Source organism: Arvicola amphibius, chromosome 3 (assembly GCF_903992535.2).
Source record: "Arvicola amphibius chromosome 3, mArvAmp1.2, whole genome shotgun sequence".
NCBI lineage: Eukaryota > Metazoa > Chordata > Mammalia > Rodentia > Cricetidae > Arvicola > Arvicola amphibius.
Window position 1 is genome coordinate 44295688 of NC_052049.1, and position 72089 is coordinate 44367776.

The following is a 72089-nucleotide window of genomic DNA, read 5'->3' on the forward strand; positions in this document are numbered from 1 at the left end:
TGCTTGAATCCTGCTCAGACTTGCTTCAGCGATGGACTGTGAGCCAGAGGTGTTTAAGTCAAATGAACCTTTTGCTCCCCAATTTGCTTTGGTCGTGGTGTTTGTCACAGCAACGGAAAAGCAAACTAGACTAGTGGCCTAACACTCTGACTGCAGAAGGCACAGTCTTCTCACATGCACAAAGAGTAGTCTTCATGATAAAGCGTGTGCTGAGTCAGAAGACAAGGCTTAGCGACTTTAAATACTGACAATATTCAAGGTGGCATATACAAGTTCAGTAAACCTTGTATTTCGTCTGAAAACTCAGTAATACAACGAGTGTTTTGCTGGCGACAGCTACTTTACCTGTACAGAAGTTCTTGCTTTGTTTTACATTGATCATTAAAAAAAAAAAAAAAAAAAAAAAGGCCAGGTCCCTGGTGGCACACACCTTTAATTTCAAGGATTTGGAACAGATGGATCTCTATGAATTCAAGGCCAGTACATGGTGCATTTGAAAAAAAAAATCAATGTTGCATTTCTTTACAAGGAACTTACTTGAAATTTACAGCTAGTGTAGTGTGAGTGGACAGAGATGAAGAATATACAGAACTCAGTTTAGAAACACGCCTTGCTTCCTGATTGTCAGCCCTTTAACCTACCATTATATCCATCCATCCATCCATCCATCCATCCATCCATCCATCCATCCATATGTCCATCTATTGGCAGAATCTCATGTAGCCCACCCAGTCTCGCCTCAACTTGCTTTGTCGTCAAGGATGACCTTGAATTTCTGATCGCCCTACCTCCACCTCCCCAGCGCTGAGATAACAGGTACACGGCAGTTTCAGGTTTACAGGATCAACACCGGGCTTTCAAGGAAAACGTTTACCGACGTGACTATACCCTCAGCCCTACTGTTACTTTTAGACCATCAGTACAAATGTTAATGTGAAAAGTCTCAGTAATAGTATGTTTCAATATTTGGGCCCCCAGGAATGGACTCCAGACCATGCACTTTGGATATAGCCGCTCTGGTTGAATAGTATTGTGCCGTATTAAGGTGCAAGTTCTATGTGGACCGCAGGTGCCTTTGTCTAACAGTATAAATATCAAGGCCTGCTAGTGAATAATTTGTATGTTATAAACAATGACATCTACTCATTTACTTTAATTCAGTCGGAATCTCCATACTTGGTGTGGAAATTTCCAAGAATTCTCACAATCAGGGTGCATGCCAACTTTAAAAACAGGTTAAGTGGGGCAGTAGCCTGTACTTAAGAAAGCTATAGTTTGGTCAGGTATTTATTTGTACTGTCCAGACGTTATTGCCTCCTCCCCCCCCCCCCCCCCACTGCAGCTTAGGCCTCTTGATTCCTCCTCCGTGTTCGTAGCCGACCAGCAGGAGCCGGGCTTCCTACGATGACGGACGTACAGAGAAGTGCCGGAGTTTCAGGGGACAACCTCCGTCCCTCGGCCCGCGGCAGCGGGGAAACATCTCTGGGGACACAGTGACGCCTAGCAGCCGCCGCCGCGACGAGGTCGGGAGGCTGGAGCGGCCGGGACCCGCGGGAGGCGCCGCGTTGCCAGGGCGACACTTCCGGCCGGCGCGCGCAGCCCCCAGAGCAGGAGAGTCGCGCGGCGGGCGGCTAGACGTGCCCGGCGCTGCGAATTAGCCCGCGGGAGCGCGCTCACGGCCGCGCGTCTGAGCTTCCCAGGCTTCGTCTCTGACGCGTCGTGGACGTTGGGGAGCGGGAAGGCAGCGGCAGCGGGGCCGGGATGAACAGCGGCGGCGGCTTCGGTTTGGGCTTAGGCTTCGGCCTCTTCCCTACGGCGGTGATTCAGGTGACGAACCTCTCGTCGGCGGTGACCAGCGAGCAGATGCGGACGCTCTTTTCCTTCCTAGGCGATATCGAGGAGCTGCGGCTCTACCCTCCAGAGTGAGTGCTGGAGCCCGGCGGGGGGGAGGGGCGCGCCGCCATCGAGACCTCGGGCGCGGAGGCATGGAGAAGCGCGGGCGTCACGTGACCGCGCGCTTCCCTAGGCGGCCATGTTTGATGAGGGCACCGGGCCGCTTGCCCGGCTCCCCGCGTTGGGATTTTGTTGATTAACCTCGACGCGCGATGCCTGCGAAGGACTTAGGACTGGCTTCCCCTTTCGAGCCTCCGGGACTGTGGTTGATGTCCGGGCTTTGAACTGGGTGCCCCCAGCCCTTAGGTTTCCCCCCGAACTTAAGATGGCCGCAGGTGGGCCCTCATGGCAAATGCTCATAACGTTTTTGCCCTGGGAGAAATCGTGGAGAACGCCTGCAGTGGCCCGGACCTCTAGGTTTTAGTGTCAGGGTGCTAGTGCTGTTGAGAGTGCCTTTGACAACATGGAATCAGGGCTGTTTTTGTTCCCCGGGGTGATCACAGACATTTACTATCTTTTCGGTGTTTCACACGGAGCCCATATCTACGATCTTAAAAGATCACGTCAATACCTCCTTTAGGCAGCAGCCTGATTTTTTCTCCTAGAAGGTCACACTGGCTCAAACCTTTCAAAAAGTATAAGTCAGTGCACAATTATCTCTGCTGCGTCTGTGTGTTTAAAAATCAGGTCTTAATTGGCATTTTTATGTCGCGATTGCTTCCCAGTTAGTGTACATTGAAGTGGTACATTTCCTTATACAGTGCTAACTAATCAGATAACTCGTAATGGTTTTCCCGTTCTTAAAAGCCTCGTACTCACAAACTTGAAGAAAAATATTGCAGTATTTTGTTCTTTATGCTAAAATCATTAGAAGGAAAAGGGTACTTGTTACGATTTTTTTTTAGTAAAAGAATTCGTCTTATTTCATAGTGATGCATATAGAGCGTTTTTTTCTCCCTACTATCTAAGTATTGGAACCACTGCATATTGATGTCCTATGCATTTGAATATTTAATTTTAAATTAAATATTTTCGTTTTTTTCTCGGAAATATTTCACACATCCAGAAAAGTTGAAATACTACATTGAATGCCTATCCGTATTCTCTTCACTCGAATTCGTTGATTTGTTAGTACAGTTGGTTATTAAAATTTCATTTGGTCTAGCTGGGCATGGTGGCGCACGCTTTTAATCCCAGCACTCTAGTGGCAGAGGCAGGTGGATCTCTGAGTTCAGGGCCAGTCTGGTCTACAGAGTGAATTCCAGGACTTACTTTGTACAGGGAAACCCTATCTTGAAAAACAAAACAAAAGAGCTAACAACAAAAAAGAGTTCATTTGTTCTAAAAGTGGGATTCCTCTTCTCCTTTCTCTAGTGCATCTTCAGAGACCACATGATTTTTTTTTTTAATCTCAGGTCTAGAATAGGCCCCTCCCTCGCTTTAAAAAATCTTTCATGAAGTTGACCTTTTATGAGGTAGCTTATCTTGTAGAATGATGTATAGTCTGTGTTTATACAGGTTATTGGATCATGCTGAGATTCAAGCAGTATATTTTTGATAAGAATAATGCATAAACGCATGAGCACAAGGTTTGATTGAGCCGTGACATTACAGTCTTTGCTGTCTTTTAGCGTCTGAAGGTGCTTTCAGCTGTCTCCTAAGAACTCAGCATTTAGTAATGAGGAATGCTTGGGAAGGACTATGGCCTGGAAGGGTTGGAAGCCAGTCTGTAAAATACTCTGCTCTTGAGCTCTTGTAAATTAACTTTGGGACCGTAAAGTATCTGAGGAAATATTTCACAGGATATACATTGTTCCCAGTGAGACGTCATGGTGCAGTCCTTGAAGCTTGTGCTTAGGTGGTAGCACTGCCAGGTATTAACTGGCATCTGGGAAGATGCACCTTGAAGAGTCTACCCTCTCATTTTCAGGGCTGGCCTGAGTAAACCCTCTTTCCTTTTCCTGCTTGGGAAAATGTTATTATTTGGGGTTTAAAGGTCAAAGGGAATGAAAAGGTTTGCTATTTGTATTAAAATAGAGTTATTATGTCACAAAGTAATCAATTCCTTTGGCAAAGTTGTTGCCAGACAAATGTTTACCTTTCACAAGTGCCGGAGTGGAGCCTGGTTCTGGTTTTGCAGAGACACTGGCAGGTTTTCCTCTCCATGATGCAGTTATGCAGTTTGGTGCGGTCAGTAGAACATTTGTCAAACACAGGGATAGTTGTTTTGATTGTTATATAGACATTGTTTTGTGATTAATATTTAGAAGTTGAGTGGTTATTCGCTTTAAAATTGGAAATACATTTCTTTAGTGAAATGTGAAAATAGGCCCACATTGGGTGTCTTCCTATTTTGCACTCCACCGCGTTTTGAAAACAGTCTGTCACGACGCTGAAACCAGCTTAGCTGGCTCACTCTAGGGATCTGCTGGGTTCCATTCCTTGGTGCTGCAGAGGCATACCCCACACCTTGCTTTTCTGTGAGTGCCAGGATCCTACAGATCCTACTGAAAGCTTTTGTGGCAAGTGCTGTACCGGCTGAACTGTCTCCCCAGGGGCCAGTTTGATTGGAATTTTTAAACACTAAGCATTCGTGTAAACAAGTCAGTAACATGGCTTGCCTCTAAATCCTGCTATCTTGAGTTCAGTCTCAACTACCGTGGAAGGAGAGAAGTCAGCTCCTGAAAGTTATACTCCTGACATCTCTCTACAGTTCCACCCCATGTACACACACTTGCACAGACAATACAGAAAATTAAAGAAGAGTTTATGTAGACATTCATTGAACATCATTCTTTTTTGTGTTGCCAGATAATTAAGTATCCAGAATTACTGTCCAATTTTTTGCACAATAGTTGAATTTCATAGTCCATGAAAACCTATTTAAACAAATTGCTTTTTTCAGTAAACTTTCACAGTGAGAAAATATTCATACAGAAAAATGGACATCATGGTGTGCAGCTCAATGAATTTTTACAGAGTTAAACAGCAATGTAGCAAGCACACAGTGGGGAAGTACCTGCATCCTCCAAGTTCCCTTGTGCCCTCCTTCAGTTGACTCCCTCTTTACCCTCCACCCCTGCCCCCTAGGGTAATTCTTTTGATTTCTAACACTAGGGAGATTTTCACCTGCAGTTTTTCTTGCTTGCTCTGGTTTTCAAGTTCAGAGAAGGAAAGTTAAAGTGTCTAACTACTTAAAGTAACTTAATTAAAGAAATAACATGCTGTGTCTGTTAGTTTTTCTTGCCATGGCAAAACACTAAAGCAAGAAGTTACTTTGGCTCAGGATTTCAGAGGTTTCAGTCTTTGCTGACTGGCTCTGATTCGGCCTGTGGCCAGGCCACTGGAAGGAGCCAGCGACAAGATAAAATCTCCTTAAAGCTGCAGCCTAGTGTTTTAGCCCCCACCTCCTAATACTAATAGTGCATTCACCTGTTTAAGTAACACCAGCAGCTGAAGACCCAGCCTTCCAACACACCAGAGCCCTTTTGGGGGGGTGGCTGTTTCATAACCTAGCAGCCATTTTATATAGAATGGAGAACAAGAAAGTCTGTAATTTTTTTTCTTTTTTGGTTAAAGTCTGTGATCACCCCACCAAACTCCTTCCATTAGCATGTTTTTCCTTCTGGCTCCCTGTATGTGCTTATTATAATACAGTGTAATCAAAGGATTCATACACTGTGATTATAAGCCTTTTTTACTTAATATGTAATAAGCATTTTGCATATTACTGTGCTTTACAGTATACTTAAAGACACGTGCTGTGTTGAGTGTTTTTAAAAATTCTGTCGTATGTTGGCCATCGTTTTAATTTTTAATTACAAATGAGGGAGTTTAAACTATGTGCATTTGGAAGTGTTTGATCGTCAGCAGTGATTGGAAGCAGTTCATAAGGGCTTAGAATTGTGCCATCTAAAGTACTACTATTGGAGTCCTTAGATAAATATTATGTTGGTTAATAATTTCATGCATAAAACTATTTGTTCGTGTGATTCTGATAGTCTTTAAAACGGGATTGCCAAGATCATTGGAAAACACAGATATTTACATTATGATTCATAACAGTAGCAAAATTATACTTATGAAGTAGCAACAAAAATAATTTTATGGTTAGGGGTCACCACAACATGAGGAGCTGTCGTAAAGGGTCTCAGCATTAGGAAGGTTGAGAACCACTGTACTGTATACCTTACATGTATGTACCATGGTTGTGTTCTTCTGAGTAGACCACTTTTAAATCAGTTCCCAGGTTTCTCAATCTTACTGGTAAACCTTTCATGTAGTTTCTTCAAAAATTGGGCTGGTTTACTGTGTCCATAAATACTAAATTTAAAGTGAAGTAGAGATATTGAGGATACATTTTTCATTTTCAGTAGTGACAATTTAGGTATGCATTTTTTCTTTTTCACAAAAAGGTCTGCCAACTTAGGAATGTAGCTCTAGTGATGGATGGCTTGTCAGATTCTTGATTAGAGAGAGGGATGAACATATTCCTGTTGCAATTCCTAGGGCTTTAGTAGGCTTTTGACTTGCTTTAGCTGGGAAGGACAGAAAGTGTTACCAATTTCCCATAAGTACTGGCGTTGTTTGTTAAAAAGATGTTTGCTGAACTGAAGAGTAAAGGCTGTAATGGTCATAGAGCAGTGAGGCTCCCTGGGTCCTGGGACTGGGAATCAGAAAGGTAGCCACCATCAGAGTGACTGCCCTTTTCTCTCAAGAGGCTGTTTGTCTTTGTGTATCTTCTTTGTTTCTTTATGGACCTACTCTCTACTCCCACATCTGACACAAGCCTCTTTCTAGAAAGAATCTGATTGTTTTGAGTTTTTCTTTTCAAGCCTGCCTACCCAAGTTAGGTGGTGCTGTTCAGCCAGTGAAGTGGACTCTTGTGGCAAGTGGCTAGAAAAACTTATAGAATGTGTTGGGGGGGAGGGTCAAATAAATTGTGCTAATGCCCTGCTGAAGCTGCACGTAACACTGAGCGAGGGCTGCCTGAGGCCTGCGATGTCTTTGGATGGTTTCAGAGGGTTGAGACTTGAGTCTTAAAGAAAGGTGGGGTCAGTGTAAAGGAGAGACAGAGAGGAGATCAGGTTCCCTGAGTGCAGCAGCGTGCCCAGAGTCCCCATGCCCAGAATATATGTCTGCAGTTTTGGGTACATATAAAATGAAGCTGGAACACAAAGGCGCCTCCAAGGAAATGTAATCTTAAGGGATGTGATGCAATTTAGGGTTTAAGGATCACACTGGCACTTTTGTGGAAGACCATTAATAAGGGATTAAAGTTAGACAAAGAGTGATTGACTTGGGAACTGTAAAATGATCCAGGTGTGCATTGCTGAGGTCCTGAATCAAGACATCAGTAGTGAGAATGGGGAAGGACTTAGGATGACTTGTATTTGGGAGATGCGGAAGTTGGAAAGGTCAAAGATCAGGAGTGACTCAGGATTGGCAACTCAAGGCTCAGTTTGACAAGAGAGGTTATTTCCTAACACGCCTTGGTGGTTCTCACTGAGAACTGGCTTCAGTGAAGCACTCTGAGATGAAGTGAACCATCAGCTTTCTGTCTCTTGAACATTGCTGGTGGCTGTGGCAGAGGAAAGGGGCTAAACTGGCTTTTAAGGCTTCTGCAGAACCCAGATGTTAGTTCTGTTGATCCACCAAGGCAAATTATTTGGACACAACTAAGTTCATGAAGTAGAAAAGTCTAATTTTACCGTGCACTTAGAAGGAGCATTAAAAATTTTGGTGAATAGTGTCGGTTACTGTCACACTAGTGACTCCCAGATACCAGAACAGAGAATGTACTGTTACTTTTAACTAAATAGAAAATACAGGATACTGGTCGGGACTGAAAAGCAGAGAAGGTACTGAATGGATTGTGAGCTGACTGAGATAAGGGTACATCAAAGCGTAATTACTATTCAGCAGGGACTCTCGGATCTGGTTGTTCAGATCTCAGGACAGACCTAGGTTAGAGATCTGGTAATGGAAAGGTGGTGGCTTAAATCTGAATGGGCTGTTTACTTATGTGACACTATGTAGTAGGCTTTGGCTTAGGTGATTGATTGCTGAGGAGGGGTTTTTAGTGAGGGCTATTGTGAATTGGTGACCTTAGGTGGGTGAGGGAGAGGAAATTGAGCCGAATAGGAAAGAATTTGTATTTTTAAAAACAACTTAAGTGGTCCCACTACTTATATTTATAACATTGACTTAAGTTTTAAATGCAAATATTATACAGTGTTTGGATATCAGTCTTTTTGCCGTGATAAAGGCAGCTTGAGAAAGGAAGGACTTATTTTGGTTTATTGTTATAGGGTTATGGTCCATTATGGAGGAGAAGATTTGGTAGCAGGAGCAGGAGGTAGCTGGTCACATTAAGTCCACTGTAAGGAAGCAGAGACCTTAAATGCTGTGTGCTCACTTGGCTCTCTCCTTTTTATGTTGTATATAGACCCTTAGCTCAGGGAATGTTGCCCCTTTAACCACTCTAATCCAGATAATATGGAGTAGAACTGTCTCTTAGTGATTGTGGACTAGTGTTAGGTTCCCTGTGCCCTCTTAGGCAGCTCACTTGGGACTCCAGTTCCAGCCTTTTTCTGGACCAGCATTCACATAGGTACACACACTTAAAAAAATAACATGTCTTTTTAAAAAAGGTGAATTTATAGACAGGTAGTGGTGGCACATGCCTTTCATCCCAGCATTCTGGAGGCGGAGGCAGGTGGATCTTTGTGAGTTTGAGGCCAGCCAGTGCTGCAAAGCAAATTCCAGGACAGACACCAAAGCTACACAGAGAAACCTTGTCTTGAAAACAAACAACAAAAAAGGTGACCTTGTAATTACTGGTTAAACAGTTATTGAGTGTTTTAGTGAGAAGAATTATAGATAACCCATGAAGGTAGTGATTTCGTGTAATATAACAAGGTAAGATCCTATTATAGACAAACTCTTGTCAACATGCTGTTTCCTTTTATAGGTCTGTCTAGATTGAATTGGATCAAATGGACTAGAGTGTCTACTGTTTTGCAAAATAAATTACATAAAATTTGTTTGTAAAAGCCTTTTGTTTTTGTCAGAAAAGCACATTTCACTGTAGCCTGAAGCCATCTGGTATATGCAAAAACTCCTTGTTTAATTCTGTATTACCTGATTGTATGATTATTATGAAGTTTTCAGGGATTTCTTTGTCTGTTGTTGGCAGTGAACCTAGGACCTCCCGTGCTACCACTAGCTGTGACTTTAGCTCTGTTGTTAGTGATAAAAACGTTGGGGAATCAGCTAGGATTGGGAGAGACTACAGTTTGAAGTCTGAGCACTGGATCTTGTAAAGAGATTTTACCTGAGAATATGTTAGTTGTTTTCAAATGTCACTCAAGGACTGGTTGATTTTAAATTTTGCTTGTCAGGTTTTGTAGACAACCCTAGATTGACTTCTGCTTTGTCAGACAAGTCAGCAGTAAGTTACTGAAATTTGTCGTTTCGTGAGTTGTTTTCATGAAAATTACCTAAGTCTAGTGAGAGAAAGAAATTGCTAATGGAAATTATAAAACCATGCAAATGTTTATTAATCCATTTGTTTTCTTTTTATCTTGCAGCAACACACCTCTTGCTTTTTCCTCCAAAGTATGTTATATTAAGTTTCGTGACCCATCAAGTGTTGGTGTGGCCCAGCATCTAACTAACACGGTTTTTATTGACAGAGCTCTGATAGTAGTTCCTTGTGCCGAAGGTTGGTATCTCATGGTTTTTTGGGTTTTTTTGTTTTGTTTTGTTTTAATATCTGTCCTATGTGTTTGACTTTCCTAGAGATTGGCCAGTACTCTAAAAACATACCAGATTGAAAATTATACTGAAGTGGTTAGTTCGTTACTCATGGATATTTGAAATTTTACAACTGGACACTTAGAAAATTTATTGCATAGTTGCCTTTTATAGTTGGCTTTGGCTTTTCTGTAACCAATTTGCAGATTGTAAGAAGAGCTTTTGACTTTAAAAACTTAAGTAGGTACGGAAAAGTATTTAAAATGCTTATGTAAGTATATATATATGGGACAGAGTTAAGAGTTTTCCAAGCAAAATGCTACACATTCAGCCAAATTGGGGTTGTGACATTTTTATATTCATTTGAAAAATGCTCAGTTTATTTTTTCAAATATCCTCTTAAGGTAGTTTTTCTCAATTGTTACAAGATTATATGATTTTATATTTAGTCTGATTTTTGCTGTACACTTAGAACTTTTTTCTTTGATTGGCTTTTATTGGGGAGGGTAACTGGAAAGCAATTTTTAAAGCCTCCGTCAAGGAATGATGTCAAAGTTGGGAGTAGGGCCAAAGGACTTCTAGTTATCTGTTAAATTTTATGTCTTGTAGTGCTTTAAGAGCCAATTATTAAAAACTTTTAGATTTTCCCAGAGCCATTCGTGTATAGTTGGTTTCTGATTTCGACAATTTTAATGTACAATTAACTTAGAGTACTGACTGACATATATATAAATTTTAAAATTTGGTTATTTTCTAAATTTAAATGTCCTTAGAAATGAACTTTTTTTTTCTTTTGCTGACTGATAGTAACTATTTTATAGCATAAAAGTATGCTAGAAACAAACAATTTAATGGGCTTTTCATATGTGATTTTAAAACTTGTAATTACTAAGTTACATTAAAATCACTTAGTGCATCAGGAATGTGTTGCGCTTTGGGAGTTTTGTGCTTGTTGCAGAACTCTTGCTTTAGAATGGTAAGGGCTACATAGCTCCTCCTCAACAGGTGATTTTGAAATCCCAGAACAGGAAGTTCTGGTTTCTTTTTTTTTTTAACCCCCAGATAAATTAAAAACATATTTCTCATGTTTCAGGGGTAAGAGTAGAGAGGGAAGATGGGTTAAAATAAATTTGTCAAGTAGGTTTTTATCTGACACTCTTTAAGAGCATAGTGAGCACCTACTTGGGGAGTAAGATGGGAGAGGAACAGATATGAATTCTACAAAGTTTCATGCTATGAAACTGCATAGGAACTATTCAGTAGATTTCTTAACTGGAAATATCAGAAGATTATAGCATAGGCTTTTATCATTACTGATTTTGAAAGAGGAGTTGTAAATCATTGTTGGAACCTTGCTGTAATCCCATACAGTCAGAGAAGCTCTGGTTTGTAAGGAACTGTCAAGGTTATGAGCACATGGAAGTCTGTTGTTTATTTTACTTGGTAGAAATTTATAAAAGCACAATCAGTTATATCTCCTTAAATATTTTTACTGCTATCATTTTGAAAGAAAATTTTACCAATTTTGGACATGCAAACATTTACTGCATTTTTGTAGTTCCATGTTTATATGGGGAAGAAACTGATACACTTTTTTTTACTAGTTTTGTCAAATACAACTGATGAATTTCACAGCTGTTAAACCTGATTATGCTCTGCCAACAAAGAAGTAATGCATTGCTCTATTAAAAAAGAGCGTGAGAGAAGCAAACAAAGGGAAGTGTGAGTGGAGGAAGCTCTGAGTGGAGGTGTGCGGTGCTTTGTGTGCCCTGTGCACTTGGCTCACCATTGTGGTGTAAATGGAAAGGGCCGTGTAAAACATTTTACGGGGGTTTTCAGTTTCTTTAAGTTTGCTGGGTTTAGTTCAGACAGTAATGTAGAAGAGGGTGGAAAAAGTGGTGTTGATACCTATTGAGCATGAGCTATTGCTAATAAAACATGCCATTTTGAATAAAATATACTTTCATTATACTTGTTTAGATATGACCTCTTTTTGTTGTTGCGTACATTTCAGATTTCCTTTTATAAATGTTAACACTTAGAAAAAATAAGATCAACATAGCAGGTGTCAGCCTAATCATCAGTCATAACTTTATGTCCACATTTTCTGGTAGATGGATTTTGACTATTAATTTGGTTTTGTATGTTTTCTCTATGTGATATTTGTGCATTATTAGATGACTAGACTGGCCAAGGCAGACCTGTTACACTTGCCTGAGTCAGGCATTGTTTGCCATGCCACTAAACCTGCCGCCAAGTGAAATCTTCATTGGGGAAATGAGATCGGAGTCTGAGCCGCAGAAGATGGACGCCCTGTCTCTGTTTTTATTGTTTTACTTTAATTTCATTTCTTTTTATTTTGTCCCTTTTTTTGTTTTGTTTTGTTTTTGTTTTGTTAAATCTCTCTCACTTTTAGCTTGTGAGCTGGTTTTCCAGTTCTTTGTAAATGGTATTCCATTAAGAATTCATAACGTATTGCAAATTTATGGGGGAATGATTAACAGAACTCAACCTTGAGATGAACTAAATTGCCATGCAGTAAGTTAGAGTGCAGTGCTGGGAAGATGCTCAGGGCCTTTTAATTGGTGTTTGTGGGTTGAGGTACATTTTGATCTTCAAACATTAAAAAGCTTACTGAAGTCATAGGAACATTTTCTGATGGGCTCAGTGCTTATTATTTTCCCCAAGTCTACATCTCTCATAAAACCAACTGATGGCTTCTAATTTTTATCCTTCCCCTAGAACTATAGGCATATAAAACCAGCAAGGAAAATTAAGTACATTTCTTTTAACAATCTGAAGGTAGGGGAAGGTCTTTGACTTTTATTAGCTTGGTCTTTAAGAAGCCTTTTGTTGCCTCTGTGGGGAATGGATATTAGAGAAAACTATTGGTTATTTATTTGCATGCATGTTTTTTTTTGTTTGTTTGTTTGCTTGAATTTTTTGTTGAGAATTCTTCAGAGGTTACTAACTTTTTACATGGATTCTGAAGTCAGGACTCACAGTAGCGTGAGAGATGTTTTCCTCAGTTTTCTTTGAAGAATAGTTTGGGGAAAATGCTAAATGCTTATGTGTTTTATACTTCTATATACTCTGGTAGAATGTTAGAGGATAAATTTTATTTTGGAGATAAAGCAATGGAACTTTTCTTAAAATATCTTTAATAGAATAAGAAATAATATTCAGCTTATAGTTATTGATTTTTTAACGGTTTGTTGTCATGAACAGCAGGGAGAATCTGATAGCCTGCTGATATTTAAGATAGAACTGAGGCCTCACAGTACTAAGTAATGAGCTTGGCTCATGATTGTCTGTGTAGCCTCTGTACTGTATGAATAGCTGGATTTGGTAATTGACAAATAATATTAAACTTAGAACTCTTTGAGGTGCGTAAATTAGGGTAATGAAGCATAGAGTGCCCACCTCAGGACAGCAGTTACTCATCAGATGTGTTCAGGTTTTAAACCTTAAAAAATACTCTATATTTCTAATGGATAAAATGAATGTGATAATTATTATAAATAGTATAGTATATGTGGCATATATAGATGTATAGTAATAGTGGTAACTGATAGTTCATTGTTATTTGATATCTTCAGTAAGGCCTATCTTGTTATCATTCTGCATGTTATGAAATTTGTTCTCCAGAAGTTAAAGTAATAGCCTCATTTTTTAAATTAGTTAAGTTAAATTTAGATGCTGTAAAATTAGAAAGTATGCATTTGCCAAAACCACTAAACTAATTCTAATTTTCTTTCTATAGATAAGCTATAACCATTATCTAAAGTTTTAAATTCCAACTTGAATTCCATCCATCCTTAGAGATCTTTCCAGAAAAAGTTGTTTGGAGATTTCTCTCTTACATCTGGTTGTATTAAATAGAATTTTACCACTGAAAGCAGGCATAATACTTTTGAAAACTTGACATATGTATTTCAGTCTTTGTGATTTTTTAAAGTACAGTTTTAAGATATTCTTAATTGATAATAGAAATGGTTATATATGCAATCAAGTTTGAGAAATATATTTTTTTAGCTAAGAAGTTAGGGGAAATGTGAAAGTTTTAGTTTGTCAGGTTTTTTTTTTAATTCAGAAACTAAATGTGGTAGGTCATGAACTTCAAAGTAAATTTTTCATTTTTTAAGTTGCAGGCATTTTTCTTCACTTCTAAAGTGATTTTAGTTTATTCTGTTAGAAAGTTATAGACTTTATAAGAAAAGCATTTTTTTTTTTTTGGTTTTTCGAGACAGGGTTTCCCTGTAGTTTCTAGAGCCTGTCCTGGAACTAGCTCTTGTAGACCAGGCTGGCCTCGAACTCAGAGATCCGCCTGCCTCTGCCTCCCGAGTGCTGGGATTAAAGGCGTGCGCCACCACCGCCCGGCTAAGAAAAGCATTTTTAAGTACTAGTTACTATTATTCAGATAAGTATACATAAGTTGCATCTGAAAGTTAGTAATTTAAGTTTTCTGAGACTAGGGAAATGTTGCTCAATCCCATGAATTTTTTTTTTTTATCAGTTGCCTAAGGATCTTTGGGATTGGATTCTTTCTGGCATTACTGATGTTGGTGAGGTGCCTTTTTGATGAATGGGTATGGACCATTGAAGCTGATTGCATGTTCTAGTTTCCTGTTTGTTTTGTTTATCTGAAATGGAGTGGAGTCGTGGAGAATTGTCAGGATCGTCTGCTCACAGTAGGTAGCTTCAGTAACAGGGTAGAGACACTCATGGAGCAAATTTCAATTCGCACATATTTGTTTTTTTCTTTTCTTTTCTTTTTTTTTGACTAATTTGGTTATTTGCCATTTCTGGGGATTAAACTTTAAAAAATGTTCTTCTTTTCTGTATCTGATGTTCTGTGTGCTATTAGTGACGCAGCCAACACGAACGGTTGTCATGTGTAACACAACTTTCGATCACCGCGAAAACAGCGTCCTGGGAAAGCGTCCATGCTTGATATCGTTTGGTTCATGAACATTAAGTTTCCAGTACAGGTGACCCATAGCTCAAAGTGTTAAATAATTGTCTACATTATTCAGTTTTTAAAAATAATATTCCATTAATGAGATTGTTAGTCTTTGAAGTTTTGCTCACTTTTATTTTTCCTAATAGAGCAGGATAAAAGGAAAGACTTATGTTCTTATTTGTTTCTTTGTACGGATCTGCTAGATAGATTCATTTATTATTATTATTTTTTAAGTGCAAGGGTAATTGTAAAATCATAGTGTAAAGTGGTGTGGTGTTTCTGCTCTCCATAATATTTGGAACTTGCCTCTGCAGGTAAAATCCCAGAGGAAGCCAAAGCCCTTTCTTTACTGGCTCCTGCTCCAACCATGACAAGCCTGGTGCCTGGTGCAGGATTGCTTCCCATCCCGACCTCCAGCCCTCTGACGGCAGTGAGTAGTGTAAGTGCTCTCGAGGGTGAGCACTGACTGAAGACTGGTCAGGAGGGAGGGGGACGTTATTTCACTTTGTGTTAGTGACACCATACATAAGAACTTGCCCCACGTCATCTTACTTGAGCTTGTTTTGGGGATTACTCTGAAATAATTGGGACTTGTTTAAATTTGAAGATTTAAAAAGGGTTATTTGTTAGAAAAATCATTTACAGAACTTGGTGCTTTAGATAGCACAAACTAGATCACTCCTCAGTGCAAGAGGACCAGAAGGACTAAGAAATTTAAACAGGAACTTAGTGTTAGTCATGGGAAGTGCCTGATGACTGAGAAGATGAAACAAGGTTTGACAAACACCTGAGATTTTCCTGTGTAGAATTAGACATAATTAATATCTTGTGATTTCTTAGTAAAAGAATGATTTAATCATTACTGGGCTTTTAGTTTTTGCATGAACTACACAGTCATACTCCTTTTAAAGGAGGGCCATTCGACAGTGATTAATGTTTCCTAGGGAGGCACAAACTTTGTGACTGTGATGGTCAGTTTGTCCTGATTAAAATAGTGGTTTCTGAAACTTTGAATCTTGCCCAGCATTCTTCTGCTGGAGATCTGCACTATGATCCATGGAGCAACATGATTTTTTCCCCTCCCCCAAAATAGTTTTCTCCTTATGTAGCCCTGGCTGTCTTGGAGCATTCTCTGTAGTCCAGGCTGACTTTGAACTCAAAGATATCTGTCTGCTTCTGCCTCCCAAGTGTTGGGATTAAAGGCATGTGCCACCACTGCATTTTTTTTTTCCTCGAAATGATTTTTAATTGAACTTCTGTGTTTGAGGAACCCATGCTGGTCAATTTGGCTGCAGCATAGTGAGGAGAGAGAACCAGGAGTAGGGGTGGATAGGATACTGACTTTGTAGGGCGTTTTAGATCATAGAAAGGCATTTGGATTTTATTTTTAACTTGATTAGACTCTAGCATGTTTTCCAAAGAATAAGACTGGCCACTATGACAAGAGTAAATGACGTTGATTTTTCATCTTTAGGAACTGCTTTTATTTAATAGTTGTTAAATCTTGGTCATTTACAATATATTTGCACATATTGTTAGTTAATCAGTTTTATGGAGTAGCACAAGGAGAAATGAAAGTGGTTGTATTTTTTTCTTTGAAAAAAATCTTTTGTTCTGCCAAATGCAGAGAATATTTTCAAGTCCTGAGATCTTCTATCTCTTCTTGTTTAAATATACCTTAAAATAAACATGTTTCCTAATACATGTTCTGAAAACTGATTTTATGAACGTTCTAGAAAGATTATCCCATGGAGCCTAGAGAGATGACTTGGCAATTGAGAACACTCACTGCTCTTGCAGGACCTGGGTTTGGTTCTGAGTACCTTTGTTGTGAGGTGCCTTATAATCTTCTGGAACTCCAGTTCTAGGGGATCCAGTACCTTCTTTTGGCACCTTTGTGGTGCACATAAATATATAAATAAATATAAATGTTTAAAATTTCATAAAAGATGATACAATGTTTTTTGTTTTTGTTTTTTTTCCTGTTGTTACACCTGTGTGCTACCTTGCTTGACTTAAGTTTTTATTAATAAAATTGGATTTAGTAGTACTGATCTCTTAGTGTTGATAACAAGGATTATTTATGAATTGATTCACTTAGTAATCGTGGACACATACTCTATAGAGTAATGACAAACTTCAATCACATGGTGCACATATTTCCAAGCACCTCCTGTTTCAGTACTCATGGTGCAAACGGGTGTGATTGTAGTTTCTTTTAAGTTTTTTTGATTTGAAGTTTTGTTCTTTTTCTTTCAGTATGTGATTTTGCTCTTTAAATAGTTTCCCACACACAATGCTTTTTTTTTTTTAAAAGCTCAGTCCTTAATGATGAAAATGTAGAAAAGCTTCAGAGTTATTTTGCTGACCATGTATGCATTCAGTGTTAACATGTATTGACTGAGGGACCATCAGACAGAAAGGCATTGTAGTGAATGTTTGATGGATGGGGTATGGTGACTACAGGCTCTTAGAAACTTAACCTTCTTTCCTACAGAGTACAATAATACTGTTTTATGGAAATCACAGAATGCAGCTACCTTGAAGGTTAAAAATTACTGTTCATTTTTAGTGTCAGTTTAAAGGTAGTTAAGAACATTGTTATTAAAAACGTGATTTCACGCTTAATAATTGAGGTAAGTGTAGCTTTTAAAGCAAGGGGTCCTTTTATACCTCCCATTCATGATGAGTTGATCTACTGGTAGCAAGATGAAAGAACCATACTTGGAACACTATTGAAAACTATGCCTTATGGTTTATTTTATTTTTTTTTTTTTTATAGCTTGGTGTTTCACTTAGCAGTTTGGGAGCCATACCGGCAGCAGCACTGGACCCCAGTATTACAGCACTTGGAGAGATCCCACAGCCACCACTTATGGGAAATGTGGATCCTTCCAAAATTGATGAAATTAGGAGAACAGTCTATGTTGGAAATTTGAATTCACAGGTAACTAGGAAGAAACTGAGTGGCACTGTTTATTCATTCTTCTTACAAATTCTGTTGCTAACGTATTATTTACTTATTTTTAAATTTTTTTATTAGCATATCTTATATAATAGGTATCATTATGTTTTCATGCATGCATATACTTTGTTGGTATTCATTTTTCCCATTATTCTCTTGTGACTCCCTCACCCCATTGGTCCCCTTTCTCCTCCCACCTAGTCCCCCTTCTACTCTCATGCGTATCTTGTGACCCAGGAAGTATAATAAGGATCTTAAAGGAGCATAGGTAAGGGGCCGTTGACAGGAGCCCTGGAACCTTGCCAGTGGCCCCATCACTAAAGAAAAAGTACTTCCCTCCCCCTACAAGCATTAGCTGCTTTATTTACCTGATTTGAAAAGAAAAAAAGATTATACTGTATTAAAGTGTCACTCTGCTTCCTCAGACAACAACAGCTGATCAACTACTTGAATTTTTTAAACAAGTTGGAGAAGTGAAGTTTGTTCGGATGGCAGGTGATGAGACACAGCCAACTCGGTTTGCTTTTGTGGAATTTGCAGACCAAAATTCTGTACCAAGGGCCCTTGCTTTTAATGGAGTTATGTTTGGAGACAGGCCACTGAAGTAAGAAATCTTCAACAACGAAATTTTAATGGCTTTCAAAAAGTTGTAACATGTTTGATTTAATTAAGGGTTTAAAAAGAATAGTTACTGGCAATTTGTGAATAGGAAGAAACTATTAAGTGTAAATGAAATGCATGACACCATAGCATGTTATATTTGAAGACATCTCTTTCTTCTGTGTTTAATATCTAGTTAGCCATTAACTCTTTGTATATAATACATAATGGCTTCAGGTATTTTTCTGTATAGTTCTGTAAGTCACGTTTGTTTTGTGAAGATTGTAGATTAAGAGCATCTTGTAATCGAACTACAGAACTTCTTGTAATAAGAATTTTGGTGAATTCCAAATCCTATGAAGAAAGTAGTGTTTAGTATTTAGAAGTGTTTTAAATCAGACATTGTGACTTAATCTGCTCATGTCCATCCCTGTTGGTAAAAATTATATATCACTTTGTGTATTTCATACAGATTATTAAAGTAAATGTGGGTTTGAGTTTTATAGGTTATCTCTTAATAGTTTGATGGGATTTTACTCTTAAAAGATAAGTCGCTGTTATATGCTCAGTCTTCTCAGTACAGAATGGGTAAATAGACAAAGCAGGTGTGTCTGTATGTGTCACAAGAGCCACCTTACCTACTAGGGGAGGTTTACCAGATGCCTTTCAACTCTGAAGCTATGCCTGACTCAGATATGGGACAGTATTGAATAAAGTGGTCATGCAGTTAGCTTCCCTTTCATTCTGTTGGGGTATGCAGGTTATTAGCAGAATCTAATTAAGAATAGAAGTGTTCCATGACTGGTGGTGTGGTACACACCTTTAATCACAGCTCTTGGGATTGAGGCCAGCCTGGTCTACAGAGTGAGTTCTAGGATAGCCAGTTCTGTGCAGTAAACGATGACTCCAAAAAACCAACAGGGTTGGGGGAGAAGTGGTCCATTTTAATCCTGGTATCAACATTGTTATTTTTATAAGGTATATGCACGAGCACTTGTAATTGTTTATTGTAATTCAATTGTCTATTCAGTTGTTTAAGAAGTTAGATAGACTTCAGTTTTTCTTACTTTTTTCTTTGCTTAGCAAGAACTGATGGTAGGTGTAGATGAGTAATTAATCATGGTTTTCTGAGATTTCTGTTGGCTATTCTGTATTTAACTATTTTATTTCCTTATATGCTATTGCAATACCTTTAGGTTTATAAATGTGTATATCATACTAACAATTGTTTCATGTTTTATAAACTATGGTGTGTTTGTGATATACTAATATTTTTAATTTAGAATAAATCACTCCAACAATGCAATAGTAAAACCTCCTGAGATGACACCTCAGGCTGCAGCTAAGGAGTTAGAAGAAGTAATGAAGCGAGTACGGGAAGCTCAGTCATTTATCTCAGCAGCTATTGAACCAGGTAAGGCCCCGGTGTTGTTGTATAGTCAGAGAGTCTTAGGACTGGAAGGAATTTTAGGATTACACTGATCAGTTCCTTCATTGTACAAATAAGAAGACTGAAACTCAAGAAATAGTAAGTGGATTATTCAGAATAAGTTAGCACAAACCGACTTTTCCCTAATACTGAGCTGACGCAATTTAGCTTAGTGAGTTTTCTATGGCAACAAGTCAGTGTTGAGGTTGGTTTGCTAGAAACAGTAATGAGGGTTATTATAAGGCCAAAAAGGAAAGAAAAAAATGTGTAAAATGTTAAAAATAGGCAGCTTGACTTTCCCTCAAAGTTTTAATTTTAAGACAAGAGAAAGGGCATATGATTTCAAAAAACACACTAAGTCTTTTAAGATTAAAGGAAAACTGACTCATTTTGTGTTGCTAAGTGCTGTAAAATCCACTCTAAAAATGTCTATGTGATTTAGCTTTAATTAGAGTTCCTAAATTAACACTTCGAATTTAGCTTCAAGCCTAACAAAATAAATGCAGGAAGGTCTTAGCCTCAGTGTCCTAGGAATTGCAGACATGTTTTAATCGTACGTTATGGCAGCAACAAAATACTACGAACAGCTGTTTATAATCATCTGGTTTATATGTACTGCTGCAGGGTGGCTGCACTCAACGAGTTTATGCAATGACTTTCTTGGATGTTTCTGAAGGATAATTGCACAGGAGGAGGATGTACAGAGAGTAGGCCCCTTGCACTATATGTGGTATATTCCACTTGTGCCTAATTATTAATTGGGATCTTTAATTGTTCTGAGCTTACGCTGCAAAGTGGTTTTTTCCTCCCAGAGTCTGGAAAGAGCAATGAAAGGAAAGGCGGTCGATCTCGTTCCCACACTCGCTCAAAGTCCAGGTCTAGCTCAAAATCCCATTCTAGAAGGAAGAGATCACAGTCAAAGCACAGGTGAGACTCTCTACTATCAATGCTTAATGTTTTATTGGTTTTATATTCCAAATAGTTAAGATGCCTTTAAAAATTAGGGCAATAACTGAGGCGTCTGTTCTGTCTGCCACCCACTTTTAACTCTTTGAATTTGCATACTATTTTCTCCCTCTAAGATAATGGTTCTCAACCTGTCTTCTTGGGTCACATATCAGATATTCACATTACAATTCGTAACAGTAACAAAATTACAGTTATGAAGTAGTAGTGAAATAACTTTATGGTTGGGGGTCACCACAACATGTGGAACTGTATTAAAGGATCACAATATTAGAATTATGGTTGAGAATCACTATTCTGTTTATTATGTATAAATTGAAATTTGGCAGTTGTTCTTGATATTCATGACTGAACTTTCATATGGTTGCATCTGAGGCTAATATTAGAAATAAGTGGCTCTTCATACACACATACATGGTCATCATATTTTACACATGCATGTTGAAATAGGCTAAAGACAAAAGAGAATGAGTTACCTCTGAAATAGAGGCATGGGATCATTCATTAAATACATAAGACTTGGGGGTTTTGACCTGAAAGAATCTTCCTACACTTTCCCCTACTCCTCAGCTGACTTAGCAGGGTAGTGTAGATTATAATGTCAGATGTTTCTAGAACTTTGCTTCCCCAGGCAGAGAGCTATTCCCATGAAAGAGCTTCAAAAGTTGCTCTCCTAAAAGTGCAGGACCATTTATCTACAAACAGCAATGTAGACATTGCTAAAGCGTATAACCTGTTCTCCTCAGGACTCAAAAGCAGTTTTCAAGGAAGCCAGGATTAAAGACAGTTGGTGATGTGAAAACTCAGGCAAAGGAAACGGCCTCTAGATTTGAGGCCTGTGATGCTGTGATGAAAGGGAAAGCTATCCCTGAAAATACTTCCTCTGATAGGAAATAACCATTACATTATTTTTGTTTTGTGTCCTACACAATAATATAGCTGGTAAATTTTCCAGTAAATTAATTTCTGGTGTTATAACTAAAACATTATAGAAGGCTCATTTAAAAAACTAAACTTTTGCAGTTGAAATTCTAAGTTTTGATCTCCTTACAATTTGTTTTCTTTAGGAGTAGATCTCATAACAGGTCACGTTCAAGACAGAAAGATAGACGTAGATCCAAGAGTCCACATAAAAAGCGCTCGAAGTCTAGGGAGAGACGGAAGTCAAGGAGTCGTTCACGTTCACGGTGAGTTCCAGAGATATAAAGAAAATTTAAAATTTATCAGTTCTCAGTCATTTGAAATTGTGGTTTAGGTTTATCATGAGAGAAATAAGACTTTCTTGTTTCTTTAGTGTCTAGGATTAATATTGATTGCCTCTGATGCAAATATGACCAGACCAGTGTGATTCAGGTCAGCCTGGTAATTGTCTACTCTGTAAGCTCAGGTCCACATCCGAGTTACACAGAAAATTTCTAATGTCTGTAGCCATTGCAGATGATATTGTATTGGTAGTTATGGAAAAAGAGAGGTCTCTCTTTTTGAGATAAAATTATTTTAGCTAAGAATTTATTTGTTTGTTTTTCAAGGGACAAGAGAAAAGATACCCGAGAAAAGGTGAAGGAAAAAGACAGAGTGAAGGAGAGAGAGAAGGAAAAGGAGAAAGAGAAGGAGAGAGAAAGGGAAAAGGATCGTGAAAAAGACAAGGAACGGGTTAAAAACAAAGATAAAGACCGAGAGAAGGAAAAGGACCAGGAAAAGGAACGGGACAAAGACAAGGAACAAGACAGAGACAAGGAGCGGGAAAAAGACAAATCCAAAGAGGCAGATGAGAAACGGAAGAAGGATAAGAAGTCCAGAACTCCACCCAGAAGTTACAATGCATCAAGAAGATCTCGTAGTACCAGCAGGTTTGTGTGTGCATAGGCGCGCATGCCTGTGGTTGTTTGTATGTGGAGGTTATAGGGCAACCTGGCGTCTGGTTCATTGGCTAGGACACAGTAGGCTAGGCTGGCTGACCAGTGTGAGCCCTGGGGTCTGTGTGTCTTCCTCCCCAGTACTGGCATTACAGATGCATGCTACCATGCCCTGTTATGGTGACTCAAGTGCTGTGCTTTTCCATATGGGCTCTGGAGGTAGAACTCAGGTCCTCGTGTTTGCACTGCAAGCTCTTTACTGACTAAGCTATCACTGCACCCTGCTTCAACTCTTTCCATGAAGTTTGCTGGTGACCAGTGAGTACATTTTTAATCAAGGGGGAAAGATTAGTCTATGCAAGTATAAAAGTAGTAACATTTACCCTTAATTGAAAGCAGAGGGGTCACTACATTATTAAACCTCCTGGGTGAGATATTTGGACCGACTTAGCTGTCTTTCATAATGCAATATTTAAATAATATTACTATTTTTCCTAGAGGATGGCATGTGATGGGGAAGATGTTTTTCTATTTAAAATTCTTATATGTAATAGTTGACCTTTGAGGCTTTGGTGTTTCTCTAGAATGGTGTGGTAAATCTTAGCATGTCCTAATGATATCTAAAGTTCTAGTGTGAGTCCTTTCTGTCATCTTGAGTTAACTTTTACTTCCATTATGCTTTGTGTATGACATTTAAATTTTGTTTCTTGATGTTTTAAGGATTAGATCTTAGGATTGTTGTTTCCATTTATTAATAGATACACTGCCACCAGGTGGCAGCAGGTTGCTATAGTAACAGCTACAAAATGAGAATCTTCCTCTAGGTTCTTTAACCCTCTTCTTATCCCTTATTTCAGATTGTTCTATGATAAGTTAAGCTTAGTCTTTTAAAAATATTTAAAAATAATGGCTTCAACTAATTTTAAAGTTGGCTTTTTATTGTAAACAAGTTGATTAAGGAATATATTTCCTTTTTAAAAAAAGTTACTTAATGGTGTATTTTTTTAATATTTATTTATTTATTAAGTATACAATATTCTGTCTGCATATATGCCTGCAGGCCAGAAGAGGGCACCAGATCTCATTACAGATGGTTGTGAGCCACCATGTGGTTGCTGGGAATTGAACTCAGGACCTTCGGAAGAGCAGACAATGCTCTTAACCGCTGAGCCATCTCGCCAGCCCTAATGGTGTATTTTTTATGTTAGCCTATTAAAAGATAATAAAAGCTAGTTGCAGTGTTTATTGGGTGTTGATATAAGAGGACAATTGTAGTTCTTGGCTGACTTTGATGTCTCACCTTGTTTAGTCCTTCCAGCAAGCTTGTGAGACTATTACACCTTGTTAAAGACAGGCCTTTCTCTTGCCCCCTGCTCTGCTGCCAGAAGTGGGATGCCTTGTTTTCTTCATTTGAGAAAGTGTGAAGTTGCCAATTGCCAGGCAGTGGTGGTGCATGCCTTTAATACCAGCACTTGGATGGCAGAGGCAGGTGGATCTCTGTGGGTTCAAGGCCAGCCTGTTCTACAGAGTGAGCTCTAGGACTGTTTCACAGAGAAACACTGTCTCGGAAAAAAAAAGAAAGAAAGAAAAAGAAAGTGTGAAGTATTTGTGCCCACTTTTGAAAAAAATGCTACAGACTATGAAGTTGAAATTAATAATACCTGTCAGGATGGGTTTCTTGAAATAGAAACAGTGAAACAGACTTACAACCTTTGCCCTAGGTATCAGCTTAGACTGTGACTGCACCTTGCTTGCAAGTGATTTTGTTGATCATGCTCTGGATACCTTTATGTCAATGTACCATCCAGATATTCTGTTTACAGCATCAAATGATTGGAATTAATAACATAACCGTATTTTTGTTAATGTGTAGCTCTGGCTTTCTTGGAACTCAATGTGTATGTAGACTTAGGTGGCCTCAAACTCAAGAGATCACCTTCCTCTGCATACCAAGTGCTGGGATTAAAGGCATGCTTCACTACACATGGCTCCTTTGTTTTGTCTTTAAGGGAGTTGAAAGATTCATATTTAGCTCTAAATGCACTCTTTAAGCAGGTCCTGGCACCTAGAGTCCAAAAGACAAGGGTGAATTGTCACTAATTGGTTAGTAAATGGCTACGCACATGTGCACATGCACACACACATCGTGGTTGCTCTAAGAGCTCTGGTAAACAGCAATAATCTGTGTTCAGCAGCAGCTGCAGTTTCTTACCTTTTAGCAGGTCCCTTCTTTTCTAATGTTCTGATTCGTTTATTGAGTGGGAAACAATTCTAATGGTTTGAAAAAGTCTACTTCATGCTTTTATATTCAACATTGCCTCCTATTCTGTATTTTCAAAGAAAAATTGGTGGCTTAAAAAATGTTTAATGGTGGCCGGGCGGTGGTGGTGCACACCTTTAATCCCAGCACTCAGGAGGCACAGGTAGACGGATCTCTGTGAGTTGGAGGCCAGCCTGGTCTACAAGAGCTAGTTCCAGGACAGGCTCTAAAGCTACAGAGAAAGGCTGTCTTTAAAAACCAAAATATAAAGTTTAATGCAGCCAGGCATGGTGGCACATATGTTTAATCCCAGCACTTAGGAGGCAGAGGCAGGTGGCTTTGTGAATTCCAGGTCAGCCTGGTCTACACAGTGAGTTCCAGGTCATGCAGGGCTACACAGAGAAACCCTTCTCAAAAACATAAACAAATACCAATGCTTGGAAATTGCTTTGAAGAAAGGATAGGAAAGGCAGAAAGATCAGTGCTTTCTACCATACGTGAGTAGATTTGGGTTTGATTTCTACAACATTCTGTTTGTGTTCCCCACAAGAAAAGAAAATGTCTATTGAGCACCTGCTATATACCAGGCTTTGTTCCTGATACTTTACAGGTGCTGTCTGCTAGCCCTCCAATAACCCTGTAGTCTTGAATTGTCTGTGTATTTTCTTTGTTTCCAATAGGAAAAGTAGATCCAGTTTAAACAGTATTTGTGTTGTTACAGATCTTTGCTTTTTTTTTTTAGCCCTTTAAAATGGCAATGATATGCAACTAATAATCCATGTGCTTAAATTTTATGAAAGAAAACTAAAAGCAATAGTAAGAAAAACTTGAATTTCAGAGGATTGCTGTTTTGTTGGTGTGGTCATTGGTTATCAGAGCTGCTGCTCCTTTGCGTGTGTGTGGATTGTGCACTTGTGTGTATGTGTTGCCATTAGAGGTCTCTGTCGATGTCTCCATCTGTCACTCTCCAGCTTATTTTTTTGAGACAAGGTCTCACTGAACTTGAAACTCGCTGATGCCCACGCTGGCTAGCAAGTCTCCCAGTCCTCCTGTTTCTGCCTTCTGGTGCTGTATTACAGGTATGTGCCACCCTGCCTGGCCTTTTACATGGGTCCTTGGGCCACAAATACTTTATCCTCTGAAAAATCTCCTCAGCCCTTGTCAGAGCTTCTTATATAAGATTATTGGCTGTATTAATTAACCATTTGATAAATATTTCCTGATACCTCATCCCTTAGGCATTGTGAAGTTTATTGTTTGACTACTATTAAAAATGATACAGTTTAGAATGTGCATTATATATTAATGTTAAATTTTTTTATCACTTATCTTTCTTTTTGGTAATTATTTCCTTACCTAAATTTCAGATTTTAACTACTTGTATAAATTTTTACATTCAATTTTTAAATTTCTGGGACAATAGTAATGATAGCAAGCTAGAGGAGAAAGTGGTTTCTCAGTACGTTTCTTAAATGCTTTTTTATTTTTCTGACACACCTCAACCCTAGCAAGATGGCTTATCTTTCAGTTTTGGCAGACTTTGTTATTTTTTTAGAAAATCTTTATGGAGGGGCAGAAAGGAGGAGCCAGAGGCACAATAGAGGATCTGATGCAAAAGACTTTAGTTGCTAAGAGAGAAGATATTTGAACATCTAATGAAACCCATCGCTTTGTCTACTGACTTGAGGAATTAGAAAGCATTTAAAGTATGTCAAATGAATTTCTCATGAAATTTTAGGTGATGGTTTTGTCAGTGATAAAATTTATGGTTCATAATTTGTTCTGCACTAAAATCAGGTAATAAAACATGCTTTTAAAAAAAGTTTAATGGGCTCTTAGGGGGTTGGAGGAATGGCTCTGTGGCAATTTGATCCCCAGAATCCCTTTAACCCCTCTCCAAGTTATAACAAAATAAGCTAAGCTGGTGGTATAAGCAGACTTCAAATGTCAGTTCTAAGGAGCCTGAGACTGGAATCAAGGTCTGGAAAACATTAAGAAGATAAAGTAACCAAACTAGTCTTAGATGTTCTCAGTGAATTGGGTACCCTTTCGCTTTATAATTTGAACTGTCCTTTATTTCAGTTGCTGATTTTAGAAAATGACATGTTTTGTCTTTAGGGAAAGGCGGCGACGGAGGAGCAGGAGTTCTTCCCGATCTCCAAGAACATCAAAGACCATAAAGAGAAAGTCTTCTAGGTCTCCATCTCCCAGGGGGTAGGTGGAAGCATGGTGAAACAAAATGTGGGAAAGAATTCCTTCTTTAATCTGCTTTCAAGTTATGTTTTTGAGTGGCTGATCCATTTGTATTTTTAAGAATTGATGTAAGATGTTAGTGTTTAAGATCATCGGCTTCCAGCCATGTGCTCATCCACTCAGTCCATGTAGGGATTGCTCCCTGCCTTTCCAGTCTGTATAATTACAAGATGGAAAAGTGTGAAATAGGTGGGGACTGTACTTTTCTGCCACTCTTAATTGTAAGATATGTCTCCATATGGTGAGAGAATGTCCCCTTTGCTTTTTATGATGTTGGGACTAGTTCTATGGCAGTCCGACCTGAGTTCTGTTCTCCTTCTGCCTTCTTCCCATTTGCTGATTGCTTCAGCTTTTGTCTGTTGGGTTTTTTTTTTAAAGTTAGGCAAATGGATATTTTCCAACTTTTTATTTCTCCACACAAAGGATAGCATAGCCTTGTATATTTGTGTGCTCAATGACTAACCTTGAAACATGTCATGAACTGTCATGTCTGCTTTTGATTTTTGTCTTTTATTTTTTATTGTGTGTGATATACATGGAGGGGCATGCCTGTGCCACAGCATGTGTGTGGAAGTTGAAGGACATCTTTGTGAAATTTGTTCTCTCCTACTTGAATGTGGGTTCCAGAAGTCGGACACATGGTTCAGGTCACTGGACTCTAGGCTGTTACTCTGAGCCATTTCATCAGCCCTTTCATGTGTCTGGAGGTAACTTTTGTATATGGCTAGAGGTAGGTTTTCAGCTTCATTCTTTAGCATATGAATTTCAAGTTTTCCTGGCAACATTGTTGAAAACATCCATTTACCCATCTTGGAAACCATTTGATCTGGTATGCAAGAGTTTATTTTAGGCTTTCCATAGACTCATATGTTTGTCCTTAGCTAGCACCATATTTTCAGTTAATGTAGTTTGTAGTCATTTTGAAATGAGAAATTGTGAGTCACCTAATCCTGTTTTTTCTTTTGCTTTAAAAATATTTATATACTCTTGGATTTTATCTGTGTGTGCCTGAGTGTATGTATGTTCACACATGTGCAGGAACCTGTGAAGGTGGGAAGAGAATGTCAGCTTCCCTGGCACTGGAGGTTGTGAGCCATGTGAGCGCTGGAAACCAAACAGAGCTCTTCTGAGAGCACCGCGTGCTCTCAACAACTCTGCCGTCTCTCCAGCCTCAACTCTGCTCTTCTTTAAAAGAACATTTTGGCTATATGGAGATCCTTCAAGATGTCACATGAATTTTAGGACAGGTTTTTCCTGTATCTGCTGTTAGTGGTTTTTATAGGAATTGCATTGAGTCTGTATATTGTTTTTGCTGGTGTAAGTCTTCTGAGTTCTTTCGTTACTGTTATGGTGGTTAGTATACAAATTGTTTTATTTTTGTTATTTTTAGTTAAATTGATTGTATTTTCTTAAAATTTTTATTTGGTGTGTGTGTGTGTGTGTGTGTGTGTGTGTGTGTGTGTGTGTGTGTGTTTCTTCATGTGCACACAGTGCCTGCAGAGTCCCGAAGAGGATGGGGAGTTACAGGCAATTGTGAGCTGTCTGTCTGGAGTTCCGGTGACTGAACTCCAGTCATCCGGAAGAACAGTACTTAACTACTGAGCCACCTTTCTAGCCTTTGTTTTTTATTGTTTATGATGTTCTTTTGTATTGTTCTTAGATTTTGAAGCCATATATGAAGACACATAATACACACAAAAATGCTTTCTTTTGAAGACCTAAGGTTTTGCTTTGTTTTTTTGTTTTGTTTTTTGCTTTGTTTTGCCTGTAAGGTTTCTTGCAAACAAATTTACAGATTTTTTTGTTTGTTTTATGTATTTGGAGGTTTAGTTGTGACCAAAACTTCCTCTCACCTAGAATTCATCCAGATTTGTTTCCAGTATATAGTCATTTCATTTAAAAATAAGTTGGGTCTCTAAACCCATTTGCTTTATTTCTTTTATGTAGAATGCCATGTGGATCCTACTTTATTACCATGCGAATGACTAGACAGTCGTCCCCAAACCTCCTATGATAAAAAATAGTTATTCCCCAGTGGCTTGAAATGTTACCTTTTTAAAGCTACTAACAGGGAACTTGCTCATAGTTCTGTTTTAGAGCTATCTCAGCTAGATCAGGAGCACTTACGTTTCTCAACTAATCTATTCTCACACATCTGATTATCTGTCCTTTTATTCTGTTTTTTTCTTTCTTTTTTTTTTTTTTTTTTTTTTTTTTTTTTTTGGCCTATTTTGTGTGAATATGTGAGTCAGAAGATAACCTAGGGACAATTGAGTCTCTCCTATCTTGTAGGTCCCAGGTCTCAAACTCAGGTTATTATGCTTGATGTCAACTAAGCCATCTCACAGGTCCCTTTTTATTCCCTCTTGAATGTTCATATATTAAGTTGAGAATGTGCATATGAAAGTGTTATATAATAGTATATAGTATATTTAGAGAATTATAAAAAGAAAAAAAAAGTCTACAGGGGTTAGAGATTCAGTGGAAGGGTTCCCTTACCAGGAAGGAAGAAAAGCATCTGTATTTAGTTCAGATGCAACTTTTCCTCCATATTGTTGATTTGTTTGTTGGGTGAATCTAGGGACAAGGAATCATTGGGGTGTAGACTGACTATAGTTGGTTTTTATCTCAACCTTCTTCTAGTAGAGAAAGTATATCTTGAGCATTGAAAAAGAAGTTGACAGTACAAGTTGTGTTTTATAGGAACACGCTGGTGGCTGCTGAGCAAAGGTGGAAAGAGGTCAGGTTGTAGGCCCTGTCTTTGTTATTTTCTCAATCCAGTTTATTATTATGCTTATTTACAATACATTGTTTTGGATAGCCTGTGTTAGATAAAGGACTCTTTTCAAGAGTACAGTGGGTCTTTACATTCTTGAAAGATAACTCCTATGTTTTCAACATAGCCGAAATAAGAAAGATAAAAAGAGAGAGAAAGAACGGGACCACATCAGTGACAGGAGAGAAAGAGAGCGTTCCACGTCTACAAAAAAGAGTTCTAATGACCGAGATGGGAAGGAGAAGGTGGAGAAGACCAACACACCGGTTAAGGTGAGCTGCGCGGCCAGGGCACGGGGCACTGCTGCCGTACCTGTAGATTCCATTTCAGAGAGATGAGAACCTGTCAAAACATAAGCAGCTTAATCCCTTATTTGGAGAGTCAGTAAATAATGTGCTGTGAGAGAATTTGTAGAGAACTTCCGGGTAACAAGTGTATTAGAGGTTTGTGATACTGAGGCTCAGTTTGTGTCTGATACTGTTTTCCTCAGCGTATATTTGAGCAAATTTGATGAGACTTTGTTTTCGTTGATTTTGTAATGTATAGTTAAGCTTAGATTTGTTCACATAATAACTTGTTCACATAATTAGATTTGTTCAATTATGTAATATATAATTGAAAACTAAATTCCTTTACCAGTACAGAATTGAAAACTAAAACTCCCTAATTAAACTTTTTTTTTGGAAATTGAAAGTACTTGCAAATTATGTCAGTTCTCTTTACTATCTTGTATAATTCTATTTGGAAATATAGGTTCTGGAGTTGGCTTTGCTGCTGATGGAGGGTTGTCGTCATTAGTGACATTGGCATTATTTATTTATTAAGCATGTATTCCTTGTTAGGCATTCTTTGTTCTCAATGTAATTCTTCCTTAGGCCTCGGCAGAATTCGTACTGCTTTTGAAGGCTTTTCTAAGAGGAACAGTGGCTTCCTTTTGTACGTGCTCACACTTATTTCTTGTAGTGTTTCAGAAAGCACTTTGGCTTCTGGGGGCTTTTATAAGGCTGTTTGTGAAGAGCTAGAATTTCTGTTTACTTGTATTCTGATTCTGTTACCATGAGTTGTCCATCTTTTGTTGGAAATAACTTACAGAGGGCAAATTGATACATGTTCTTTCATGGGTTTTTAATAAAAGAAAACAATACAGTTTTATTCACAAGAGACAGAGTTGAATCATTTAGCCATACATAATTACAGACAATTATTGTGCAAAATAGTGAACATGCACTTGATATTTGTTGTAGAAGGAACACAGTAAAGAGACAGATTTAAGTGTGAGCAAAGATGCCGACGAGAAGGAATCCCCAAGGACCGAGGAGGAAAACAAAGTACAGCAGAATGGGAATTGCCAACCAAATGAAGAGAACAAAACCGACGTGGCGTAGGACTGCCCACTGCATCTCTCCCTCCACAGTGGGAGCAAACCCAAAGCTTTCAGTGTGCAGCAAGGTGTAAACGGGGACGAAACCCACATATGGGAACTAGCAGCTCTTCTGGCTATGAGGTGTCATTGCAGACATCTTGTTACTGAGCATGCACATCATGGGAATAATCAGATGTTAGCTGAGTGCACCGTCCTCTGAAGTCTGCATTTCTGTGCTGGCTGGCACACTTGTCATGTGGTTCATTAGTGTTTGCCAAGAAGCATTGCAAATCAATTGAATATCAGAGGTCCAGAGTTGAACTATCCCTTAAGACTGGAGATGAACATTGGAGGCTCCTAAAGAAAATGCTAGTTATTGAATTTTGTATTGTTTTACTTTTTTAAAAAAAATTTTCAATATATACAGTTTGATGATGTGCTTGAAATTTGTGCAAATATATATACACACTCTTGTAAGTAAAGTGCAAAATATGTAAGGAGTTTTAACATTTACTTCACAGGACTTAACAGTGATTGTGGTAAATTCTCACTATTGTGTTTTCTTTTGCTCACTGTTTTGGACGTCAGTTTTTCTTTAAAACAGTTTTATAGATTAAAATTGCTTAAATAAGTGGATTAAAAACCAACTGACAATGCATGCTACTGTTCTCTTTGAGAAGAAGAGCAGCTATGTCGAATACTAATAACAATGTGTAAGTATTTGGTGTTAAGAACCATTGGGTCTGCCACAAAATGAGCGTTTCTTCTTGAACTTTCTTGACATTTCCAAGCTCATGAATAATACTGCAGTGTGACTTGTCAACTGCAGGCGGCAAGATGCCCTTATAAAAAGGAGACTGAGTTTTCAAAATGGGCTATGGGAGCACAAGCTGAAGCTCTAGTGCCTTCTGCAATGTGTGGTGTACTGCTTTCTGGGATTTTATATGTACTAGTCACGCTCAATTCGTATGGAGTCTAGATGGCTGTATTCTGTTCACAACTATTGGGAAGTGTGCGAGGGCTGTGTCAGAAGCTTTTTAATTGAGTTAAGAGAAGGAAGTCCTGTTTATAAGACTTGTGAAGTTTCAAACAACAGCGTAGTTTTGGGACCACCAGTTTCTACTGTGATGATTGAAAAGGAAATACTTCAAATCAGAGGGAACTTATTAGTTGACTTAATTGGATGGCCTTAATATTACCTCGCAATCATTTTCTTCTAATGATACAGAAATTATACTTAAAGGAAGACATATTGTTCAGCAATATGCTTATGCGAGTTTAAGATACACGGTCATCCACCAATCTTAGACTCAACTTTTCATAGACGGTATGGTATGCAAGTAGTAAAATGAAAACTGCTCATGTTTTCTGCAAAACTATAAATTCTAGTTAGTGCACTATTTATTCTTACATTTTCAAAAAAACAGAAACACTTCATTCATAAATCTTATTTTAAAATCAATTTTAATTTTATTTAATACAACCTAAACAATCAAATTACTCAGTTGCCTTACCTCATGGGAAGGGTTACTGTCAAAGATTTAAAAAGTCAAGTAGTACTTTAGTTGCTTGGTTCCAACTTGAGTCTTGTTTTCATGTTAATACTGTTGAAACTATAATTTGAAGAATAGAAAAGCCCTTTCTGCAAGTCATAAAGCCTGGTTCGATTATGAAGCTGCTTAATCATCTTCAGGTGTTCAGATTACTGTGTGTATGTGTGTGTTTTCTTTTCTGTCACTGTGTACATTAAACTTTTTTGGAAAATGCTTTACTATGTAAAGTATAAATGGCCATTTTAATCGTTTAGCCACATCCAGTTGGCTAGTAACAGCTTACTCTGATGGAGCAATGCTTGGGCAGCTGTGGAAAGATTGTGAAGGAGTGTGTCTCGCTTCAACCGCTGTCTTATTTATGACATGTAAGTAGACTAGAGCAAATGTTTGAATCTTTGCTATTTTTAGGACCATTTCGCTAATAAAGTTCAGTATTTTAGAGGAAAGAGTCTTCAGTTTCATCCTGCTCTTGTTTTGCATGGCACACAAAGGGTTGTGACATGGCCAGAGCAGCCTTGTGCACTGTCTAAAACAGCCCTTTAAATTAAGTCGAGGTGTTTTCCTGTCCTCTGCACTGTTCAAACGTTTTCATGGTGGAAGGTAGCATTATTCTACCACTGATTACTTTTTATGTAGGTATTTATTTTACTCAAGTAATCATTAACGTAGAAGAGGTTTACAAATTCAGAATAAGTAGGGTTACAAGAGAAAGTAAAGTAAGTCAGAGGCTCTGGGATTGTGTGTGTGTGTGTGTGTGTGTGTGTGAGAGAGAGAGGGGGGGGGGAGGAGGCATGCAGGGAGGCAACCACATGTTCTTTTTTTATTCACTTGCTATTTTCTATTAAGGTATTTTAGTTCTTTCAAGAATATTGTCAACCATGTTGTGGTGGTGCATGCCTTTAATCCCAGCACTCTGGAGGCAGATGCAGGTGGATCTCTGAGTTCGAGGCCAGCCTGGTCAACAGAGTGAGTTCCAGGACAGCCAGGGCTGCACAGAGAAACCCTGCCTCAAAAAACAAACAAATATTGTCAGTCAAGATACTGTCAGAAAAACCTGAGGTGTAAGGTAAGAGAAGCCTCTCCCTCTGACAGCAAGTTTGGTGCTTCTCCTCTCTCTGGACCGGATCTGATACTGTGATGTCTTCATGTGCGCACTGACCTGGTGGCTTTACAGGTAGACCGCAACAGGTCCTTAACTTCTTTGACTATTGCCGTAATTGCCGTTTAATCTAGTTAATTTAGGCAGAAAAACACTATTCAGCCAGTAATCTCCCATGTTTAGAATTCTTTTCTGGACAGATTTAGTGTTTTTTATGTATTTAACTTTATGTTAGAAGCTTAAATTTTGGTATACTCAGTTACAAATAAAAACCAATGTTTATAATCAAGATGTTTATTATTTTTTTTGGCAGGGGGGCAAGAAAAGTTTCTCTTAGGATACTAATTCCTTTGTGTTGCTTTTATTTTCAGATTTTTAAAAAGACCCAACTTTTTATCTACACCTGTCTTAACCTATAAGAATATTTAACTTCAAGGGTTATGGAGCTCACTAGTAGGCTTTAAAATATTTCCCATTTATAGTGCATTACAGATGGAGTATGATTTCATTTCATGTTAGTTGAGTTAGCAGCTAGCATTAGTCTTTTGGAGGGATGCATTGGGTAAGGGAATATCTGAGCGTCATTGGAAAGAGGGTTCAACTGAGTGGATTATGACCGGGAAATGCAGTGACTGTTCATTATATATTTATATGTTTTCCCGCCAAGATGTTTTCTCATGTTTACTTACTAATAGTCCAATTATTTTTAAATTCCAGGTTTAGTGCTCTTCAAAAAGCTTCATCCTATTTCTGAAAATAGGAGTCTACTATAAATGTAACAAAATAAAACTTGTTTCCTACTTAATTTGTAAGTCAGCTTTTCAGTTCCTTTTGTTTCTTATTGTACAGTTAATGCTGTTTTCACCTACGGCATGAATGAGTCATAATTAAAAGATTAGAAAATAAAGCCATTTGTGACTTCTGGTCCATAATCAGGTTAGACTTAGTAATAGATCTTTTTACAAACTAAGCTAAGATACTTTTGTGGTTTCTGGAATTGATTGTTTATAGTTGATTTTTTTTTTCCTTCTGGGTGTTTTTTTTTTCTCCCCTTCTGGGTGTTGGGGATTAAACCCAGGGCTTCAAAGTACTCTCTTTCTCACTGAACTGCAGCCCAACTTATAACAATTTTTTAAGCATAGATTTTTAGTCTTTAGCCCGAATCTTAATTTTATAGGCAGCTAACACTTTAATTTGGAAAATTACCAGTTTGGGAGATAAGACGTATAAATTCCAGGATCAAAAGGGGGTAGCGGTCTCTGTATTCTTGATTCACCTTTATTTGCTGACAGAGACATTTCTGACTATGTAAGTTCAGATTCGTCAAGCTCATACTAAGAGAATTGTAGGATTTTACTAGTAAACAGGACCAGTGAGCAGCACATGATTGAGGAATAACGCAGAGGACTGATTTCCATACAAGACTGAATATACTGTGTAACTGTATAGGTCAGTTTAGTAGTTAAAAATACTCTCTTGGTCTCAAGTAGTTTAATAGAACGTTGCTGTCAATCATCAGGGGAAAAGTTAATGTAAGCATAAAGATACTGCCCAGATGTGTCTGTGAGCAGGACTGCTTTTACATGGTACTAGTAAAGGAGTTATCAAAAGTTGCTGCTATCATGTTGCTATATTTTTAATAAAATGAAAATACTGAAGTTCACTGTCGTGTAGTAATTTCATGTTTGGGACAGATATTTGCATATCCACAGCTTGTTTTTACAACTGAAACGTGATTTTCTCTCCCAGGGTTCAGAAATGACCACCCAGACAAGTTTTCACATACCGGGCAACCCTGTCCTGTAGTCACTATAATCGAGGCTTTCCATATCAAGCATTTGGTAGTCTCAGTGATAGCTGCTTGGAGTCTCTTCCGTTCATGGCATCCGCTTCCTGGAGATTTTTATGTGGCAACAGATGCCACCATGTCTTAATAGCAAGTGGAATGCTTTCTCTGGTTTTGAGGAAATGCAGTTCTCCATGAGGCCAGTGAATTGTGTGCTGAGGGTGGCCTTGGAAGTGAGATTAACCAGTTAGTCAAAATTGCCTCCTTAATAATAAATTAACTAGACCTGTAAAGATGGTTCAGCAATAAGAGCACGTGCCAACAAGCCGTGAGACCAGAGTCATTCTCTAGTCTTGTTTGCTATGGTGTGTTTGTACAGCAAATGCAGAAGACTGCCAGCAATGTAGATTTAGAATTTAGTATGACCTTGTGGCTTGACTGGCCCATCCGTGATGAGGGAGGCCCTTGTCTTAGCTGCCCTCTCAGATGAAACTAGGCTGTTTGGTTTTCCAGTGGTTTATATGGCATATGCAGGGGCTGGAGAAGCTTTCTGGGAACAGACATAGGCTGCAGTGTGTGACTCTTTTCATTTGACTTCATATAGGTACACCAAGTTGGAGTAGCCACTTCTGACAGACACTGGATCATAAGTATAATTATAGTATTATAATGTGTTTTTTATAATAGAACTTTTTTTTTAACATTAGGAAAGCCAGCCTAAAAGCAAATGACTAGCTAGTTCTCTTTAGAGTATGCCCCTGTGTTTAATGTATTAGGCACAGTGTGCTCAGCTGGAGGTCCTAAGTGGAGTCACATAGGCACAGCCTCTCTTTCTTCCCCTAAGCTCCAGTCTTCAGTTATTTGTCAGTGTTACAAGACTGGGTAGCTTACTAGTGACATCTGCTGTTCTTTCTACAAACTTTGTGATCATAGTGCGTGCCTCAGCTCCTCAGTTCACCAGTACCACCGTCCATTTCAATTCTCCATTGCCACATTGATTTCTGAATTGACGTGACCCTCATTCACCTTTGCTAAGTCTCTTAATTCTGGTTTCCTCTGAAAGGGCCTTGTTACTGTTGTTTTGAGACTGAGTCTTGTGTAGCCTGGCTGAACTTGAACTCTTGGGCTGTCAGGCCTCACCACTGCCCAGTCCACCCTCCCCCCAAATATCTCAACACGCCTTTTATCAGAAATGATTGTAGATACATGGGATAATTCCTCTGGCGGGAAAGTAATTACAGTATTGAAGTTAAGTCCTTTTAATTTTAATTTATTTCTGTAGAATCCTAATTGGTCTGACCCCGAATTATTTCAGTGTATGTATGTTGCTACTTAATTAACCTTTAAACTGGCCAGGCTTTCTCATTTTGATAAAAGGGTCGTGCTAATCTAATTACTTAAGTGTTCCTTCATCTTTAATTTTCTGAGAGAATTTGTATTTTATTGTTAAGTGTAATTCCCCAGTGAAGCTATTTGAGCCTGAAATATTATTTACAATCCACTGGTGTGTGTGTGTGTGTGTGTGTGTGTGTGTGTGTGTGTAGGTTGGAGGACAACTTGAGAATTTGAGGGAATCTGTTCTTTGACTACGTGGATCCTGGGAATTAAGCTTAGGTTCCCAGGTGCCTTTATCAGCTGACCCATCTCACCGTGCAGTTTTTTGTTTGTTTTTACTGAAAATTCAGTATTAACAAGCTTGTATTTTAAAATAAGCTGTTGTGTGATTATTTTTAATTTATTTATGTGAAATTGTTCGCATTTTCTTTAAACATGTAAGATCTGTCGTGGGGTCCTCATTGTTAAGCTTTTTATTTGGATCAATTTAGTAGGACACTTGTCAGTTCTTTTTCCTCAAGTCACATTGCTTTCATTGTCTTTCTGTAGTTTTGTATGTTACAGGGTTAGGTGTTTTGTTACTTTTTTTATCTTTATTTTCTCCCCCTGAAGTATGAATTGGAGCCCTTGACTTGAGACCTTTTCTCTACTGACATCTCAGTGCCCTGCGTCTGTACAGATCTCAGTATATTGTTTCTTTGTTGTCGTCAGTTCAGAACACTCAGAATTCCCATGGGTTTTGTTTTTAACTCATGAGTTATTTAAATCTGTGTTATTTACTGTCAAAATATTTGGAAAATCCCAAAGATCTTTTCTTTTTTCAAAAATCTATCTTAATTAATTAAATGTAGTTTAGAAACATTTGTATGATTTTATTCCTAATTATTTTTGTTTAATGGTCCATAAATTCCATTTGGTAAGTGTTCTTGTGTACTTGTTATAAAGATGTAACTTCTAACTTCTGTTCTTTTATATTGTTAATTTTGTTTGCTTTCTGTCAGTGAGAGGTCTTAGTTTCAGTTTTGTTTTATATGTTTTGAAGTTCTGTTATTTGGCTCATAAATGGTTAGTACTGTCAAATAATTCATATTAACTTGACCTTTTTCATCATTATTAAGTTGCCTTTCTTGTTCCTAAGAGTGTTCTTTGCTTTGAAATCTTTTCCTGATACTAATAGCTCAAAAATTTGTGAGGATTTTTTGCATTTGTGTAATATCTTTTACCATTATTTTACTTCAATTTTTTAGCATGCTACTGTTGAAATTATTCACCTATGAGAAGTGTATAGGTTCCTTCCTTCCTTCCTTCCTTCCTTCCTTCCTTCCTTCCTTCCTTCCTTCCGTCCATCCTTCTTATACTGGGTCTTGCACAGGCGTGGTAATGCATGGTAGTGTATGCCTTAAGTCCCAGTATTTGGGAGTCAGGCAGGTGGATTGAACTTCAGGACAGCCAGGGTAGTTACACCTGTCTTGAAAAGCCAAAAGCAAATAAACAAAACAAAACAAAACACAAGCTGGATCTTACCTCTCTTTTCAAGTTATAGTGTGGTATTTCTGAGTTTACTGGTACTCTGTGATTATCAAGGCTGATGCAAGTGTGACTTCTTACTAGTGTGCAAACAAAGGGATGTGTACTCAATAGCTCCAGTATCCCGCAGTGCACTCTTAGGCAAGAAACTGGTGCATGGCCTGTCATGCACCATAATGGTGTCAACAGACACATGCTTGTAGTTTTTGTCTTTCATTGTTTGTTTGCCATATTGGGGATTGAACATTGAACACTGGTGCATACTGAACTACATCCTGAGCCCATGATTATAGTTTCTTGTCTGCTATTAATCTTACCTAGTATACTTTAAAAACTAACAACTGAAACCTCAGATACTGTGTTGTGCAATCCCAGCTCAAATTTATATTTTCTTTATATCTTTACAGGCTTAAATATGAAATATAGTAACATGTAATTTGTAAAATTTACTATATTGGGTATTAGGTATTTTTGTACCTTGTGGATACTCTTGAGTAGGAGTGTGTGTGTATTTTCCTGAGGCACCTAAGTTCCTCAGGGACATTCAAAGTGTAGATTTTAAAGTTTAGTTAAGGACGCCTTGATTGGCCTTTCCTCTAGGGCTCATTTTATCCCACGACTAAGGCAGAAACTCTTCAAGCACCTGCTGTTCTGGGAATTGTCTTCCTTGCCCCCCACCCTCCACCCCCACATGCTCTCCCAGGATTATAATTGTCAGCCCTGTTCCGGCTCTGGGGAGAGTGATTGTTCAGAGGATTTTTTTCATGGGGGAGGGGACTTGCAGAAGTTAACTTCAAGTATGGTTCTTCAGGAGACAAGGCCTCTCCCTGGAATTTGGCATTTGCTGGATCAGCTAGGGTGCCTGCCAGCGAGCCCTAGAGGTGCCTGCCTCCCCAGTGTTGGTATTACCGAAACACACCACCATGTCATGTTTTTCCAGGGAAACACTGGGGATCAATCTCAGGGCCTCATGTTTGGACTGCACCTAACTAGCTGACTAAGCCTCTCAATTTTGGGCCTTGGCTAGTAGCTTGATGGTTTTTCAGTTGGCAACACAATGGCCCTGTGGTGGCCTGCAGATCTTCAGAGCTTCTATGCAGACCTTTCCTCCACATTCTGGCCTATAATCTCTGACCACCTTGACCTCGGTGGACCTTCTAACTTCATCTCCTTAACACAGACATAGGTTGGGCCTGGGTTCCCCTCCCTTGCTTCAGTTGTAATTTTTCTACAGTAATCTAGAGCAGGCAGTGCCTACCTTGTTTGTTGACAACATGCTCACTGACTTGCAATGTCTGACATTCAGTTTCCTATTATCTTCTATCTTTCTGACTACCTTCCTATCGAGCTATTATGTCTCTATGTTTTTTTCTATATCAAATATAATGGTACATGTAGTTTATAATTCTTGTTACTCTTATTTTAGCCATAAGTAGAAATCTGCAATCATAATTTTTAGTCTATGGTTTTAGGCTGTATGCTGTGTGTGTGTCTATGTATATAGATATATCTATATATAGATAGGCTTGTGTATGGTATATGTGTGGTGTGCAGGTGCATGCCTTTTCAGGTGCTTGCAGAGTCCAGAGCAAGATGGCAGATGTCTTCCTCTGTTGCTCTCAGTCTTACTGCTTCCAAGACAGGATTTCTCACTGAGCCAGAAGCTCACTAACCAGTGATTAGCCAGCCAGTGAGCTCTCTGAATCCACCCCTCTTTGCTTTTCAGTGTTGGGGTACAGGCATGTGCAGCCATCCTGGCACTTTACCTGGCTGCTGAAGAGGATTTGGACTTGTGTCCTCATACTTGCAAAGCAAGCAATGTCACCCTCTGAGCCACATCCCCTCCCAGCTGCACACTGTTTTGTTTTTGTTTGTCAAAAAATTACTTGACACACACACAAATTAGATGGGTGTGGAGGTGCATCTGTGACTCCAGCACTCAGGAAGTTAAAGCAGGAGAATTGCTGTGAGTTCAAGGCCAGTTTGGGCTACATAGCAAGTAGCAAGTCAGTGCTGCATAGCATAGCCCTGTTTAAAAACAGCAACAACAAAAAAGGACTATGCAGATATATTGCCAAATACCCTTGGAAAGGGTCAGAACATGTACATTAACATACATAACATGTATGGAGGCTTCATAGTGAATCCTTCCCAGGCCGTAAGAGGAAGGAGTGTAGTGAGGTAGCTGCGGGCCGGCTCCTGGCCGCCCAGCTAGCTTTACCCAAAATAATTACACGGAAACTGTATTCTTTTAAATACTGCCTGGCCCATTATTTTCTGCCTCTTACTCACATCTTGACTAACCCATATCAAATAATCTGTGTAACACCACAAATGGTGTCTTACCGGGAAAGACTCAGCACATCTGACCTGGTGGCTGGCTTCATCGCATCTCTTCTGAGAGGAGAGGCAAGGTAGTCTGTCTAACTTAGGAGAGGCGTAGCATCTGTCTGAGCCATCTACCTCACTTCCTTCTTCCTGTTCTGTCTACTCCACCCACCTAAGGGCTGGCCAAGGCAGTTTCTTTATTAAAACAGAAGACCCTCCCACATCTTTTCCCCTTTTCTGTTTAAACAAAAAAGAAGGCTTTAACTTTAACAGCAGAATTACATATAACAAAACAGTTATCAAGTAATAATTAGTTACAATATATATATATTATCTTTTATCATAACAAAGGAAAACAACTATAACTATCTATCTATTCTTCAACTCCATCAAAGACTCCAGAAGGATATAATATTACCTAAGTAAATGAGAAGTAAGCAACTTACAAAACTCTAGAAATCACAGAGACATCTTGCTGCCTGGACAGTCACCCAAAGTTCCTCAGTACCGTTGGGGCATCCATCTTCGGCCTACAGGCCCATAGTATCCAGCAGACTTTTCCATGAAGCAGGAAATTTCAAAGTCAGTTCAATCAGTATCTGCTGTGTCCTGCAGAGTGTCTCGCGGACTCTTTCATGAATCAGGAATCCCAAAGAATCATCTCACCTTTAGGCAAGTTCAGCAGTCCTCTCTCTGTGGGTTCCTTGTGTCCAGTTTCTGCAACAGTCCAGGCAAGAGCAGTTTCTTGCCCAAATGGCTGTCAAACTCTATAAGGATCCTTTTTGATGCCCAGTTTCCTCTTGAAGTAGCTAGTGCTGCCAGGAGCAGATATGTCTCATTGTCATGAAAAACCTTAAGTTATTAAAATATTTAAGTGGAATATTCTGTAGTCTTTGAAAGATATTAGGAATGCCTATCTAACTAAAATATATCTCTATATATCTAGAAAATATGACTACAAGATTTACTATTATGATGATTATCCATTAGCAACCTATATTCCCTAATTATACATTACATTCTTAAAAGAACTACACAATCACAATACCTTAATCAAGATCAGAAATACATATACATATAACAAAATTGACCTTAAAATCCATACCAATACAAATTATTAATCTCTATATCAAAGGAGCAGGTATTAGCAGGGTTGATGCCTCCGCCCAGCCTCTTGAGCATCTTGACCTTGCAGTGTGAAGGAGTAGGCTTTATAAGGCTTGGTTTCTGGGCAGTTGACAAAAACTCTTTCTTAAAGTTTCCAGGAGTCTGGCTCAGCCAGAGGTTGGTCCCTTTGCCAGGGTTGGATTCCAGATGGCTCCGGAGCTTATGTAGATAGACACTCTTGATACAAGGTATGAAATTGCAGATGTTGAATGGATATTAATGATAATGATGGGACAGGCTGTGAACTACTTAAGCTGAACAGTTTAACCAATGACTTAGATGCGCTTATCGTAACGTATTCTTAGTTTGCATTAGAATTTTTTTTGTGTGTATAAATATGTGTTTGTGGTATATGTGAATACATGGCAGAGGGGTGTGATTGCACTAGTATACACATGGAGAGTTGAAGGAAAGATGCCAGGTGTCTGCCTTTCTCTCCCTCCCTTAGGACAGAGTCTCTGTAGGATAGCCCAGCTGTCTTACTGTCTCCACCTGCCCCACCCAGCAGCGGCTTTTGTTTTGTCTTTATTTGTTTTGTTTTGGTTTTTTGAGACAGGGTTTCTCTGTGTAGCCTTGGCTATCTTGGAACTCTTTTTTTGTTTGTTTGTTTTTTGTTTTTATTTTGTTTTTCTTCAAAATAGGGTATCTCTGTGTAACAACTCTGGCTGTCCTGGAACTAGCTGCAAAGGAAGAACCTGGTGGCTTCCAACGATCTGAAGCTGATGACAGTAGGAACAAGGCTTCTGCTAACCTCTGGCATCCTGTGCAGTCAGGAAGTGGTGCTGCCTTTGGGTGCTGGGATTCTGTGGTGTGAGGCGTAGCAGGTGGAGCCCAGCTTTGCCTGTCTCCTGCATTATGCAGTGTGCAGTGTACAGACTTGAACTGTAGAAGCACCCGTGGAGGGAATTGGCGTCAGGAATCTTTCCTCCAGGTGCTAGCATCCAGCTAGCCTGTATAGCATGTCGAGGCTGAGAAGTTAAAAAGAGATGTAGTGCCCCCCCCCTCAGTGAAAACTGAGCAGGGTGTGGTGGTGCATGACTCTGATCCCAAAATTTGGGGCAAAGGCAGGAGGATCAGGAGTTCAAGGCCAGTCTCAGCTATTAATACATAATCAATTTTAGGCCATCCTGGGCTATATGACAGTCAGTCCTAAAAACAAAGCAAAACATACCAAGTCTGAGACTAAGCCCATACAGATATGCCACTGAGGAATAAACTCTGGGCAACAGTATTTTAGGGCAGGAGAGGATCGTGGGAATGGCCCCACTCTTCACTTCCTACTCTTTCCAGGAGGAAGTGAGTGCCTCACTACCAGCTAAGGAGCAGATCCTGAGTAGGACTCAAAAATAGACTTGTGTTTCACCCAAGACCCACTGTTCGCCACTCTAATAAACTAAAATTTGGATACATTTTCTTTCAAAGTGCTGCTTAGCTTAAAAACCTATGTAAAAATTACTTAAAATGCAAGTTTTCTGGTGCCACATTCCAGGGCTTGCAAACATCACTGATAGCATTTTAAAAAGACAATCTTCAAGGAAGCCAGGGCTGCTGCTTCTTCCATTAATCTTGGTGAATCAAGGGAGATGTCTGAGTTAATGCAATTTATGGTCAAAGATGTCCTGAAAGGCTGACATAACTTTATCACCGGCATGTTTAGACTTTGACTTTTAAATCATTACAGACACTAAAATAAACAGTGAGAACATATTCTGGCATTGCTGTAATGTGATTTTTCTCTAATCCCAGATGAGGTACCAGAAGTTTAATGAGCACTTTCATTGCTTGATTAAACAAATAGGTCTGATGTTTGCTCCAAGGGTTGGGGTGATGTTGGCTCGGATGGAATGTGGCAGTTTTGCTTTGATTACTTTGCCTTCACAGACTAAGACCTACTTTAGAGCTATCCTGATTCCCTGGGTCCTGTACTGTGTTTCAGTCTATTCTCTCCAACAATTCATAAATCACAAATCTTAGAGGTAGATTTCATTTGAGATATTTTCCTCTTCTCATGTTACCCAAGTCGTGGACAACAGGACTGCAGGAACAAAGCACCATGGAGGAGAGGGTTTAAACCGACTGAAATTTCTTTTCCCCCAGTCCAAGTTAGGGGTCAAGTCAAAGTTCATCAGGGGTCTGCACTCGCTGTAGACTTTCAGTGTTTTGGGCAGTCCTGCACTTCTTGGCTCATGAGTGCAAGACTCCAGTCCCTGCCTGCAAGTGACCTTCTCTCTGTGTCTCTTCTCTTAGTATTTTGTTTATCTATGTGATGATGTGTGTGTGTGTGTGTGCGCGTGCGCAGGTGCATTGCCCTGTGAGTGCATGTGTAGAACTCAGAGGTCAACTCCCAGTGTCTTCCTTTATCCCTTTCTACCTTATTTTCTGAGAAATATAGTGGTAAATTATTTACGTTTTAATAAATAAAGCTTGCCTGAAGATCAGTGGGCAAAGCAGTCATACTCTTCAGCCATACAGGCCAGGAAATGGTGACACACGCCTTTAATCCCAGGACTTGAGAGACAGAGGCAGACGGATCTCTGTAAATTCAAGGTCACCCTGGGCTACACAAGATTGAATCTGTCTGAAAGAGAAACAGCTCACACCAAAGTGATCTCAACACATGAGATCCCATGTCTTTAATCCAAGCACTAGGGAGATGGAGACAGGAGCGATATGGCTCATAGAAGAGAATAATAAAGGGGAAGAGACAGGAACTCAGTGGAGTGTGGAGCCTGAGGATTTGTAAAGACAGGATCTTGTCTTAAAAATTGGTAGAGGTGGGGCTGGAGAGATGGCTCAGCGGTTAAGAGCATTGCCTGCTCTTCCAAAGGTCCTGAGTTCAATTCCCAGCAACCACATGGTGGCTCACAACCATCTGTAGTGAGGTCTGGTGCCCTCTTCTGGCCTTCAGGCATACACACAGACAGAATATTGTATACATAATAAATAAATAAATATTTAAAAAAAATTGGTAGAGGTAAAAGGTCTCTGTAGAGGCTCGCTGCTTTGCTTTTCTGATCTTCAGCTTGAACCCCAATATTTGTCTCTGGGTTTGTATTATTGTGCTACAGAGACAGGTTCTCTTCAGTGGATCTGGAGCTCACCAGTTGGCTAGATTGGTGAGTCCCTGGAATCTTCCTGTCTCTGCTTCAGTGCTGGGGTTACAGGTGTGCACACATACACACTCAACTTTTATGTGGGTGCTGGGATATGAACACAGGTCCTCATTCTTATTCTGCAGGCACCAAACACCCACTGTACTATCTTTCTGATTCAATCCCCACAACTCCCTCTAAGAGTCCAGTTTCTAGAGATTCCTCAGGGTTAAAAAAAAAAAAAAAAAAAAACAAAAAAAAAAAACCAACTCCACAATAAGCAAAAAGGGGCTAGAAATCTCTGTCTACTCACAGCAAGTTCTTTGTATCCTTTATTCTTTTTTCTCTCTTCATCCCGTCACACAGGTTCCCAGTCATATATGCCCTTATAACCAGCGATTTCCCAGCCCTAGCAGGTTCTAGGACCAATCTTTTTGCCCCATAAGAACCAGATAAGAGTTTTCACGCACACAGATCTGTGGCTTCAGCTCAAAGGTAAGCGTGGCTAGTACAGGTCGTACACGTCAGGAGAGCTCCTTCGTGGAGAAAGTCATCATCGGGGTTCTAGAAGCGAAGGCTAGTGTTCTATACTACATTTTTAGGTGGTTGGTAAAGAGCTAAAAAGTTTATTTTCAGTAAAAGTATGAATAGGGCACAGGTAGTATTTTAAATCAGTGCCCCGCTTCTTTTCTCCCAGCATGCATAGAGGGTACCATGTAACCAGACAACCTACGTAAACAGTTGGGGAAGCTAATGGCTCCTGATCTGATTAGCACGTTCACCAGACACTGTAATTTCTACAGGCCTAGGTCTGGAGTGAGGCTTGTTGCTCTAAGCGGTAGAAACGAAGACGAGACCCAGGCCTCTAAATTATCAGTTCCGGGATATACTGTTATCAGCCGTTCTGATCATAGTCGTTGTGGGTCTTCCTCTGGATTATGGTTAATTATCTCTTCTACTGTCCTTGAGAGTAAAACACAAGCAGTAAATTTCCTGAACTAAAATCATCAGTGAACTAAGGTGAAAGTGAGCGTAAGGAGTTAGGAGTTTTTTAAGTGGGGTGAAATCAGAGCATACTTATTCTGTCTATCTAAGCAGCCATGAATCAGCAGCTGGGGCAAGTAGTAATCCTGTGTCCTTGGAGATCTGTGAATGTCTTAAATGGGATGCTTTTGCTTGGACCCTAAACGCTAACCAAATGCCTGCTAATAGATAATTGCAGGAAGGCAGATCTCTGTGTTTACCTAGGAGAGAGGAAGGAAGGCCTGGCAGTGGGAAACTTTTCACAAGTAGCTGGGGCAATGTGATCACTGAGCCCCAAAGGCATAGAAAACAGTTCTCAACTGTGGGACTTAATTCCCAAGCGTAGCAGCGCAAATCTGCAGCACAAGACAGCAACTTTATCTACAAAGCAATAATGCCAAAATTTCCTTGAAACTTGGTTTAACCTTTACCAAGGCCCTTGACTCTGATAAGTCGCTTGTGAAAAGATAGCTGAGCAATTACTGTATAATGTTGCGGCTTATAGCATCCCTCTGCTTCTTCTGCAGACAACAGTCTTACTAGATTCAGGGACCAGCCTATGCCAAAATGATTTTCACCTTAGCTGATTGCATGGGCACACCTTCAGTGACCATGTTTCCAAATAAGGCCCCATCATCAGCTGTGGTTAGAATGTAGACTTTCTGAGGACATACTTCTACACATTATAGCATGCAACCTTACTGCTTGTACCATTAGTGGCACCAATCACCATGGTTTTCCATGGGCCTCTTTAGGAGCCGGGAGTAAGATGTGCCATACACAAAATCTGTTCCTGACTTCAGCATACACTCCACTGGAAGTATGCAGATCAACCACAGGTTTCCATGAGGAAAAATTAGCAAATGCAGTCTTTGTTTGAATTGCTATAACTATAAAGAAATACCTTTGTCTGGGTTACTTACAAACAACAGAAATTTGTTGCTCATAGTTCTAGAAGCTGGGAAGTCCAAGATTAGGACCCTAGCAGAGCTAATGTGTGTTGAGAGCCCACTTCCTCATAGATGGTGACTTCTCTGAGGTCTCACATGGTGGAAGGGACCAACTACTTCAGGCCCCATTCATAAGGGCACTAATCCTATTTACAAGGCCTCCATCCCCAAGACCGATCACTCCTAAGAGTCCTTAATGACATGATGGGACAATGAATGGCTTCCAAACATTTTTGAGTGCTGGACATAAAATATCTTAAGAATATTTCTAATCCACATATGCCAGCATATTCAGTGGGAAATAGAAATGAAGATAGTGAATTTTGGTTACTTTTGGAGATGGCATGTCAGGATACTAAAAAAGAATATATGTGAGAAAGTGAAAGAATTTTACAGTGATGATTCTTGGGGCCTGAGCAGTTGGGTTGAAGGTAGCACCAACATGTGGAATGGCAAAGCCTTGGCGGGGGGGGGGGGAGGACCTTGAGGACAGAGTGCAAAGAAATAATTTAGTGTTTGATACGGTAAGGAGGGAACATCTGTCCAGCTGGAGTGAAACAAATGGAGTGTTTTCTCCTGTGCTGTCAGCGCTCAGCCTAACCCCTCACCTCTGCTCATCCAAGTGTGTTATGGGATTGCCATGAGCAATCCATCCTCCCACAGACACTGCACGAGGGTCCTCGCAGTCAGACATTAGCCTCTGGGAGTCTCAAATCTCATGGTCAAGGGCTCAGTCCCACAAGACTGCTCACTTCAGATGCGGTCTCAGATCTCAGCTCGTGCTTCTGACACAATGGTTTGAACTAAGGGTTCCCATGATCCCCTCCCCAAGTGTAGTGATTTGCTGGATGGAGTGTCTCTAAGAACTTTGAAAAGCCCTCAACAGTTAACAGGCCCTTTTTAAGGGATGTCACAAGAGATACAGAGATGCTGCAGATGCGAGAAATAGAGAGGTTTCCCTCCCTACCTTCCTCTCTCTCTCTCTCTCTCTCTCTCTCTCTCTCTCTCTCTCTCTCTCTCTCTCTCTCCCTCCCTCCCTCCGTCCCTCCCTCCTTCCCTCCCTCCCCTTGGAGGTGCTTTCCTCTATGTGTTCTGCAGCCCATTTTCTGAATTGCTAATTGATGTAGGAAAGCCTAGAGCCCACTGTGGGTGGTACTATCCCCCTTGGTGGTGGACTGAGCTGTGTAAGAAATGAAGGTGAGTGTGGATTTGGGAACAAGCCATTAAACAGAGTTCCTTTATGGTTTCTGATTGAGTTCCTGCCCTGACTTCCCTCAGTGGTTGAGTGTAACTTGGAAGTCTAAGATTAAATAAACACCTTTCCTCACCCAGATACTTTTGGTCATGGTGCTTATTATACGAGAGAGAGAGAGAGAGAGAGAAGAAAAAGAGGAAAAAAGAAAAACCAGAACAGAGCTCAAGAGAATCTAAAAGTCTTAGAAGCTTGGACAAAGACACAGTAGACACATTTCTTTAACATTTAAAAAAATTACATTCTTTTTTTGTTGGGTGTTGTATTTTCTTTTACTCCCATGTTGGAATACCAAAATGTAATTTGGTTTTCCTTTAGTGTTTTTACTCTTTTGGCTTTTTGGGGGGGACCCATCACCCAGCTTCCAAATAAATCACACACGTGGAGGTTTATTATTATAAATGTCCAGCCTTGGCTTGTTCTTAGCCAGCTTTTCTTTTTTTTTTTTAAATATTTACTTATATATACATACGATATTCCATCTATGTGGATGCCTGCAGGCCAGAAGAGGGCACCAGACCTCATTACAGATGGTTGTGAGCCACCATGTGGTTGCTGGGAATTGAACTCAGGACCTTTGGAAGAGCAGGCAATGCTCTTAACCGCTGAGCCATCTCTCCAGCCCTTAGCCAGCTTTTCTTAAATTATCCCATGTATCTTTTGCCTCTGGGCTTTTGTCTTCTTACTTCTGTATATCATATTTTCACTCTTTCTCCGTGACTTGCTGAGTAGCTGGATGGCTGGCACCCTGATCTTGCTTCTTTGTCCTCGTCCCCCCCAGAGTTGGCCTCCTATATTTTCTCTCTGCCTGCCAGCCCTGCCTAGCCTTTCTCCTGCCTCGCTATTGGCCATTCAACTCTTTATCAGACCATCAGGTGTTTTAGGCAAAGAATCACAGCTTCACAAGTTAAACAAATGTAGCATAAACAAAAGTAATACACCTTAAAATATTTTCTACAACAGTGGGGGATGGAGGGAGACATGTTACAGCACCTATGTGGAGGTCAAAGGGCAACTAACTGGAGTCAGGTCTTGCCTTCCACCTTACAGCTCCCAAGAATTGGACTCAGGTAATCAGGCTTGGCAGCAAGTGCCTTTTAACCCACTGAGCCTTCTTGGTGTTTCATGAAAAGACACAGTTCTTAATTATAAATTGTACTATCAGTTACTGAGGTTGAACCCACCAATATCATTTCCAAAATGAAGCAAGCTTCCTTTGCTGCTTTTGTGTTGAATACTCCCGAAAGCCAGTCTACAGTTTCGTGCCCACAGCATAGCATGCATGGAAACACACACACACACACACACACACACACACACACCCATGAGCACATGTGCTGAAAGGCTTTTCTAAGGCAAAGTGAAGTTCATGAGCCGAGACTGACCCGAGCTGTCCAAATTGGTTTCAGCTGACGGCTTTTGTTAGCGGCGACTGTGCTCCTGCTGTCTGTCTTGTTATGGTTTTCATTTTCTTTCTGAATTCATTTCTGGAGCTCTGAGCCTCAAAAATAACAAGCTTGAAAATGGCTTCGTGCGTTCTCTGGATTCCCAGAGCCCAGCTCCCACCGCAGTGTGTTCTGAGCAGGACTCTGGGTGTTTTTCAATGCCTGTGGAAGAACTCTGCTCTGGCCCATGCTTGGTCCTTGTGGTAACTGAGGGAACCTGCCTCATTCTTGGAAAAGTACAACCTCAACCTGGGCGGGGGTGGCACATGCCTTTAATCCCAGCAACTTGGGAGGCAGAGGCAGGGGGATCTCTGAGATTGAAGCCAGCCTGGTCTACAGAGAGAGTACCAGTATGTTCAGGGCTACACAGAGAAACCCTGTCTTAAAAAACAAAAATAAAACCAAAACCTAAGAAAAACAAAACAAAACCCTACATACACAGCCTCACAAGATGGCATTTGTTTCCTCCAAGATTTGTCTACCAACTTAAACTGGAGTTGGCCGCAGTTCAGTCCGTTATAGATACGATATATTGCATCCAGAGAGAAGACTGCAAGATCGAAACTAGATGGGTTGGCAAACCTTGGCCAGGGAGGGGCTGAGGATGGTTGAGAGTCTGGAGTGGGGGCGGGGTGACTGACCTAGAAGCCCTCCTGGCTTAGATACCTGGGGCAGAACACTGAGACTTGAGCACAGAGAGGATCTGAATATTTTGGAGCTGAGTGCCATAGTGCTCTGAGCTCAGGGCCAAGGAAGGGTGCTTAAGGGAGCTGGCAGCATTAGAACTGATATCTTTGGTGAGGCCAGAGAACCTTCATGAGAGAGAATGGGAGGGAACGGCGGCCCTTCACCAGGAAAGCAGCATGTGCCGCTAAGGAGAAGATGCACAGTTCCTAGAAGCTCGGGGAGAGTCAGACTGGGATCGACACGAGCCATGCGCCACCTAATGGGCTCCCAGGCTTCCCTGGTTCCCTGGCACCAGGATAGACTCTCATTCTATCACAGGGTGTAAATAGGTAAAGAGCTAGAACGTTAGACCCGACCTCAAGAAAGCAGTCCACACACCCCCGCTCCCCGCCTCGAAACAATGTCGCCATCCCGCAGCAGCTCAGACCTGAAAGCCAACCGAAGCCCCAAGGTGTCCCTTCCTGTTCCCAGCTCCTGCTGGTGGTCACTAAGGGCTACTGCTATGGTCCAGGTCCTTGTGGCGAAGTCTCTCCCATCTGCATCGCTCTTGTTTGCTCACTGGTCTTTCTAAACCCTGCGTAAAGTTTAGTGGCTGCCGAACAAAGTCCCCAAGAGATGGCACATCAGGGGACGTGACTGAGAGCAGTCCCCGCACTTTGGTCACCGACCTGTCAGTTTGCCTGGAGGAAGTCACCCGCAGGAGAGTCTGGCTGAGGCCAGGGAGAAGAGAGAACAAAGAAGGAAAAGTCTTACACCTGCCTGCAAAGCACCGGTGGCCTGCCAGCCCCCGCCCCGCTCTACACACACCCGGTTGAATGGGGAATGAATTCTCCATCTTTCCTTTGATCCGCCTAATTTGAATTGCTTTGCACTTGCCGCCACAGAACAGTCCGGCTACGTCAGTGCTCCCAGCCATGTTCCTTTAGCCTCCTTTAATCCTGTCTCTGTACTCCAGACTCTAGCCCACTCGTCTTCTGTCCCCCGCCTCCCCGTCCCCCCCACTCCGGGTTCCTTCCGTGTCTCCGCCACGCAGAATGCCTTCCGCCCCCATTCCCTCCAACTTCATTTCTCCTTCACGGCCCTGCACAGCGGCCTCCGGATCAAAAGTTCCCTGGGATGTTGTAACCAGATGGATAGATGTGCTTGTCTTTCCCTGCGCGTTGCCGGCCAGCCTAAAACATCCCGGGGTAAGAAGCACTTGGGTGCCGGGGAACGCTGCCTTTCAGGAACGAATATGCTGCGCTCTGATGGGACTGCCGACAGTGCCCTAGGACAGGAGCACAGCCACAGCATTTATCATAGAAATCGATTTCCCTCCTCCATGGATCGCTAAGATGTATCCATCTTACTTTGAACTTGAAATGTTTTGCTGCACAAAAATCACGGTCAGTATTTAGCAGCAAGGTCAGTCGAAGGCATCGATGTTCTGAAACAGAAATTGCTTCATCTTGATCTCAGAGAGAGTCAAGGCTGGCTTTGCAGGCGCACAAAATGCCTTCAACTCACTCAGCCTTTCCTTGTTTGGGGAGCCAAGAGGCGGCTTAAGAGCCACGGCCGGGACCTATGAATTCACAAACGTTTTATTGGCCTGTACTTCTTTCAGGTTTACCGGCTGAACTCAATTTCAAAATCATCTCAACCAGCCCGAGTCTGCCAGGTGTAGAATTAAGGATTCTAGCACAAGCATACTAAGGTCATTCATTCCAGCTTGGATTCTTTGGGCCTGGAAGATGCTCCAAAATGGGTACAACAAAATGGGTGGAACTCGGTTAAGACTAATTAGTACAGTTAGAACACTGTAAAAATCATTATAACACATTTAATTGGTTTCCTCTTTTGTCAAGTGGGTGCAGTATTATCTACATCTCAGTTAGGATTAAGATAATGCGTGTTAAGTGCTTAGCACAATGTTTAGTAGAAAGAAAATACTAGGTGGTTCCTATTGTTATTACGACTGACTTTTATTTTTTTTTTTAAATTGTGATGGCTATAAATGAATGGCCAGAGGGGGAGGGTACCATGAAAGCAGGTGGGGAGGCTTTGTGGATTTGTAAGGAAGGGAGGATAAAGTTGGGTCCCAGAGGGAGGATGCAGGTAGGGCCCTTGGTCACGGACTTTGTGAAGCTGGAGTGAGCTCTAGCTCACACCAATATCACGAGTGTCTTTCCAGTTTGTAGCAGTTTGATTATGAAATGTCCCCCATAGGCTCCTGTATTTAACACTTGCTGCTGGACGGGGAAGGCGGCTCAATTGGTAAAGGGCTTGCCTCACAAGCATGAGGACCCAAGTTCAGATCCCAGCACCGACTTAAAAGCTCCACATAGTGGTGCACACCTGTAATTCAAGCCAGAGAGGTAGGAAGATCCTTGGGGCTTGCGGGCCAGCCAGTCTGCTTGTATTGGTGACCTCCAGATTCACTGAGAAACCCTGTCTTAAAAAAATAAGGTAGAGCCGAGTGGTGGTGGCGCACACCTTTAATCCCAGCACTCGGGAGGCAGAGGCAGGCGGATCTCTGAGTTCGAGGCCAACCTGGTCTACAAGAGCTAGTTCCAGGACAGGCTCTAGAAACTACAGGGAAACCCTGTCTCAAAAAACAAAACAAAACAAAAAAATAAGATAGAGAGTGATGGAGGAAGACATCCAGTGTCAACCTCAGACCTCCACCCACATACATGTGCACACATGTACATGTACCTGCAGCCACAGGTGCACACACAAATACACCACACACACCCCAGCAGACAAAAGACAAAATCAAAAGGACCTGGTCCCCTGTTGGTGCTGTTTTGTAATGCGGAACCTTCAGGAGGTAGAGCCCTGGTGCAGGAAGTGGTTTGTGGGCTGAGCTACAAGGCTTTGTAAAGCTAGCTAGCAGCATCCTGTTGGATTTTCTGCTTCATGTTGCACTGATGTGAGCAGGCTCTGATCACACAGTCCTGCTTCTATGGAGCTGCCTGAGGCCATGCCTTCTCGGGTATGGTGGACTCTACCTCTCAAACTGCGAGCTTCTGGGAGATATTTTGCCATAGCAACGAGACAAGTAACTAATAGACAGCCTGATGGAGGAGTGTCTATGTGTTAATTTCATTATTAATAAAGATACTGCCATGGCCCTTTAAGAGAACAGAAAATTAGGTAGGCGGAGTAGACAGAACAGAATTCTGGGAAAGAGTTGGGGAGACGCTTCAGGCAGTCGCCATAGTGAGTCTCCATGCTTCTCCTCTCCGAGATGGACGCAGGTTAAGATCTCTCCTGGTAAGCCACACCTCGTGGTGCTACACGGATTACTAAATATGGGTTAAAGGAAGATGTGAGAATTAACCAATAAGAGGCTACAGATAACAGGCCAGGCAGTGTTTAAAAGAATACAGTTTCCGCCGGGCGATGGTGGCGCACGCCTTTAATCCCAGCACTCGGGAGGCAGAGGCAGGTGGATCTCTGTGAGTTCGAGACCAGCCTGGTCTACAGAGCTAGTTCCAGGACAGGCTCCAAAGCCACAGAGAAACCCTGTCTCGAAAAAAAAAAAAAAAAAAAAAAAAAAAAAAAAAAAGAATACAGTTTCCATGTAATTATTTCGGGTGTAAAGCTAGCCGGCAGCTGGGTGGCGGGACACAGCCCGCCGCTCCACTCTACAACAGCCCATGAAGTCCTCATTGCAGCATCTCCAGGGCAGGTCCCTTCAACCCTTGTTTATGCTGTGGTCACCCAAGAGACTGCCTCTTCTTATAACAAGCCCCCATCAGACCTTGTGATCACCTTAGTTTTCAACTGCTAAGTGTGTTTCTTCTTTCTCCCTCCCTTTCTTCTTTTCTTTTCTTCCTTTTTTCTTTTTCTTTTTTGCTAAGTGTGGTTTAAAACAGGGCTTTTAAAGTTTTTCCCACTCATCAACCCCTTTCTGCCTGAATTTTTGTTGTTTTGTTGTTGTTGTTGCAAAACCTCTGGTTATATAGTATATAAAATAGCGCAAATTAGACATTACTGTTAATAATCAAAGACATTTATTTTAAAACAATTCTTTGGTATACATATAGTTTTACTATTTAATGACAAAACAAACGTGCATACTAATGAGATGGATGTGCCATTTTTATATAGGGAATTACGTCTCTGCTGAACGGTTGGTGCCGCAGAACGCAGGCCATTTTCAACACTGTTCAAAGTTGACAGAGATCGCTGGAGAGATGGCTCAGCGGTTAAGAGCACTGACTGCTCTTCCAAAGGTCCTGAGTTCAATTCCCGGCAACCACAGGGTGACTCACAACCATCTGTAATGAGGTCTGGTGCCCTCTTCTGGCCTGCAGACATACACACAGACAGAATATTATACACATTAAAAAAAAAAAGTTGACAGAGATCTTGAACTTATCACTGTCAGTGGTGAAGAGCCTTTTAGCTTCTGTGGAGAACGCCGTTTCACATAGAAACAATGCCCTAAAATACAGAAAGGCCCCTTCGGAAACTGTTGAGAACTATAGGTGGGTGACATCACCTGACAGAGGAAAAATTATTTAGAGTAGCTACTTTGAAGTACTGTTGCATGCAGGCAAAACACCTATACATGTAAAATCATACAAACATTAAAAAGAAGATATGTGTATTTAACGTGCCATTGAGCAGCACTCTGTAGTACATTCTAAAAGGTTGTGTTGTATACTGTTTTGTTTTGTTTTGTTTGGTCCTGGGGGTTGAACCTGGGAACTCATCTGACTAGTTCAAGGTGACTTCATTGTATTCTAGTATACACATGTATAGGAATATACTTCGGTAAGCAGAAATTACAAAATGATGTTGCTCATGATTTTTCATTTTACAAGGAAAAGCCCCTTAGAGCCATAAAAGTGACTTTTATGTTTATACCCAACTTTAGGACAAATTCTAGCATCCGATTGTGAGGACAAAGGCATTCTGAACTTATTCTCAACTCATGCTAAAGCAAGAATATACCTGCTCCAAATGTGAAAATAACCCCTGCATTTTTATCAAATTGTATATCATCTCTTAAAATACATGTTCTAATCCGACAGACTAAAAGAGGCAATTTAAAAGTTCCATTTAAGTTACCGTCTTGTGTTTAACTACTGAGAATGCTTGGGTGAAGGTGTTTCCCAAAGTGGACTGTGTTTTCTGTTATGTTTGCCTCTGTGTGGCTCACAGTTCTGCCCCAGCACCAGCCTTGTGGTACAGCTCTGTGACCATTTTATCTCTAGCGCATCCTCCCATACCGTCACTCCCCTCCTATGCACACCGTTAGCTGCTCTTCCTGATTATTAAAGCACACCCTTTCACTATATAACATTTATAAAATAAAGATTAAATCCCCCCGTGGCAAAAAAGGCTTCCTGTCCACCAAAAATCCCACTCCTTTTGTCTATAATTAGTCTGGGAATATATTTTCCAGACCACACCCGCATCTAGGCATGACCAGAGGTGTGGGAACAGGTCACTTTCAAGCTAAGACTTTGAGGTTATGGGTGTATTTTATTCGCCATCTTTCTCTGCTAGGAGGATGCAGTTGTTAATGAGGCCCTAGGGGACTGGAGAAACTGCAGCTGGAGTAGGCCTGGCTCTCTCAGACCTAGAGTTGGAGAGAGCCACCTGCTGGACAGACACTGGGCTACCCTGCTACAGGAACAAGGAACATGACAAGGACACTCTGGTTACATTACAGAAATGCAGTGAGTGATTCAGTCTTTAGAGTTATTGTTAGCACTTTAGTCCAATTTTCTGTTATTTTCCTTTGTATTTTTATTATGAGTGTTTCTCTCTCTCTCTCTCTCTCTCTCTCTCTGTGTGTGTGTGTGTGTGTGTGTGTGTGAGAGAGAGAGAGAGAGAGAGAGAGAGAGAGAGAGCACCACAGTGCCAATAATTAAGAAATGAGGTTAGTAGTTAATCTATAATAAGAAAACTTGCAGTCACATTATGTGTATTTTCAATGTTAAACAGGAATACTTTAGACAGACAGATGATTTTCAAACACTTCAAAGACCTTCAGAATATGACATATAAGATGCTTAATAACCTAAGGTTTTTCATGACAATGAGACATAACTGCTCCTGGCAGCACCAATTTACTTCATAAAAAGATGATGGGCATTAAAGAAACTCCATATAGAGTTTGATTTCAGTCTGGCAAGGCTAACCATTTGGCAAGAAACTGTACTTGCCTTGATTGTTGACAGTATGCTGTACAGACTGGACTAATGGGACACAGGAAAAAGACTGTTGAATTTTGCCATGACAAGATAGGACAGTCCTTTGAGAGTCCTGCTTCACAGAAGAGTCTGCCAGACATTCTGCAGGACACAGAGGGAAGTGATTAACGAACTTTGTCAATATAAGGCAGGACAGTTCTTCAAATTTCCTGCTTCACTGGAGTCTTCCAGATATTCTAGGCTTGTAGGCTGAAGATGGATGCTCCAATGTTGCAGAGAAACTTTGGGTGACTGTCCAGGCAGTCAGATATTTCTGTTGTTAGGTAATATTACATCCTTCTGGGGTCTTTGATGGAGTTAAAGACTAAATAGAGTTATAGTTTTCCTTAATTATGAAAGAAAGTAAATTAGGTATAAAAGTTTGGAATCACTAAAATAAGATAGACAATGAAGTATTTTCTCTGAATTTTCTAATTACAAGTAGACTGACTACTGTAATTCTTTTTTTTAATGTTTATTTATTTATTTATTTATTTATTTATTTATTATGTATACAATATTCTGTCTGTGTGTATGCCTGCACGCCAGAAGAGGGCACCAGACCCCATTAGAGATGGTTGTGAGCCACCATGTAGTTGCTGGGAATTGAACTCAGGACCTTTGGAAGAGCAGGCAATGCTCTTAACCTCTGAGCCATCTCTCCAGCTACTGTAATTCTTGATAACAGCTTTTGTTGAATGTTTTACTATGTTGAAGTTAAAACCTTTCATTTTTACTTAGAAAGGGGGAAATAGTGTGGAATATTAGTTAAAAATGCATTAAATTTGTTTATACTGTAGAATATTTGTTTAGTGATGCAAAGATGTGTTGCATTCTTTAATGTTGCATTTATTTAGCTCTGTAAAGCTATGTTACTTTACCTGCCTGAAACACCTGATTGCACCAGGTGATGGTGGCATACAATTTTAATCCCAGCACTCAGGAGGCAGAGGCAGGCAGATTTCTGTGAGTTTGAGGCCAGCCTGGTCTACAAAGTGAGTTCCAGGACAGCCAGGGCTGTTATACAGAGAAACACTGTCTTGAAAAACCCAAACTCAAACCAAACCAAAACAAAAAAAAAATAACAAAAAATCCCACCCAATTGGGATTTTTCGAGCCCAATGGCCCAAAGCTAGGCAGGAGAGGGACAGGCAAGGCTGCCAGGCAGAGAGAAGTAAGAGGAAAAACATATGCTCAAGAGAGAAGAGCGAGGGAGGAGTGAGAAAAGGAGGAGGAAAGGAGGACACCAGAGGCTAACCACCAGTCACCCAGCCAGACACAGAAGGAATAATGAGGTCTAAGATATATAGACTAAAGAAAGGTACTAAGCCCAGAGGCAAAGCGTAGTTAAAGAGAAATGGGATAATTTATTTTTTTTTAATTTTTTTTGTTTTTTTTTTTTGTTTGTTTGTTTTTTGAGACAGGGTTTCCCTGTAGTTTCTAGAGCCTGTCCTGGAACTAGCTCTTGTAGACCAGGCTGGCCTCAAACTCAGAGATCTGCCTGCCTCTGCCTCCCGAGTGCTGGGATTAAAGGCGTGCGCCACCACCGCCCAGCAGAAATGGGATAATTTAAGTTAAAAAAAGCTGTCTAGAAACAAGCAAAGCTAAGGCCGGGCGTTCATAATCAAGAACAAGTCTGCATGTATGTACTTCAGAGCTGGGTGGTGGGCCCCAAAAGAATCAACATATCAACTATACACATGTACACGTGCGCGCACATGCCACCATGCATACTCTTATGTGTACACACAACATACAAATGTAAAACCCAAACCAAAACCCTTCCTCTCTCTCTTTCCTATCAGAACAATTGTGCTTGGATTTAAGGGCCAAGATGCTCTCTCTGTGTCAAGATCCTCTATTTAATTGTGCCCCCTAAGGAAATATTTGCAGGTTCCGGTAGTCGGAATCAGTGCTTGGTCGTCTCAGCGGCTATCCTTGTGACCCCAGCCACAGTACTACACGCTCAGATGATGATCTAGTTGTGTTTGGTTTTGCTTTTTAAGAAGGGTCTTAGTGTGCTGCCTAGCTGTCTCCACATTTTCCCCACCTCAGCGCAGTTTGCCACTCACAACCCCTGTGCTGCTGGGATTTCATACTGTGAGATGCAGACCGGGTAAGATTCCTTAGACATTCGCCTACCGACTTTCCATTGTTCCTTCCTTCCCTGTTTTCTTCCCATGTCCAGTTCTTGCACTAAAAGAACAAAAGCTAAAACCAAAAATCTCTTTAAACAAACCTGTAAAGACTAGGCTTCAGGCCAGACTGCAGCCCTTACAAACACGGCTGATGGAATTCAGCCCCTACTAATACAACTGATGAGATAACAACCCCTACAAACACAGACTCTGGAATACAGTCCCTACAAACACGGCTGATGGGATTACAGCCCCTACAAATACAGCTAGTGGAATACAGCCTTCACAAATGTCCTACATTTGACAGAATGACACGTTTTCCTTCAGCTGGGATGTCCACTCTAGACTCTAGGATCTTCGAGATGAGCTCTGAGTTGCTAGGGAGGCTACACATGGTGCCAGCTCAGAATATGTCAGGATTATAGGGGAGGGTACTCAGGACATTGTATCAGAAGGCAGTAGGACTGCTAGGTAGGCACTTGGGGCAGTGTTCTGACTTTGGCCTAGGAAGAGGTATGTATACCCCTCTGACTGTTTGGGTTAGGATTTAACTGGAACCTTGGCTGGTTTACATGGTGTTGACACAATGACACCAACCTAATCTCCCCCAAGTCTACTTGCCAAACAGTTTCTGGTTTTGTTTACATTGTTCTAGAACATAGCTATATATGGTCACAAGGAGAATGGATGCTAATGGCTGGTTAGGCCAGTAAACACTGAATTATTGCAAAGGATCTGTCTTTCCAAGAGCAAATTCCTTGAAAAAAATTTTTTTTGAGTTTTTGAGACAGGGTTTCTGTGTGTAGCCTTAGCTAAATTTTTTTTTAAACAGACTTAATTTACTTTATTTTTCTTGTATAAAAAACCTTATATGAACAGAGACTCTGGTGTGGGTTTTCACAAGATGGTCAGTGAATTCCTATTAAGATTTGGTGAACACAGTCTCTTTCCAGAGGTCGGGGGTCAGGTAACTGTAGGTCTTGGAGATGGCATCAAAGGTGGCCTTGGCAGAGTCACCCAGAGTGGCAGTGCAGCCCTTGGCTGATGTACTGCAGTCCTCAATATTAGCCATCATCAGAAGCTTCTTGGGCATAGGAGCAGAGATGATGCCAATGCCTCTGGGGACAGGATGAGACACACCAGCACAGAACACAGTGACCTGTCTGTCACCTTGATGGATCCATGTGAACTTGCCAGTCTTGTTCCCCCAGGAGCCTCTCAGCACAGGAAGGTGGGAAAGCTTGGCCGTGATGGCCCCTCAAATGGCAGTGGCTACCTCCTTGGAGCACTTCATCCCAAGACCAACATGACCATCGTCATCCCCAATAGCAACAAAAGTCTTGAACCTGGTCCACTGGCCAGCCTGAGTCTGCTTCTAGAGTGATATGATCTTCAGAACCTCATCCTTTAGGGGTGCTCCTAAAAAAAAAAAAATCAATAACCTCGGATTTTTTGATGGGCAGGGAGAACAGGTAGATCTTCTCCAGGGACTTGATTTTCATGTCCTTGACCAGGTGATCCAACTTGGTGACTGATGACCAGGATCACTCCTTGTTTTTGGCTTTACCTCCATGAGCCCGGCGGCCTTGACCCTTGACCTAGAAGCCCCTAAAACTGCTGACAAATCCCCCGCGGAAGCCTCCAGGCCTCCTAATCCTGGGTCTCCGGGTCCTTAGGGCCCTCCCGTTGCACCAGCATTATCTGTGGTTTGGTGTTTTCCAAAAGAAGAAGTAGCTCTTTTTTCTATTTCACCTCAAACATTAGTTTCCCCAGGGCTGGGGAGTGGGTGAAGTGAGGACTCTGCTGTTCCACCAGAGGAGGGGAATTTCATCCTCAGCACCCTGTGCTGGGAAGCCTGTGGCCACCCATTAACTCCAGCTTCAGGGGATTCTGTAGGCCCCTGCACACACATGTGCATACCCCACACATACATGTATATACACAGGCACTTACAACATACACATGCACACCCCACATATAAATATATATGTACACATACAAACACACATGTCCCCATACATGTATGTTGTGGGATTTCAATCATTTTAGCCAATGGCTTTTGGGGCTTATGAATCCTAGGATGTGGTCTTGTCTGCAGACATGACTATTTATTTATTTATTAAATTCTTTTTATTGAGCTATATATTTTTCTCTGCTTCCCTCCCTTCCTCTCCCCTCCCCTTTAGCCCTCTCCCATGGTCCCAATGCTCCCAATTTATTCAGGAGATCTTGTATTTTCTACTTCCCATGTAGATTAGATCCATGTATGTCTCTCTTAGGGTCTTCATTGTTGTCTAGGTTCTCTGGGATTGTGAGTTGTAGGCTGGTTTTTCTTTGCTTTATGTCTAAAACCACTTATGAGTGAGTACATATGATATTTGTCTTTCAGGATCTGGGTTACCTCACTCAGTGGGATATTTTCTAGATCCATCCATTTGCCTGCAGATTTCAAGATGTCGTTATCTTTTTCTGCTGTGTAGTACTCCATTTTTCTAATCCATTCTTTGATCAAGGGGCATTTAGGTTCTTTCCAGGTTTTGGCTTTGACAAACAATGCTGCTGTGAATATAGTTGAACATGCTATGAACATGTCCTTGTGGTACAATTGAGCATCCTTTGGGTATATACCCATAAGTGGTATTGCTATGCTGTGGGACAATGGTTTGTACCCTGGTCACTTGTATTTTAAATAAATGCTGATTGGCCAGTAACCAGGCAGGAAATATAGGTGGGGCAACCAGGCAAGAAGTAGAGGTGGGGCAAAGAGAACAGGAGGATCCTGGGAACAGAAAAGAGTCAGTCTGCAGTCATCACCCAGATACAGAGGATGCAAGATATGACTGCCTTGCCAAAAATGGTACCAAGCCACATGGCTAACATAGACAAGAATAATGGGTTAATGCAAAATGTAAGAATTAATTAATAAGAAGCCTGAGCTACTAGGCCAACCAGTTTATGATTAATGTAGACCTCTGTGTGTTTATTCGGGACAAAGTGCTATAGGACCTGGTGGGACACAAATCTCTGTCAACAGCTGGGTCTTGAGGTAGGTTGTTTCCTAATTTTCTGAGAAATCACCACACTGATATCTAAAGTGGCTGTACCAGCTTGCACTCCCACCAGCAATGCAGGAGTGTTCCCTTGACCCCACATCCTCTCCACTATAAGTTGTCATCAGTGTTTTTGATCTTGGCCATTCATATAAGAGTAAGATGGAATCTCAGAGTCGTTTTGATTTGTATTTCTCTGATGGCTAAGATGTTGAGCATTTCCTTAAGTGTCTTTCAATCATTTTAGATTCATCTTTTGAGAGTTCTCTGTTTAGGTCTGTACTCCATTTTTTATTGGATTATTTGCTCTTTTAATAACCATTTTCTTGAGTTCTTTTTTAGAGATCAGCCCTCTGTCTGATGTGGGGTTGGTGAAGATCTTTTCTTATCCTGTAGGCTGCCATTTTGTCTTATTGATCTTGTCCTTTCCTTTACAGAAGCTTCTCAGTTTCAGGAGGTCCCATTTATTAATTGTTTCTCTCAGTGTCTGTTCTACTGGGGCTATATTTAGGAAGCGGACTCCTGTGCCAATACATTCAAGTGTACTTCCCACTTTCTCTTCTATGAGGTTAAGTGTGGTTGGTTTTATATTGAGGTCTTTGATCCATTTCAACTTGAGTTTTGTGCAGGGTGATAGATACAGATCTATTTTCATTCTTCTACATGTTGATATCCAGTTATGCCAACACCATTTGTTGAAGATGCTTTTTTCAATTTGATATTTTTTTGCTTCTTTGTCAAAAATCAGGTGCTCATAGGTGTGTGGATTGATATCTGGGTCTTTGATTTGGTTCCATTGGTCCTCCTGTCTGTTTTTATACCAATACAAGGCTGTTTTCAGTACTGTAGCTCTGTAGTAGAGTTTTAAGTCAGGGATTGTGATGCCTCCAGAATTTCCTTTATTGCACAGGATTGTTTTGGCTATCTTGGGTTTTTTGCTTTTCCATATGAAGTTGAGTATTGTTCTTTTGCTGGGATTTTGATGGGCATTGCATTGAATCTGTAGATTGCTTTTGGTAAGATTGCCATTTTTACTATGTTAATTCTACCTCCCCAAGAGCATGGGATAACTTTCCATTTTCTGGTGTCTTCTTCAATTTCTTTCTTCAAAGATTTAAAGTTCTTGTCATACAGGTTTTTCATTTGTTTGGTTAGAGTTACTCTAAGATATTTTATGTTATTTGTGGCTGTTGTGAAGGGTGATATTCGTCTGATTTCTTTTTCAGCCTATTTATCATCTGTATACAGGAGGGCTGCTGATTTTTTTTTTTTAGTTAATCTTGTATCCTGCTACATTACTAAAAGTGTTTATGAGTTGTAGAAGTTCCTTGGTAGAATTTTTGGGATTGCTTATGTAAACTATCATATCATCAGCAAATAGTGAGAGTTTGACTTCTTCTCTTCCGATTTCTTGACAGTGATTGTTATCTCCTGTTATTTTATTTTATTTTTATATTTTTATGGTTTATCTAACTTTATTTTATGTGCATTTGTGTGAAGATGTCAGATCCCCTGCAACTGGATCTTCAGACAGCTGTGAGCCACCATGTGGTTGCTGGGAATTGAACCGGGTCCTCTGGAAGAGCAGTCAGTGCTCTTAACCACTGAGCCATCTCTCCAGCCCTCGCCTGTTATTTTAGTTTTGTTGGTGGTGATGTTATTGTATTATTGTGTGTTTTCCCTTCTTTGAGATTTGCTGCTGTGAGGTCATCTATTGCCTGTGTTTTTGTGGATGTAGCTAACTTCCTTGGGGTGAAGTTTTCCTTCTAATACTTTGTGTAGGGCTAGGTTTGTGGTTAGGTATTGGTTAAATCTGGTTCTAGGACATGACAATCTATAAGCTGAGGGAGAGGGTCTCACCTTCTCTTGCTCCTGCGCTCTCTTGGGTGGTCAGAGTGGAACAGGTGGCTTACCCCTGGACAGAACAACTGGACGAAGACATCTGGATCTGTGGTGGCATCTAAACCGTTCTGTATCAGTGAGTGTTTACCCCTATTTTATACCTAAATAAATTCTTGAGGACTCTTAACAGATTCTAGTGGCTTCGTGTAACACATGTACATATATACTTACTCAAACACATAACCCCCACACATACATATATATACACATACATACAGCCCCATATATAAACATCTATATAGTCATATAATACACACATGTAGCTCTGTATACACTATCTCTATCTTACATACACACATTCCCATACATCCCCATATATAAACATACATATAACATATATTCATACTTATACATACACATATGTAGCTTTACTCTCTCTCTCTCACACATACACACACACACACACTCTCTCTCTTCCTCCCTCCTTCTCCACCCACCTCTCTCTCTCTTACACACACACACACACACACACATACACACACATGCACACATCCCCCATGCATACACATAATTAAACTCATACTCATACATACATTCCCCCATGCACACACACTTAAACATAAAATAAGGCTAGAGAGATAGCTCAGTGCATAAAGGCACCTGCTGCCAAGTCTGATTACGGTGTTTGACCCCTGGGACCCACATGGTGGGAGAGGGGTGTGGACTCCTTCAAGTTGCCCATGTTCAGACTCCCACATTAAAACACACAGAAATTCTAATTTTCCTATGTTCCTTTGATTAATATTGGCAGGGTGCAGAGCCTTACCTTGCTACATTTTAATAAAATCAGTGTATTGTCATCCTTGATAGGGGCCAGTCACATTTGCATATCTCACTGGTTAAAATCATGCATCTCTTCACTCCTGGGGACAAACTGGCACGGATCTCCAGACTCTTGGGCACAGCCTGGATGAATGCAGCGATAAATGTCCCTTGCCGGTTTGGCAATGCAGTGATTTATTTTAACAATCTTCCTGATGGCACAGGCCTCCTGAATGACTTTGCCCCCTTTATTTATATCCTTCCTTGTGCACCAGCAGCTTGTCCCCAAATCCCATCCGACAGCCTCAAGCCAAGGGAACAAGGATCTCATTTCTATCAATGAGAAGATCTGGAAAGTGCTGACAGTGAAGGATTAGGTGGAGGAAATGGGAGGGAAGCAGCAGAAAATGGAAGAGAGCCCCTGGCCTTGCTGTTTTCAACTGGGTGCAAGCAGGTCCCTCTACACATACAGCCATTTCTTTTGACCTTTTTTGTAGGGCTCTGTTCTTGGTGGGTGGTGATTTTAAAAGGGTCAAGAAGATGATGAAAGCTGAGCCTCGTGCCCAGAGGCCAGGGAACAGAGTGGGGATGAGTTGAAAAGAGAGAACTGCCTAAGCCAAAACTTTAGGCTAGGTTTAACTTAGGCCAGGACTTCACGAGTGTGTTCTCTGGGCCCTGGCTGCCTTGGGATGTCCCCTCTGTCAATGCTGTAGCTCTGGATACACCTAATCCCGCTTCACCGGGTTTGGGATGGGTTAAACCAGACCTTTCTCTGATCCATTTGCATTTCTATAGAGACACTTTGAAACAAATGGAGTTCTTACTGTTATTTTGGTAATCATACTATTACAAAGTAGTAAGATATGTAGCCAAGAACCCCATGTGGTAGCTGGAAGGTTAGAGTGTAAAACCACAACTCTCAAGGTCTTTCTTGTGCTTGGGTGACCTACCCTGCTGCTAAAAGTAACTACTGTCATGGTTTCTGTAACCCAAAGGGCTTTTGCCTGTGCTGAAATTTCTTATACAGATAGACTTTTCCAGACCTTTTGCTTTAGCTGTTCAACAGTGCACTGGTTAGTTTGTGTCAACTGGAGTCATCTGGGCAGAGGGAAGCTCAGTTGAGGAAATGCCTGCTTCAGATTGGCCTGTGGGCAGGCTTATAGGGATATTTTCTTTCTCTTTCTTTCTTTCTTTCTTTCTTTCTTTCTTTCTTTCTTTCTTTCTTTCTTTCTTTCTTTCTTTTCTTTCTGTGTGTGTCAGAGAGAGAGAGAGAGAGAGAGAGAGAGAGAGAGACGAGAAGGAGAGAGCTGAGAAGTGAGAGATTAGAGAGATGAGGAGAGAGAGGCTCAGGAAGAGAGGAGCGATGCGAGGAGAGGAAGGAGGATGATCGAGAGAGAGAGAGAGAGAGAGAGAGAGAGAGAGAGAGAGAGAGGCTCTGTTATGCAGCTCTGTCTGTCCGGTAACTCACTCACTATGTAGACCAGGCTGTCCTCGAACTCCCAGAGATCTGCCTGCCTCTGCCTCCCCAGTGCTGGGATTAAAGGAATGTGCTGCTATGCCTGGCCATTTTCTTGATCACTGACTGATGTAGCCCACTGAGGGTCAGGTGGTCCTCAGCTGTTTAAGAAAGAAGACTGAAAAAGTCATGGAGAGCAAGCCAGTAAGCGTCATTTCTCCACGGCCTCTGCTTCAGTTCCTGCCTTCAGGTTGCTGTCTTGGGTTCCTGCCTTCCTCAGTGATGGAATATACCCGTGAGCCAAGTAAACCTTTCCTTTTCAGTTGCTTTTGTTCATGGTGTTTATAGTAGCATCAGAGATACAAACTAGGGCAGAAACTTTTTGTCTTAGAATCATTAATGCTATTGGTCACTGTGTTATTTGTAGAATTCAGTTTTTGTGAAAAAAATACCCTCCGTTTATTTTTATTCTATTGTTAATGAGTATTTCCATAGATTTGGACTATTTAAAAAACCTTTCTAATAACTACATTTATGTAGTATGTGTATTTGTGTGCGTACACATATGCTTACATGTATGCACTTACTTATGTAGATGCCACAGCATATATGTGGATGTCAGAGGACAACTTTTAAATTGTAGCTCTTTTAGGGTAAGTAGGTATGCTTGGCTATTTTAATTTACATTCCCATAGTGACTAATGGTATTGAAGGCATTTTTTTTGGCGGGGGGTGGGGTTTGAGACAGGGTTTCTCTGTAGCTTTGGAGCCTATCCCGAACTCCCTCTGTAGACCAGGTTGGCCTTGAACTCACAGAGGTTCGCCTGCCTCTGCCTCTCAAGTGCTGGGATTAAAAGCTTGTGCCACCACCGCCCGGCTAGGTTTTTTATTTTGGTAGACTTATTGGCAAGTGTTCTCACTTATGCATTATCTGTCCAATAGATTTTAAAGATTGGTTTACATTTATATACAAATGATGTATAGCCATGTATAGCTCATAAATAATATAACACACACATGTGTGTGAGAATATGCAAGTCTTTTTTCTCTATCTACCTGTACTATTTAGATAAATATAAAAATATTTAATGTCTCATTTGGATGATGTGGTTCATGCTTATTGATGAGAATAGGCTCATTCCTACCTTTTCCTGTAACCATATTTGCGATATGATTTGCAAATCTGTCTGTGCCCACTTGGGGGCAGTGTTCGTATCCCTTGAATCTCCTGGCTTTTGACTATGTATTGGTTGTGCAGTGGACATAATCCTGTGTCAGCTATGAGACCCAGCCTCCTTGGGACCACTTGTTCTCTGCTTTGGTGCCAGTTGGTGACTCCTTATGGTTCAGCTTTCCATCTACAAATACATATCATCTTTAAGTAGACCCTCAACAAATTCACATTTGTTAGTCATGTCATAGTTTAGTGTCCTTAGTTGGGCTTTATCTTAAGGCATTTGAGTAATTGTGGTCGGTATATCGTATATTATTTGTTCAAAGGCCAGTGTCAACATGGAGCTGACATTTCTTTCCAGTCACGCAGCCACTTGCCTTCCACTGCCTGGCTGTTTTCATTTCTCTGCAGTCCTAGGAGCATGGGCACTTTATCCAGGAATGACATTGACATCCCCCATGGGCTGTGTCAGGCCCCATGTCTCGAGGATTAGCATTTATACGATGATCCTGTCTACGGAGAGGTGATGCACCAATAGCGCATTTTAAAGTCATCCTCCAGTTTAATCATAAGAGGCAGTTCATTTTCCCTACTGGGAGGTACATTTGCAAGCAGATTTCTCCCATTTTTGCCATCTCATGCTTTTCAAGTGAAGCCGAGCTTCCTCGAGGCACCCCGTATGTGTGTGTGTGTGTGTGTGTGTGTGTGTGTTTACCCCAATGACAAGGTAATCCATCATTCTGGCAATGAAGAACGAGTCTCATAGACAGCAGGACTGGGAAGCAGACAGCCTCTGTGAGCTGTCATTCTGGGCTGGCGACCTGGGCCTCTACACCTGTCACCACAGTCAGCCCAGGACTTGGGTCGTGACCCAGTGTGGAGTCTCTGCAGCTGACAAACCTGAGAACTGGCCTGGCATGGGGCACACCTTAGCTTTTCCCTCAGTTGATGGAGTAGCTGGCTCTCCATTTACCAAAGCAAAATGTGAGTTCTTTGGGCTTGCCTAACCCATCTCAAACACACAGACACATAGAGGAAGTTGCATCTTCCCAAAGGCAGTGTGATCCTTTTGGTATATTCACGAGCATTTTCTTTATTATTATTATTTTTTAAGAAAAGGTCCCACTCTATAGTTGAGGCTAGCCTGAAGCTCACTAGGTAGCCTAGAATGGTCTTAAACTTACAGCAATCCTCCTGCCTCAGCCTCTTGAGTCCTGGGATTATAGGTACAAGCTACCACTCCCAGCTTTCAGAGGCATCTGAAGCCTGTCACCTCACTGTGTTTTCTGTTTCTTCTTTAAGGAGACACCTCATTTGACCATAAAATTGGCAGGTGGTAGGGGCTGATGCTAAGTCTACAGGCCCAAATCATTCCACCCAGCTAGCTGCTTCACCCTGTATGAGTTAGTTAGCACCTTAGCCTCAGTCTTCCTACCTATAAAACAGAAAACAGTGCCTGTTGGTAGCTGTGGAAATATACATGATGATCCTGTGAAATGTTTAGAAACACCAGGGTCTGGGGTGTAGCTTGTCTAGCATGAACAAGGCCGTGTCCTATCCTCACAAACACACACACACACACAGTTTATTTCTGAAAACTCACAGGAACAATTTATGGAAGGGTTGTATCTGCTCACTCAGTGATTACTCTCGCTCTCTCTTTCTCTCTTTTTAGTTTTTCGAGACAGGGTTTCTCTGTAGCTTTGGAGCCTGTCCTAGAACTTGCTCTGTAAACCAGGCTGGCCTCGAACTCACAGAGATCTGCCTGCCTCTGCCTCCCGAGTGCTGGGATTAAAGGTGTGCATCACCACCACCTGGTCAGTAATTACTCTTCCTTAATTTTTCTCAGTTTCTATGCTGGCTTTAAGATATTTATAATTTGTTCACATCTGCATGGATGTATGTACACATCTGTGTGTGCACGAGTGTGGGTGCACAATGCCTGTGCATGCATTCAGTATACAGCTCTGTCACTTGTCCCCCACTTCTCCTCTGAGGCAGGGTCTCTCCTCGGAGCTGGGACTTGCATTTTCTGGGCTAGGCTGAAAGTCAGCAAACCCCAGCAACCATCATCCCTCCACCCGGGGTTTCAGGTGTGTGTAGGGTGGTTGGTTTGCTATAAGGGCGCTGGGATCTGAACTCTGACCCTCAAGTACTCTTAAGTGCTGAGCCATCTCTCTGGCCTCTTTATGTGGGCTTTTGTCTAGACATTCAGCAGCAAACCCAATTCTGGACCAGTGAGCACTGCTGTTTCTTTGATGGAGCACCAGTTCTTCCACTGATGGTGCAGAAGCACGTCCCCGGTTTTGATTTAGTCAGGAGACTCTTTGTAAGGACTGATCACTAGAAAGACCTAGTCCCAGAAGAAGTTTGGACCTCTCAGGCTTATCTTCCACCCCTGGGAAGGGGAAAAAAGGTGAAGATGGAGTTAATACATGATTATGCCTATGTGAGGATGCCTTGGCCAAAGTCCCAGAAATTTGGGGTTCAGAAAGCTTCTATGTTGGTGAGATGCATCAGTGTACCAGGAGAGTTGTACCCCGATCCACAGGGGTGGACACTCTTGGGTTAGGGGCCCTCCCATACTCACCCTAATGCTTTTCCTCTGATTCTCTGAATGTGGAATCACTTTACAGTATCCATAGATATTATAACAAACTATTGAACATGAGAAGGCACTCAACGGAACCCTAAATTTGTAACTAAGTTGGACCAAAGCATGGGTAGCTGGGAACCTACTACTTGTGACTGGTGTTTGAAGTGGAAGCCTTTGGTACAACTGAGTCCTTAATCTGTGGGATCCGAAATAAAAGGAAGTTATTATGTATTATGATGCAGTTGGTGTCATAATTACATTGTAGGGACTGGCTGCTGTACATATTAGTTACTTTTCTCATTTTAGTGATGAAACATCTGGCAGGAGCAGCTTGAAGGAGGGGGGCTTATTTTGGTTTAGAGTTTGAGGAGTACAGTCCATCACGGCTGGGGTGTCAGGAGTAGAGTCCATCACAGCTGGGGTGTTAGGGTATAGTCCATCACGGCTGGGGTTTCAGGAGCACAGTTCATCATGGCTGGGGTGTCAGGAGTAGAATCCATCACGGCTGGGGTGTTAGGGTATAGTCCATCATGTTAGGGTGTCAGGAGTACAGTTCATCACGGCTGGGGTGGCAGGAATAGAGTCTATCAGGGCTGGGGTGGCTCTGGGTGGCAGTTGGAGCTGGTGGGACAGCTTTCTGTATCTCAGCTGGAGAGGGACCTCAGTTGGGGGTAGAGTCAGGCCGTACCTTCAGGGCCCATCCCCAAAGCCATCTGCTTCCTCCTGTCAGGCCCCACTTATCAAAGGTGCCACAACATCTCCAAACACCTGACAATACCACCTGTTGGGGATCAAGTGTTCAAGCACAGGGCCTATGGCGTGTGTGTGTGCGTGCGTGCATGCGTGCGTGCGTGCGTGTGTGTGTGTGTGTGTTTGTGTGAACTCATATTAAAATCACAACAGTATGGGAAATCTACATTCCTTCACAATTAAAAATGAATGAAAAGGGATGGAGAGATGACTTAGCAGTTAAGAGTACTGGCTGCTTGATCACAGGACCCAGGTTCAAGTCCCAGCACCCACATGGCTGCTAACAAGGATTCCAACCCCCTTTTCTAGTCTCTGCATGCAAAGTATGCATGTGATGCACAGACACACATGTAGGCAAAACATCCATGCAAATAAAATAAGTGAACAAATATTTTGAAAAATGAGATACGAGGATATAAATAAGTATTTCTAAATAAAAGGAAAAAAATAAGTAACTACAAGGTGCACAGAGGTGGTTTATTCTGGATTCAGATGTACTTTCCATTTTTTAAAAAGATTTCTTTATTATGTATACAGTGTTCCTCCTGCATGTATGCCTGCACACCAGAAGAGGGAGCCAGATCTCATTATAGATGATTGGGAGCCACCATGTGGGTGCTGGGAATTAATTCAGGTTCTCTGGAAGAACAGCCAGTGTTCTTAACCTCTGAGCCATCTCTCCAACCCCAGATGTATTTCCTAACTCCAATTTAAAACATGCAAAACACACACACACACACACACACACACACACACAACCAAAACAAAACAAAAAACCAAAAAACAAAAAAAAATGGGGGAAGAAAAGAAAATAAAGGATTTTGAATGTCCCCTGAAGGCCATTTGTTGAAGGTCTGATTAGCAGACTGGCACTGGTGGGAGGTGGCAGGAAAGTCGGGTCATCTAGAGAATGCCTTCGAAGGGGATATTGGAACCCAGCCCTTTCTTCTCTTTCCTTGCTCCTTGGAGGCCATGAGGTCTCTACTGCAGGCCATGCCATGATGTTCTATCAAAAGGCAGCAGGCAACTGAAGATAAGTGGAAACCACTAAACTCTGAGCCACAATGAACCCTCCCTCTTTCTAAGGAAAGAAAAGAAAAACAAGGTTTCCTTTTTGCAGATTGTTGATTTCACATCACCCTTCTGCAGACATTTCTGAAAACCACCAAGCTTTAGGGGAGCCAGTTTTGTGATTACCTCATAGTCATTTGTCAGGGGACACTGGGTTACCAGGCAGAGCTCTTCCCTAATGTGAGCCCCACAAGGCACACAGGCTCCTGTGTGCATCAAGGAGCAGGCTCCAGCGCGCAGCCAGGCTCAGGAAGCAGGCTCCAGTGAGCAGGGAGGCTCAGGCACGCAGGCTCCAGTGTCCAGGGAGGCTCAGGCACACAGGCTCCAGTGTGCAGCGAGGCTCAGGCACGCAGACTCCAGTGTGCAGCAAGGACTGAGCCACCCAGTGGGGGGAGTCACAGGGACCATCTCACTACGATACCCATCACTATCGGATATCTTCAGCCTACTCTACCTGTAACGGTCCCATTTCCCTTTGTAACAACCCCAGATGACCACTTCCCCCCTTTTTCTGACAGCTGAGCAATCTGAGTTTCAAAACAGTTGAACAAGTGACCAGGTGTCACAGACACCAAGAGGCTGGACTGGAATTGGAACCCAGAACTGGGCAAAATCAAAGTGGGAACCCTTGGTTTCATATCGCTCTTTCCTGTGATGCTGGTATTAGCCATGA

The 72089-nt window shown here is 41.0% G+C and overlaps 1 protein-coding gene across 4 annotated transcripts; it reads left to right on the forward strand.

The window, feature by feature from the left end:
* Nucleotides 1-1613: 1613 nt before the first annotated feature.
* Srek1 (splicing regulatory glutamic acid and lysine rich protein 1) lies at nucleotides 1614-34550 on the forward strand. 4 transcript variants are annotated; one of them, XM_038321421.2, is made up of 12 exons: nucleotides 1614-1922; nucleotides 9486-9619; nucleotides 14929-15053; nucleotides 17397-17561; nucleotides 18005-18183; nucleotides 19463-19593; nucleotides 20421-20535; nucleotides 21642-21761; nucleotides 22104-22424; nucleotides 26809-26904; nucleotides 29847-29991; nucleotides 30964-34550. In XM_038321421.2, exons 1-12 carry the CDS (start codon nucleotides 1762-1764, stop codon nucleotides 31102-31104), a joined length of 1833 nt encoding a protein of 610 aa, XP_038177349.1. In that variant the 5' UTR covers nucleotides 1614-1761; the 3' UTR covers nucleotides 31105-34550. The 4 variants fall into 4 exon arrangements, with proteins under 4 accessions (XP_038177349.1, XP_038177350.1, XP_038177351.1 ...); XM_038321422.2 differs by having other exon boundaries at nucleotides 14929-15044; XM_038321423.2 differs by lacking the exons at nucleotides 1614-1922; nucleotides 9486-9619 and adding exons at nucleotides 14039-14342; nucleotides 14519-14642.
* Nucleotides 34551-72089: the final 37539 nt, after the last annotated feature.

Coding starts and splice junctions, on each gene's coding strand:
- Srek1 (XM_038321421.2), top strand. CDS start 1,762: ATGAACAGCGGCGGCGGCTTCGGTTTGGGCTTAGGCTTCGGCCTCTTC. Junction 18,184..19,462: donor TTTGGAGACAGGCCACTGAA/GTAAGAAATCTT, acceptor TTTTTAATTTAG/AATAAATCACTCCAACAATG. Junction 22,425..26,808: donor AGATCTCGTAGTACCAGCAG/GTTTGTGTGTGC, acceptor TTTTGTCTTTAG/GGAAAGGCGGCGACGGAGGA.